We start from the raw sequence: 51,864 nt of genomic DNA, 5'->3' as shown, positions 1-51,864 counted from the left end.
TGTGATAATGTGCGACAAAAGGTTGTTGAGCTGCACATTTCCACTATCAGGGCAATAATTAAGAAATGTAAAGTTACCGGAGATGTTAACAATGGGCCTGGAAGAGGACATGTGTCTATATTGACTCCACGCACAGTGAGGAGGATGGTTCGAGTGGCAAAAAAAATCTCCAAGGATCACAGCTGGAGAATTGCAGATGTTAGTTGGGTCTTGGGGTCAGAAAGTCTCCAAAACTACGATCAGACGCCACCTATATAACCACAAGTTGTTTGGGAGGGTTGCCATAAAAACACCTTTGCTGTCATCAAACAACAAACTCAAGCGCCTACAGTTTGCCAAACGTTACTGGATCTTTCAATGGGACCAGGTTCTATGGTCAGATGAGACCAAAGTAGAGCTTTTTGGAAACAAACACCAGAGGTGGGTTTGGTGTAGACAGAAAGATATCCATACAGAAAGTACCTCATCCCCACTGTGAAGTCTGGTGATGGATCTTTGATGTTGTGGGGCTGTTTTTCTTCCAAAGGCCCTGGACCACTTGTGAGGATACATGGTATCATGGACTCCATCAAGTACCAGCAGATATTAAATCTAAACCGGACTGCCTCTGTTAGGAAGCTTAAACTGTGCCGTGGTTGGATCTTCCAGCAGGACAATGATCCAAAGTACACCTCAAAATCAACACAGAAATGTTTCACTGACCACAGAATCAAGGTTTTGCCATGGCCATCCCAGTCCCCTGACCTGAACCCCATAGAAAACCTGTGGGATGAGCTGATGAGGAGAATCCACAAGCGTAGACCTGGGAATCTGAAGGATCTGGAGAGATTCTGTATGGAGGAATGGTCTCAGATCCCTTGCCATGTGTTCTCCAAACTCATTATGAATTATAGGAGAAGACTCAGAGCTGTTATCTTAGCAAAGGAAGGTTGCACAAAGTATTGAATGAAGGTGTCAATAATTGTGGCACACATACACTATCGTTGAAAAGTTTGGGGTCACCTTGAAACGTCCTTGTTTTTGGAAGAAAAGCACATTTATTGCCCATTTAAAATAACATAAAATTGCCTACCTCTTATTTCTTAAATTGGAAGAAATATTCTCCAAACAAAGCGCTCTTGTTGTCAGTAGCCTAAAGCCATTTTCATTTGAAGACCGTTTAAATGAATTAGACCTTCTCCAATTAGTCTACTTTCAGCACTCATCCGTTGTCCATCTGTAATGTAAATTACTCTAATATGGCTTATGGAGATCAATAACTCTAAAGAAATAGCTTCATTATATGCAATGAAACATATTGTTTTAATTCAAATCGATTATAATCGTAGCTCTAGTTTTCCTCGTCTTCATGTTCTCCCTCTCCAACTGAACAGGACATCAGTAGGCCTAGTCCGCGCACACAGATTTTTTTTTTTTTTTCAAATCAAATGTTATGTCACATGCGCTGAATAAAACAGTGAAATTCTTACTTACAAGCCCTTAACCAACAATGCAGTTAAGAAAGTGCCACCGTACACAGCACAGTCATTTGTAGGTAGCACTGAAGGGTTTACCTCAGCAAGAACAGGGCAGGCCGGGGCTCATGATTACATGTTTATTTTATTTAACTCGGCAAGTCAGTTAAATAGCATGCTCTAGAGGTAATGTATGTTATTGCTGTATAAGTGAGTTAGCATGTTTTAGATGTAATGTATGTTATTGCTGTATAAGTGAATTAGCTAGCATGCTATAGAGGCAATGTATGGTATTGCTGTATAAGTGAGTTAGCTAGCATGCTTTATTTGTAATGTATGTTATTGCTTTATAAGTGAGTTAGCGAGCATGCTCTAGAGGCAATGTATGGTATTGCTATATAAGTGAGTTAGCTAGCATGCGCTAGATGTAATGGCCGCATTAGCTAATACACCATTGTTGTTACAGATTCATGCTATCGACAGCCATCAACATCATTGAGCCATCAACATCATTGAGCCCTGCACATCTGTGTAAGAGTGGCAGGTAGCCTAGCGGTTAGAGCGTTGGGCCAGTGAAACCAAAAGTGAAAAATCTGTCGAAGTGCCCTTGAGTAAGGCACTTAAGACCAATTGATTATTTAAAACCCAGACGACCCTGGGCCAATTGTGCGCCACCCTATGGGACTCCCAATCACAGCCGGATGTGATGCAGCCTGGATTGGGAACGCCTATCCATTGCAGTGCAGCCAAGTTTTATATATACACTGCTCAAAAAAATAAAGGGAACACTAAAATAACACATCCTAGATCTGAATGAATGAAATATTCTTATGAAATACTTTTTTCTTTACATAGTTGAATGTGCTGACATCAAAATCACACAAAAATTATCAATGGAAATCAAATGTATCAACCCATGGAAGTCTGGATTTGGAGTCACACTCAAAATTAAAGTGGAAAACCACACTACAGGCTGATCCAACTTTGATGTAATGTCCTTAAAACAAGTCAAAATGAGGCTCAGTAGTGTGTGTGGCCTCCACGTGCCTGTATGACCTCCCTACAACGCCTGGGCATGCTCCTGATGAGGTGGCGGATGGTCTCTTGAGGGATCTCCTCCCAGAGCGCTAAGAACCTTGGCGTGATCCTGGACAACACCCTGTCGTTCTCAACTAACATCAAGGCGGTGGCCCGTTCCTGTAGGTTCATGCTCTACAACATCCGCAGATGTGCCCCTGCCTCACACAGGAAGCGGCGCAGGTCCTAATCCAGGCACTTGTCATCTCCCGTCTGGATTACTGCAACTCGCTGTTGGCTGGGCTCCCTGCCTGTGCCATTAAACCCCTACAACTCATCCAGAACGCCGTCCCGTCTGGTGTTCAACCTTCCCAAGTTCTCTCCACGTCACCCCGCTCCTCCGCTCTCTCCACTGGCTTCCAGTTGAAGCTCGCATCCGCTACAAGACCATGGTGCTTGCCTACGGAGCTGTGAGGGGAACGGCACCGCAAACGTCCTCCAGGCTCTGATCAGGCCCTACACCCAAACAAGGGCACTGCGTTCATCCACCTCTGGCCTGCTCGCCTCCCTACCACTGAGGAAGTACAGTTCCCGCTCAGCCCAGTCAAAACTGTTCGCTGCTCTGGCCCCCCAATGGTGGAACAAACTCCCTCACGACGCCAGGACAGCGGAGTCAATCACCACCTTCCGGAGACACCTGAAACCCCACCTCTTCAAGGAATACCTAGGATAGGATAAAGCAATCCTTCTCACCCCCCTCTGGACACTAAATGATTTAGATGCACTATTGTAAAGTGGCTGTCCCACTGATGTCAGAAGGTGAATTCACCAATTTGTAAGTCGCTCTGGATAAGAGCGTCTGCTAAATGACTTAAATGTAAATGTTAATGTAAATGGATCTCCTCCCAGACCTGGACTAAAGCATCCGCCAACTCCTGGACAGTCTGTGGTGCAACGTGGCGTTGGTGGATGGAGCGAGACATGATGTCCCAGATGTGCTCAATTGGATTCAGGTCTGGGGAACGGGCGGGCCAGTCCATAGCATCAATGCCTTCCTCTTGCAGAAACTGCTGACACACTCCAGCCACATGAGGTTTAGCATTGACTTGCATTAGGAGGAACCCAGGGCCAACCACACCAGCATATGGTCTCACAAGGGGTCTGAGGATCTCATCTCGGTACCTAATGGCAGTCAGGCTACCTCTGGCGAGCACATGGAGGGCTGTGCGGCCCCCCAAAGAAATTCCACCCCACACCATGACTGACCCACCGCCAAACCGCTCATGCTGGAGGATGTTGCAGGCAGCAGAACGTTCTCCACGACGTCTCCAGACTGTCACGTCTGTCACATGTGCTCAGTGTGAACCTGCTTTCATCTGTGAAGAGCACAGGGCGCCAGTGGCAAATTTGCCAATCTTGGTGTTCTCTGGCAAATGCCAAACGTCCTGCACGGTGTTGGGCTGTAAGCACAACCCCCACCTGTGGACGTCGGGCCCTCATACCACCCTCATGGAGTCTGTTTCTGACCGTTTGAGTAGACACATGCACATTTGTGGCCTGCTGGAGCTCATTTTGCAGGGCTCTGGCAGTGCTCCTCCTTGCACAAAGGCGGAGGTAGCGGTCCTGCTGCTGGGTTGTTGCCCTCCTACGGCCTCCTCCACGTCTCCTGATGTACTGGCCTGTCTCCTGGTAGGGCCTCCATGCTCTGGACACTAAGCTGACAGACACAGCAAACCTTCTTGCCACAGCTCACATTGATGTGTCATCCTGGATGAGCTGCACTACCTGAGCCACTTGTGTGGGTTTGTAGACTCCGTCTCATGCTACCACTAGAGTGAAAGCACCGCCAGCATTCAAAAGTGACCAAAACATCAGCCAGGAAGCATAGGAACTGAGAAGTGGTCTGTGGTTACCACCTGCAGAACCACTCCTTTATTTGTCAATCAGTGTTGCTTCCTAAGTGGACAGTTTGATTTCACAGAAGTGTGATTGACTTGGAGTTACATTGTGTTGTTTAAGTGTTCCCTTTATTTTTTTGAGCAGTGTACCATTCTAGCAGCGCAAAAACTAGGGAAGGAAGTCCATTTTCTTAGAAATATAACTTTGCACTGTGCTTCTCCCTGCATGGTCTTGGTAACCTAGGCCTATAGTATAGGCTATGGATCATGTTGGATTCTAACTACTTTATTGAACTTTGTATAGGAAAGTTACTGTGAGACGAGTATAGAAGGTGTCTGTCCAGACATGTTTTGTTCTTGCTGTGTATTAATATTTCTAAGGATGGAGGTTAAGAGCAACAGGCTAGTCTCAGTTCCTGATACGTCAGGTTAGTTTCTGTGGAACGAGGGCAAGGAGAGAGGTGGAACTCGAGGTTGAGGACAACAGTTGAAGAGAGAAGAAACCTCTGGGAGGAAGGCGGCAGGGGTCCACCCCAACCACAGTCCCATCTCACACACCTCTCCGCTCACGCTGCTCTGGACTCAGGCAGGGCCATGACAATGTAATAAGTAAGAGGAACAGAGACTGATTGTTTATCTTGGAAGTTGTGAATGGTGACGCCACCTAGTTGGAAGGTATAAATATATGCTTGTGTGACTGAAGCATCCAGTGGGTTGAATAAAGCTGGTTTGTGCTTTTACTCGTTGTCCATCTGCGTTTCTACTCTGTTCGTTCAGAGCTTGATATTGCGGATCCAGCAGTGAATCAGGGATGAAGGGCATCATGAGATACTATAATATGCAACTAATTCTCAAACCCTGAGCAATGAGACATTTAATTGATTACAAATTACATGACCCTCCCCTGAATTTAATTAATTAATTCGTTCGTTAAGTTGACTAACCTTGAACGGTAAGACACGTCTGCTTGCGTCTTGATCCACTCGGATAAACATTGAAGGAACAAATATAGCAGGCTTCTTCTGCCCATGTTACGTTCTTCGTGGTAATAGACGTCGAGTTGAGATATGCCTCCGTGAAACCCACCTTGCCAGATTCTCCATTGAGTCGTCTTTGAACAGCCTGTGTGATGAGAACTCGATCTGTTGGAATAAATTGATACAAGCGCGTATTTTCAAGAGCGCTCCATAAGCCACGCCCCAGTGGGCAGAATTAGCACGTTGGACCGGGACACGTTTTAATACAATATAAAAAGCCTCTAATTTTACAATGGGTCCGCCATGGCTCTGTTTAGCCTAATTATGCAAATATATTTGAGATCAGTGTATTGCAGTTAATGTCTTATTTGACTTAATAAGCTAAATATATTTCAGTAGTAAACAACGAAACAATAACGAGTCCCAGACAATTCGTAATAGAACATACCAGAAAGCTTATAATCCAAATTATTGTGATCATCAGGCACCAGTGTTTGGAATACATTGACGTCATTATCACGCAGACCTTTGACAATGGTCTGTTTTGTCAACGACCTCAATTTATTCCAAAAACGGCGGTTAACAAAATGATGCCAATGATAATGATGCCAATAAGAGAATGGAGACTTTTAATTTGAAAACGTGCAGGATACCTCTTTCCGGTTTCCATTACTTGTTTTATACTGTGAAATGCTTGTTCGGGTAGCAGTCTTCACAGGCCGTTTGGTGTACGCTTTCTTTGTTGGTGAGATGAAACTGCCAAAATTCTGAAAGGTATTATTGTACATCAGAATTGCACCTTAAATTAAATATTGGGAAAAAAGGCAAACTCAGCTCCATCATTCAATGAATCAGATGGCTCATTCATCCCAAAACCAACTGATATTGCCAACTACTTTAATGACTTTTTCATTGGCAAGAGAAGCAAACTTATGTGTGGTGTGACAGGCCAGCAGCAAACACTGACACCACACATCCAAGTATATCTGACCACATTATGAAAGACAAGAATAGTACTTTTGAATTCCGTAAAGTCAGTTTGGAAGAGATGAAAAAATGATTGTCAGACCCTCATTGTTGATAGACAACAATCTGGATGGAAAATGACTGAGGATAATAGCCGATGATAATGCCACATCTTCAATTTAAGCCTATTAGAAAGTGTGTGTCCTCAGGCCTGGAGGGAAGCTAAAGTCATTTCGCTACACAAGAATAGTAAAGCTCCCTTTACTGGCTCAAATAGCCAACCAATCAGCCTGTTACCAACCCTTAGTAAACTTCTGGAAAAATGGTATTTGACCAGATAGAGTGTAAATTCACAGTAAACAAATTGACAACAGACTTTCAGCACGCTTATAGGGAAGGGCACTCAACAAGCACAGCACTGACACAAATGACTGATTGGCTGAGAGAAATTGATGATAAAATGATTGTGGTGGCTGTCTTGTTAGACTTCAGCACAGCTTTTGACATTATCGGTCAGTCTGCTGCTGGAAAACCACATGTATTATGGCTTTACACCTCCTGTTATAATGTGGATAAAGAGTTACTTGTCTAACAGAACACAGAGGGTGTTATTTAATGGAAACATAATCCAGGTAGAATCAGGAATTCTTCAGGGTAGCTGTTTGAGTAAAGCCAGTGTGTCTATGTATGTGGATGACTCAACACAACACACTCAACTGCTAGGAGTTACCCTGGATTGTAAACTGTCATGGTCCAAACATATTGATACAACAGTATCAAAATCAAATCAATATATATAGCCCTTCGTACATCAGCTGATATCTCAAAGTGCTGTACAGAAACCCAGCCTAAAACCCCAAACAGCAAGCAATACAGGTGTAGAAGCACGGTGGCTAGGAAAAACTCCCTAGAAAGGCCAAAACCTAGGAAGAAACCTAGAGAGGAACCAGGCTATGTGGGGTGGCCAGTCCTCTTCTGGCTGTGCAGGGTGGAGATTATAACAGAACATGGCCAAGATGTTCAAATGTTCATAAATTACCAGCATGGTCCAATAATAATAAGGCAGAACAGTTGAAACTGGAGCAGCAGCACGGCCAGGTGGACTGGGGACAGCAAGGAGTCATCATGTCAGGTAGTCCTGAGGCATGGTCCTAGGGCTCAGGTCCTCCGAGAGAAAGAAAGAGAGAAAGAGAGAATTAGAGAGAGCACACTTAAATTCACACAGGACACCGAATAGGACAGGAGAAGTACTCCAGATATAACAAACTGACCCTAGCCCCCCGACACATAAACTGCTGCAGCATAAATAGCTAAGATGGGGAGAAGTCTGTCCATAATAAAGCACTGCTCTGCCTTCTTCACAACACTATCAACAAGGCAGGTCCTACAGGCCCTAGTTTCTACCTTCTTAACAACACTATCAACAAGGCAGGTCCTACAGGCACTAGTTTTGTCGCACCTAGACTACTGTTCAGTAGTGTGGCCAGGTGCCACAATTGTAGTTGGCTCAGAACAGGGCAGCACGGCTGGCCCTTAAAAGTACACGGAGAGCTAACATTAATGACATCCATGTCAATCTCTCATGGATCAAAGTGGAGGAGAGATTGACTTCATCACTACTTGTTTTTGTAAGAGGTGTTGACAAGCTGAATGTACCAAGCTGTCTGTTTAAAACACTTGCACACAGCTCGGACACCGATGCATACCCCACAAGACATGCCACCAGAGGTCTCTTTTCAGTCCCCAAGTCCAGAACAGACAATGGGAGTTGCACCATACTACATAGAGCCATGACTCCATGGAACTCTATTCCACATCATGTAATACAAGCAGTAGAATCAGATTTTAAAAAGCAGGTAAAAATACACCTTATGGAACAACGGGGACTGTGAAGACACATACAAAGGTACAGACACATGCATATGTAAACATTGTGATATTGTTGTATGGTGGTAGTAAACATGTTGTATTGTAGAGATGTAGTGGTGTAATAATGTTATATGATGTACTGTTTTATATGTAATGTAAGTACTGTAATATGTTTGGACCCAGGAAGAGTAGCAGCTAATGGGGTTCCCTTATAAATACAAAATACAAATAACATACTGGAACAACACTGCAGCAATGCAACTTATTTGCATGTATGCAGTCACCATGACTACCACTCTACCAGGATGATCCAATAAGATCTGGGGCTCCACGCAAGATCTCACCCCGTGGGGACAAAATGATCACAAGAACGGTGAGCAAAAATCCCAGAACCACACGGGGGGACCTAGTGAATGACCTGCAGAGAGCTGGGACCAAAGTAACAAAGCCTACCATCAGTAACACACTACGCCGCCAGGGACTCAAATCCTGCAGTGCCAGACGTGTCCCCCTGCTTAAGCCAGTACATGTCCAGGCCCGTCTGAAGTTTGCTAGAGAGCATTTGGATGATCCAGAAGAAGATTGGGAGAATGTCATATGGTCAGATGAAACCAAAATAGAACTTTTTGGTAAAAACTCAACTCGTCGTGTTTGGAGGACAAAGAATGCTGAGTTGCATCCAAAGAACACCATGCCTACTGTGAAGCATGGGGGTGGAAACATCATGCTTTGGGGCTGTTTTTCTGCAAAGGCACCAGGATGACTGATCCGTGTAAAGGAAATAATGAATGGGGCCATGTATCGTGAGATTTTGAGTGAAAATCTCCTTCCATCAGCAAGGGCATTGAAGATGAAACGTGGCTGGGTCTTTCAGCATGACAATGATCCAACGAAGGAGTGGCTTCGTAAGAAGCATTTCAAGTTCCTGAAGTGGCCTTGAAATGGCATAGAAAATCTTTGGAGGGAGTTGAAAGTCCGTGTTGCCCAGCAACAGCCCCAAAACATCACTGCTCTAGAGGAGATCTGCATGGAGGAATGGGCCTAAATACCAGCAACAGTGTGTGAAAACCTTGTGAAGACTTACAGAAAACGTTTGACCTCTGTCATTGCCAAGAAAGGGTATATAACAAAGTATTGAGATAAACTTTTGTTATTGCCTAAATACTTATTTTCCACCATAATTTGTAAATAAATTCATTAAAAATCCTACAATGTGATTTTCTGGATTTTTTTTCTCATTTTGTCTGTCATAGTTGAAGTGTACCTATGATGAAAATTACAGGCCTCTCTCATCTTTTTAAGTGGGAGAACTTGCACAATTGGTTGCTGACTAAATATTTTTTGCCCCACTTGATATGATGTACTGTTTTATATGTAATGTAAGTACTGTAATATGTTTGGACCCAGGAAGAGTAGCAGCTAATGGGGTTCCCTTATAAATACAAAAAACATACTGGAACAACACTGCAGCAATGCAACTCATTTGCATGTATGCGGTCACCATGACTACCACTCTACCAGGATGATCCAATAAGGTTCTACTAACACATTTAGAATGTACTGGATATTGTTGTGGTCCTGAAAGATATTAACATCAATGATACTGATCAGAGTCAGATCATCTGTTGTAACAGTGTACTGATATAACTGCTTTGTGAGTAGTTACAGTTACATATTCTTCACGGAGGACATTTGATGCTGAAAAACTATTCAATGTTTTCTAATCTATTACATACAGTAAGTACAAACACTATTTATTTGAAATCATAAACCCGACTGTTAATTAGAATAGTTGTCTTACTGTTAGATTAGACCTCTGGATTTCAGTCATCACGTTGAGGGTTGTCTGTTGATAGTTGCTGTTCCTGTTCATTGCCTGCGGGAATTTGGCTAAAGATTGTTTTTGTAAGTTTGACTGTCAAGGTAAAATGAATACAGTATTTTGTCTTTGTCATCTGAACAGTAAAACTTACCTTGTTGTATTTCTCAGTTTGTACCACAGTACCACAGCAGCTCCACAGCACACAGCAATGAGACACAGTGAACCCATCACTGCACCAATCCCTGTTGGCTTAACTGTGAAAGATGACAAGATGAGAATGGTACAATTCACAGATAATAGTGTCAGAGATTAGTTGTGGTCATTAGATTAATGACTGACCACTGATCCTGTCACCATCAGTGACCTCAGGTACACCTAGCACAGAACATACAGAGACAGTACTTCAGAATGACACCAGCATGTTGATTGTTACTGTAGGCATGTATAGAACCATTTCTCACCGGGAAATGAAGCTTGAGTTCTAGCTGGAATAACCATGAATACGTTCTTGGTGACACCCCCGGAGAACAGTGAGACCATACAGCCAACCCTGGTGTCTTTGTCAGGTAGACTGAATGCTACCAGCGTGGAAGTTATGGTGACAGTGACAGTTCCATTGAGATGGGTGACATTGGCCATTGTGGAATTTTCTAGAATTTCTGTATCTTTCCAGGTTACTATAGGACCAGGTCGTCCAGTAGCAGAACAGGACAGAGTGGTGTGACTGTTGTTGGTTTGTGTGATGAGGAGTGAGGGTCCATACAGCTCTATAGGACAACAGACACAGTTCACAGTGAGACCACAATGATTCCATTGAAATTATTTACTAAATGATTCCATTTAAATGATTTACTAAATGGTCACATTTTGATAAATAGTTTCAAGACATTGGATGTATGATCTGATAAAATGGCTGCTTGAAGTTCTGGAGAAGTTGTTCTGGGTCAGTCATTTACAGTACATTATGTTGTCACATTTTACCATTGACTTTGAGGCAGGTGGTTCCACTGATAGGTCCATCTGGAAAGGTGTTAAACAGACACTTGTAGCAGGACTCGTCTCCTCTTGACAATCCTCTGATGACAATAGAGCAGTTCTGCAGTCCCTCGTCTTCAAACTCCACTTTCCCCTTAAAACGTAGGTTGACATCGGGACCACGTTTGCTGTAAGTGGCCACATTTTCATTCACCTCAGTTGTCTCTTTTTGCCAGGTGACTTGCCGCACGTCTTTGAGTGTCATGAGCTCACAGGTTAAGACTGCATCTTCTCCCAGGGTTGCTGTGACAACCTGCTGTGTTCTCACCAACTGAGAGAGCCCTGCATGAAGACAGTTACACACTACTTAGTACATTACAAACTCTCTCTCTCTCACACACTCACACACACACACACACACACACACACACACACACACACACACACACACACACACACACACACACACACACACACACACACACACACACACACACACAGTTGGTAGAGCCTGGTGTGTTGTGGGTTTGATTCCCATATTATTAAAAAATGTAAGTCTCTTGGAGAAGAGTGTCAGCTAAAAGCCATATTTTTAATATATGTATATTTATAGATGTAGTCGCACTGGGCTTTGCCTTTTTTTGACTATTTATGTAACAATACAATGTGCAGGTGGGCCAAATTGGCAATTGTATGACTTTGAGGCAATTAGTGTTGCGTAGTGTAGTGTATTGTTTGTGCTGTTTTGTGTAGCGTTGTGTTGCGATGCGTAGCGTTGTGTTATGCAACTGTTTGAAAACAGAAGAGTGAAACAGAATGAAACATGTTTGTGATGTCATCATGAAATGTGCAGAAAGTTTCACTTTACTGAAAGCAGACAATCACTTTATTATTAGGCATTTCATTACTTCACCTAAAGCAGTCAAAGATGACTTTATACTGCAGCCATACTCAACTGGTGGACCGCGGTCCGGAACCACACCTAGAACAGGGTCAATACGGACCGCGGTCCGGAACCACACCTAGAACAGGGTCAATACGGACCGCGGTCCAGAACCACACCTAGAACAGGGTCAATACGGACCGCGGTCCGGAACCACACCTAGAACAGGGTCAATACGGACCGCGGTCCGGAACCACACCTAGAACAGGGTCAATACGGACCGCGGTCTGGTACCACACCTTGAACAGGGTCAATACGGACCGCGGTCTGGTACCACACCTAGAACAGGGTCAATACGGACCGCGGTCCGGAACCACACCTAGAACAGGGTCAATACGGACCGCGGTCCGGAACCACACCTAGAACAGGGTCAATACGGACCCGCGGTCCGGAACCACACCTAGAACAGGGTCAATACGGACCGCGGTCTGGAACCACACCTAGAACAGGGTCAATACGGACCGCGGTCCGGAACCACACCTAGAATGGTGTCAATACGGACCGCGGTCTGGAACCACACCTAGAACAGGGTCAATACGGACCGCGGTCCGGTACCACACCTAGAACAGGGTCAATACGGACCGCGGTCCGGAACCACACCTAGAACAGGGTCAATACGGACCCGCGGTCCGGAACCACACCTAGAACAGGGTCAATACGGACCGCGGTCTGGAACCACACCTAGAACAGGGTCAATACGGACCGCGGTCCAGAACCACACCTAGAATGGTGTCAATACGGACCGCGGTCTGGAACCACACCTAGAACAGGGTCAATATGGACCGCGGTCTGGAACCACACCTAGAACAGGGTCAATACGGACCGCGGTCTGGAACCACACCTAGAACAGGGTCAATTCGGACCGCGGTCTGGAACCACACCTAGAACAGGGTCAATACGGACCGCGGTCTGGAACCACACCTAGAACAGGGTCAATACGGACCGCGGTCCGGAACCACACCTAGAACAGGGTCAATACGGACCCGCGGTCCGGAACCACACCTAGAACAGGGTCAATACGGACCGCGGTCTGGAACCACACCTAGAACAGGGTCAATACGGACCGCGGTCCGGAACCACACCTAGAATGGTGTCAATACGGACCGCGGTCTGGAACCACACCTAGAACAGGGTCAATACGGACCGCGGTCCGGTACCACACCTAGAACAGGGTCAATACGGACCGCGGTCCGGAACCACACCTAGAACAGGGTCAATACGGACCCGCGGTCCGGAACCACACCTAGAACAGGGTCAATACGGACCGCGGTCTGGAACCACACCTAGAACAGGGTCAATACGGACCGCGGTCCAGAACCACACCTAGAATGGTGTCAATACGGACCGCGGTCTGGAACCACACCTAGAACAGGGTCAATATGGACCGCGGTCTGGAACCACACCTAGAACAGGGTCAATACGGACCGCGGTCTGGAACCACACCTAGAACAGGGTCAATTCGGACCGCGGTCTGGAACCACACCTAGAACAGGGTCAATACGGACCGCGGTCTGGAACCACACCTAGAACAGGGTCAATACGGACCGCGGTCTGGAACCACACCTAGAACAGGGTCAATTCGGACCGCGGTCTGGAACCACACCTAGAACAGGGTCAATACGGACCGCGGTCTGGAACCACACCTAGAACAGGGTCAATACGGACCGCGGTCTGGAACCACACCTAGAACAGGGTCAATATGGACCGCGGTCTGGAACCACACCTAGAACAGGGTCAATACGGACCGCGGTCCGGAACCACACCTAGAATGGTGTCAATACTGACCGCGGTCCGGAACCACACCTAGAACAGGGTCAATACGGACTGCGGTCCTGAACCACACCTAGAACAGGGTCAATACGGACTGCGGTCCGGAACCACACCTAGAACAGGGTCAATACGGACTGCGGTCCGGAACCACACCTAGAATGGTGTCAATACTGACCGCGGTCCGGAACCACACCTAGAACAGGGTCAATACGGACTGCGGTCCGGAACCACACCTAGAACAGGGTCAATACGGACCGCGGTCCGGAACCACACCTAGAACAGGGTCAATACGGACCGCGGTCCGGAACCACACCTAGAACAGGGTCAATACGGACCCGCGGTCCGGAACCACACCTAGAACAGGGTCAATACGGACCACGGTCTGGAACCACACCTAGAACAGGGTCAATACGGACCACGGTCTGGAACCACACCTAGAACAGGGCCAATACGGACCGGAGTCCCGAGATCGTTTTAGGAACTCAGTCAGGCTTTCAACTTAGTGCTGTTGATTGATGCAATAGCAGAATCAACAAGGTGCAATTTCTAAATGTGGTAGTGCAAGGACAGTTTTCCTCTTATGTCATTCCCTGACAGAGCTCTTTCTAACCTGGCAGAAATATCCAGTTGATCAACTACTAGCCCAAATCAGCTAGATCGGTAAGTTAGGCTAACCAGCTATCTACATCTTGTAGTTGTTATGGTCAGATTAAGTAACCAGGGGCCTCGACCCCCAAGGGCCCGACATTTTGTTGAATCACTCAGGTAGAGTATCATATGAACACACATTAGGCATGGCAAAATGTGTAGAATTGCAGGAAATTAGCTTAAAAACTTCTAAATGTTCTCTCCACCAGCAAGAGGGCTGTGAACAGTTTGGGGTCACATGGGTTGTAGAGGTTGGGGTTTGTTACTATGCCGATAAATGACAATATCCATCCGGACCTTTGTCACCTCGGAAAGTTGTGTGACTGGACCTCCTCAAATAGTAGTTGAGTCCCCCTGTTATAGTGGCTAATAACTATTCTATAACACACCATGAAAAATATGATGTTCTGCTCATTGACAAAAAAACAACATTAAAAATGCATCACACTGATGGTCATTATAATGCTGTATGATCCTTGAGGACAAAGTGACCAGCAGTTATGAAGCACTATGTTGCTGTACATTATAAGTCATTATGGTAAGAATTATAATGCATTAGGAGTATTGGTGTACTGAATTAAGAGACTTAATGAGTCTTTATGTGTCTAGAACTATGCTTATACAGCATTATTAACCTATCATAGAGCATTATGAGTACATGTATAATGCATCATGCATATGGGATTCATAGAAAGTGTTAGAGTATATACAGTATATACTTTACATTATGAAAGTTACACTACAGCCTTGATCTAAAATTGAATCTTTTTTTCAAAAAAAATCATCAGTTTACACACAATACCCCATAATGACAGAGCGAAAACAGATTTTTATAAATGTTTGCAAATGTATTAAAAATAAAAAACACAAACCTTATTTACATAAGTATTCAGAGCCTTTGCTATGAGACTCGAAATTGAGCTCAGGTGCAACCTGTTTTCATTGATCATCCTTGAGATGTTTCTACAACTTGATTGGAGTCCATCTGTGTTAAATTCAATTGATTGGACATGATTTGGAAAGGCACACACCTGTCTATATAAGGTCCCACAGTTGACAGTGCATTTCAGAGCAAAAAAATCAAGCCATGAGGTCGAATGAATTCTCCATAGAGCTCAGAGACAGTATTGTGTCGAGGCACAGATCCTGGGAAGGGTTCCAAAAAATGTCTACAGCATTGAAGGGGGCCTCCATCATTCTTAAATGGGAGGAGTTTGGAACCATCAAGGCTCTTCCTAGAGCTGGCTGCCCGGCCAAACTAAGCAATCAGGGGAGAAGGGCCTTGGTCAGGGAGGTGACAAGAACCTGATGGTCACTCTGACAGAGCTCCAAAGTTCCTCTGTGGAATTGGGAGAACCTTCCAGAAGGACAATCATCTCTGCAGCACTCTTCCAATCAGGCCTTCATGGTAGAGAGAGAGCTTGAGAGGATCTGCAGAGAAGAATGGGAGAAACTACCCAAATACAGGTGTGCCAAGCTTGTAGTGTCATACCCAAGAAGACTCAAGGCTGTAATCGCTGCCAAAGGTGCTTCAACAAAGTACTGTAGTATATAAATGCAATATTTAATTTGTATTTATTTTTTATAAATTTGCAAACAATTCTGAAAATCTTTTCTATGCTTTGTTATTGTTATTGTTATTTGTATTGTGTGTAAATTGATGAGTGAAAAAACTATTGAATCAATTTTAGAATAAGGCTGTAACTTAACAAAATGTGGAAAAAGTGGAGTCTGAATACTTTCTGGATTCTCTGTATACAATATATAGTGGTGTAGTACTCAGAATGGTCAGCAGGGGGGAGTACAGAACTAGTCTATAATCTAGTCTTGGTACAGTAGGAGGAAGTTATGAATGAAGTGGCTTTTACATTGACAGCAGTATGGATTAGTAACTGACTGCAGTATGGGTTAGTAACTGACTGCAGTATGGGTCCATCTATTGAATTATTAAAGTAGCAAACTACAGAATGTGTGGACATCAGTGAATGGCTATAGATCAATCCTCTTACTTTGTTCACTGATTAAATCATACTAAACCAAACTAACCCTGATTCAAATGACCATCCTTCCCATGCTAGATTATTCTTTTTTTTATTGAACTAGGCAAGTCAGTTAAGAACAAAATCTTATTTACAATGTCAGACCTATTGTAAAGACCCCCCCTCCCCTAATCCGGATGACGCTGGGTCAATTGTGTGCCACCTATGAGACTCCCAATCACAGCCAGTTGTGATACAGCCAGGGATCAAACCCGGGTCTGTAGTGACACCTCTAGCCCTGCGATGCAGTGCCTTAGACCGATGCGCCACTCGGGAATTCTTTATTAGATTACAGAGACGTAGTTTATAGATCGGCAGGAGCGGCTAGATGTTCTTTACCATTCGGCCATCAGATTTGCCACCAATGCTCCTTATAGGACACATCACTGCACTCTATACTCCTCTGTAAACTAGTCATCTTTGTATACCCGTCGCAAGACATACTGGTTGATGCTTATTTATAAATCCCTCTTAGGCCTCACTCCCCCATATCTGAGATATCTACTGCAGCCCTCATCCTTCACATACAACACCCGTTCTGCCAGTCACAATCTGTTAAAGGTCCCCAAAGCACACACATCCCTGAGTCGCTCCTCTTTTCAGTTCACTGCAGCTAGCGACTGGAATGAGCTGCAACAAACACTCAAACTGGACAGTTTTCTCAATCTCTTCAAAGACTCAATCATGGACACTTTTACTGACAGTTGTGGCTGCTTCACGTGATGTATTGTTGTCTCTACCTTTATGCCTTTGTGCTGTTTTCTGTGCCCAATAATGTTTGTGCCATGTTTTGTGTTTCTATCATGTTGTTGTCATGTGGTGTTGCTACCATGCTGTGCTGTCATGTGTTGCTGACATGCTATGTTGTCGTCACTCTTTATGTAGTGTTGTCTCTCTTGTCATGATGTGTTTTGTCCTATATTTTTAATGCCAGCCCCCACAGGAGGCCTTTGCTTTACAGTTTAGAGTGAATTTCACTACATACATAATGTCATTTATCTGTATATATTTTTATATCTGTATAGTGGAAGATAAATTAAATAATGAATGCAGTTTATTGAAATAAATAGGATTGAACAGTTAAATAGTTTTGACCCCAGCCACCCCAGTCATAGACTGTTCTCTCTCCTACCGCATGGCAAGCAGTACCCCCAACCCCTCCTTGATGCTGCTACTACTCTTAACTATACATTCATGTACATACTACCTCAATTTGCCCGACGAAGCGGTGCCCCCGCACATTGGCTTCCCGGACTACCTGTATTGTCCCGCCACCCACCAACCCTTCTTTTACATGCAGTCACTTCAACCATACACATGTACATACTACCGCAATCAGCCCGACTAACCGGTGCCTGTATATAGCCTCGCTACTGTTATTTACTTCTGTTGTTCACCTAATAGCGTTTTTAAACTTAAAAATGGCACTGTTGGTTAGAGCTTGTAAGTAAGCATTTCACTGTAAGGTTTACTACACCTGTTGTATTCGGCGCACGTCACAAATAAACTTTGATTTGAAAGCACCTCATCAATTAAAATAAAAAGCTGAATAATGCAGTATATCATGTATACAACTGATATTACTCACCTTTAGGGAGGACTATTAGCTGAATAAACAGGTAGTTGAGGAGAGCAGGAGCCATGGTGAAAATGATTTCCCCTCAAAGATTTGAATTGGACCTATCACATACGGACGTTTTGGCGGGAACCCCTCCTACACTTAAAGTAAACTGCTGGCGTGTCACCGGTTTTAGTTGAGAAGGTTAATTCGTTGAACTCTTCTTAAAACAGATATCTGACATATTACACACATAGCCAAGGGAGTCTGGTGCAGCTCTATAACAACCTAGTCCTGATTGTGATGTTACTGTAAACTGAGCTACAACAAAGTAGCCCTGATTTTAAATGGTGAGTAACAAAACAAGGTGACGATGGGCGATTTTTTAAATACAGCGTATAGTTTTCTCAAACGGGGGAGAACACAATACATTTAAAGAATGCTTTTGAATCTTAAACAATCAAAAACATTGTACAGATCAAGCGAGAATAATAGCCTGATTTATAAACTGTCAAATCAAGTGGGGTCAAACACAACAAGCAACATCCATGATCAAAATAAATACAAACAGGAACTAAAACGTGATACACGTAAATCTAGTGAACAAGGTACAGTATATCAAACTACCAAAGTGCAAAACATTGTTATCATCACCATTATATTTTCAGGGCTCAAATACATTCATACATTGCATTGATACAAAGGAGGTAAAATATTCATGTATCTATCTTACTATAGGTACAGTATGTAATAATAACAGCATAAACAAGTGCATCATATTTAAATAGATTCAAGTTAAATTAAATAGAATGATATTCTCCCGTCTTCTTCCTAGTGTGTCATAAAAGTCAACTGTAGGTGGTGCTGTGTTCTAATAGATTATATTGTATTTCCTCACTGACAAACCTCATCTCTCAAAACTAAAATGCAATTTCAAAACAAAAAACAGTATTAGTGACATTATGTAATGTATGGTGCAGGTATAAATTAGCTTACATATGACTGGGGAAGAAATATGACTCTGACAACTCAAAAAGGTTCAATACATGTATCTAGTACACAGTGCATCTACCTGTCTGACTGTCTCATTAGAAATGTTTGTCATAAACACGTCCTTCTAAACGTAGGAGCTGGGCTAATAAAGAATACTAATAAAGAACAGGAAGGCCTGCACACTGTTCATGCTCCCAAGACTCCCAGACAGTCTCATCCTCATTCATGAATAGTAGTACTGTATCTTGCTAGTCGCCATGCATTTAATATGATCTTTGTCATACAATTAGAATATACTGTAATATTCTAAAGATGGATTAGAAGTCTGGTTGAGACGTGTTAGTGGATCTCATCTCTTGAGGAACTGGGCTCTTCTGCAACCGAACTCTAAATACCAACAGCGCTCCGATGCTCAATAAAAACCTCTGTCAACTAAAGTACATAAGTCTAGCAATCAACACAGACAAACATTTACACACTTTCTCCAAAAGCGTCCTGCTCGTCTGCTATGGTTGCTGCTTGCCTGTAACCTGCCAGAGAGAACGTGAAGGTTAGACTTTACTGTAGGGAGTAAAGACATACAGCACATTCAGAAAGTATTCAGACCCCTTGACTTTTTGCACATTTTGTTACAGCCTTATTCTAAAATGGATTACAATGTTTTTCCCCCCTCATCAACCTACACACAATACTCCATAATGACAAAGCAAAAACAGGTTTTTAGAAATGTTTGTAAATATATATTTTTTGTAAGTACTCAGACCCTTTACTCAGTACTTTGCTGAATGACCTTTGGCAGCGATTACAGCCTCAAGTCTTCTTGGGTATGACGTTGCAAGCTTGGCACACCTGTATTTGGGGAGTTTCTTCCATTCTTCTCTTCAGAGCCTCTCAAACTCTGATAGGTTGGATGGGGAGCGTCACTGCACAGCTATTTCCAGGTCTCTCCAGAGAATTTCGACCTTGTTCAAGTCCGGGCTGTAGGTGGCCAGATTCTTCATTGAGTCGTCTTTGAACAGCCTCTGCCAGTTGACATTTGGTCCAAATGGGTGCATGTGTGATGAGAACTCGATCTGTTGGAATAAATTGATACAAGCGCGTATTTTCAAGAGCGCTCCATAAGCCACGCCCCAGTGGGCAGAGTTAGCACATTGGACCGGGACACGTTTTAATACAATATAAAAAGCCTCTAATTTTACAATGGGTCCGCCATGGCTCTGTTTAGCCTAATTATGCAAACATATTTGAGATCAGTGTATTGCAGTTAATGTCTTATTTGACTTAATAAGCAAAATATATTTCAGTAGTAAACAACGAAACAATAACGAGTCCCAGACAATTCGTAATAGAACATACCAGAAAGTTTATAATCCAAATTATTGTGATCATCAGGCACCAGTGTTTGGAATACATTGACGTCATTATTATGCAGACCTTTGACAATGGTCTGTTTTGTCAACGACCTCAATTTATTCCAAAAACTGGGGTTAACCAAATGATGCCAATAAGAGAATGGAGACTTTTAATTTGAAAACGTGCAGGATACCTCTTTCGGGTTTCCATGACTTGTTTTATACTGTGAAATGCTTGTTCGGGTAGCACTCTTCACAGGCCGTTTGGTGTACGCTTTCTTTGTTGGTGAGATGAAACTGCCAAAATTCTGAAAGGTATTATTGTACATCAGAATTGCAACAAGATTTGTATAAGCCTAAAATGTTAGTCCGTAATCGTAACAGGTTCACAGATGAAAGTTCACGTTTATGTTTCATGTATTGCTATTCTTACAATCCTAACACTTTAGAATGGATTTTCTTACGATACGTACGTCCAATGTTTTGGAAGATATCTGGCTCCATAGATTTATGACTCATTGTATAACAAGCGATGTCACAACGTACATTACAACATTGTTTAAACATTTTATTTATAAAAGTAGAAAACAAAAACACACAACAAAGTATATTACAACATTGTGTATCTTACAGCATTTGATTAAAAAAAGTGAAGAATTAAGAAAACCAGCCACACCATTAAAGTACCTAACTTTTGATTTATAAACATTTGATTTATAAAAAACCCAGTAAAGAATAAAAACCTCACATAAGTCTAGTGTGGATTCATCTTGTTTCATCATTAACCAACTACAAAATACATTTTCATACAGACTGTATTTAAGTATAAAATAAACAGCAGGCCTGTGTGTCAGCCATTTAGTCCACTATTCAGTACCCACAATGCCTTTGAACGACACAGATGTGTTTGAGACAGTATAGTAGTCACTCAAGTTCTAATTTTTAAACAAAAGTAAAAACGGTCAAGTATTGACAGCTATGGTCTAAAACAAACATAACTGACTAGAGTGTTTGAAATACAGTACCATTAAAGTGATCATCACACTTTTATTTAATCCATTTTAGAATAGTTCCAAGGGCTGAGCCTAATATAGTGTATAAGAGGTCATACAAGAAGTTTTGTAGTGAGTCATATGTTGATGAGGTAAATAAATAATATTTGCTGGTCTTTGATGTGTAATGAGGAGCAACCAGACACTGCACTTGACACATTTACGAAATTGCTTATTCCAGTTACTAATTAGTATGCACCCATTAAGAAAATGACTGTAAAAACTGTTAAATCCCTGTGGATTGCTGAGGAATTGAAAAATTGTATGGGTGAGAGGGATGAGGCAAAAGGTATGGCAATTAATCTGGCAGCCCAACTGATTGGCAAACGTATTTCAAATTAAGAAATCATGACTAAATGAAATAAAACTACACTATGAAACAAAAATAAATGATATAAAGAATCCTAGTAAAAGGCTTTGGAACACCTTAAATGAAATATTGGGAAAAAAGGCAAACTCAGCTCCATCATTCAATGAATCAGATGGCTCATTCATCCCAAAACCAACTGATATTGCCAACTACTTTAATGACTTTTTCATTGGCAAGAGAAGCAAACTTATGTGTGACAGGCCAGCAGCAAACACTGACACCACACATCCAAGTATATCTGACCACATTATGAAAGACAAGAATAGTACTTTTGAATTCCGTAAAGTCAGTTTGGAAGAGGTGAAAAAATGATTGTCAGACCCTCATTGTTGATAGACAACAATCTGGATGGAAAATGACTGAGGATAATAGCCGATGATAATGCCACATCTTCAATTTAAGCCTATTAGAAAGTGCGTGTCCTCAGGCCTGGAGGGAAGCTAAAGTCATTTCGCTACACAAGAATAGTAAAGCTCCCTTTACTGGCTCAAATAGCCAACCAATCAGGCTGTTACCAACCCTTAGTAAACTTCTGAAAAAATGGTATTTGACCAGATAGAGTGTAAATTCACAGTAAACAAATTGACAACAGACTTTCAGCACGCTTATAGGGAAGGGCACTCAACAAGCACAGCACTGACACAAATGACTGATTGGCTGAGAGAAATTGATGATAAAATGATTGTGGTGGCTGTCTTGTTAGACTTCAGCACAGCTTTTGACATTATCGGTCATAGTCTGCTGCTGGAAAAACATATGTATTATGGCTTTACACCTCCTGTTATAATGTGGATAAAGAGTTACTTGTCTAACAGAACACAGAGGGTGTTATTTAATGGAAACATAATCCAGGTAGAATCAGGAATTCTCCAGGGTAGCTGTTTGAGTAAAGCCAGTGTGTCTATGTATGCGGATGACTCAACACAACACACTCAACTGCTAGGAGTTACCCTGGATTGTAAACTGTCATGGTCCAAACATATTGATACAACAGTATCAAAATCAAATCAAATAAATATATATAGCCCTTCGTACATCAGCTGATATCTCAAAGTGCTGTACAGAAACCCAGCCTAAAACCCCAAACAGCAAGCAATGCAGGTGTAGAAGCACGGTGGCTAGGAAAAACTCCCTAGAAAGGCCAAAACCTAGGAAGAAACCTAGAGAGGAACCAGGCTATGTGGGGTGGCCAGTCCTCTTCTGGCTGTGCAGGGTGGAGATTATAACAGAACATGGCCAAGATGTTCAAATGTTCATAAATTACCAGCATGGTCCAATAATAATAAGGCAGAACAGTTGAAACTGGAGCAGCAGCACGGCCAGGTGGACTGGGGACAGCAAGGAGTCATCATGCAGGTAGTCCTGAGGCATGGTCCTAGAGCTCAGGTCCTCCGAGAGAAAGAAAGAGAGAAAGAGAGAATTAGAGAGAGCACACTTAAATTCACACAGGACACCGAATAGGAAAGAGGAAGTACTCCAGATATAACAAACTGACCCTAGCCCCCCGACACATAAACTGCTGCAGCATAAATAGCTAAGATGGGGAGAAGTCTGTCCATAATAAAGCACTGCTCTGCCTTCTTCACAACACTATCAACAAGGCAGGTCCTACAGGCCCTAGTTTCTACCTTCTTAACAACACTATCAACAAGGCAGGTCCTACAGGCACTAGTTTTGTCGCACCTAGACTACTGTTCAGTAGTGTGGCCAGGTGCCACAATTGTAGTTGGCTCAGAACAGGGCAGCACGGCTGGCCCTTAAAAGTACACGGAGAGCTAACATTAATGACATCCATGTCAATCTCTCATGGATCAAAGTGGAGGAGAGACTGACTTCATCACTACTTGTTTTTGTAAGAGGTGTTGACAAGCTGAATGTACCAAGCTGTCTGTTTAAAATACTTGCACACAGCTCGGACACCGATGCATACCCCACAAGACATGCCACCAGAGGTCTCTTTTCAGTCCCCATGTCCAGAACAGACAATAAGAGATGCACAATACTACATAGAGCCATGACTACATGGAACTCTATTCCACATCATGTAATACAAGCAGTAGAATCAGATTTTAAAAAGCAGGTAAAAATACACCTTATGGAACAACGGGGACTGTGAAGACACAAAGGTACAGACACATGCATATGTAAACATTGTGATATTGTTGTATGGTGGTATTAAACATGTTGTATTGTAGAGATGTAGTGGTGTAATAATGTTATATGATGTACTGTTTTATATGTAATGTAAGTACTGTAATATGTTTGGACCCAGGAAGAGTAGCAGCTAATGGGGATCCCTAATAAATACAAAATACAAATAACATACTGGAACAACAATGCAGCAATGCAACTTATTTGCATGTATGCAGTCACCATGACTACCACTCTACCAGGATGATCCAATAAGATCTGGGGCTCCACGCAAGATCTCACCCCGTGGGGACAAAATGATCACAAGAACGGTGAGCAAAAATCCCAGAACCACACGGGGGGACCTAGTGAATGACCTGCAGAGAGCTGGGACCAAAGTAACAAAGCCTACCATCAGTAACACACTACGCCGCCAGGGACTCAAATCCTGCAGTGCCAGACGTGTCCCCCTGCTTAAGCCAGTACATGTCCAGGCCCGTCTGAAGTTTGCTAGAGAGCATTTGGATGATCCAGAAGAAGATTGGGAGAATGTCATATGGTCAGATGAAACCAAAATAGAACTTTTTGGTAAAAACTCAACTCGTCGTGTTTGGAGGACAAAGACTGCTGAGTTGCATCCAAAGAACACCATGCCTACTGTGAAGCATGGGGGTGAAAACATCATGCTTTGGGGCTGTTTTTCTGCAAAGGGACCAGGATGACTGATCCGTGTAAAGGAAATAATAAATGGGGCCATGTATCGTGAGATTTTGAGTGAAAACCTCCTTCCAACAGCAAGGGCATTGAAGATGAAACGTGGCTGGGTCTTTCAGCATGACAATGATCCAACGAAGGAGTGGCTTCGTAAGAAGCATTTCAAGGTCCTGAAGTGGCCTTGAAATGGCATAGAAAATCTTTGGAGGGAGTTGAAAGTCCGTGTTGCCCAGCAACAGCCCCAAAACATCACTGCTCTAGAGGAGATCTGCATGGAGGAATGGGCCTAAATACCAGCAACAGTGTGTGAAAACCTTGTGAAGACTTACAGAAAACGTTTGACCTCTGTCATTGCCAAGAAAGGGTATATAACAAAGTATTGAGATAAACTTTTGTTATTGCCCAAATACTTATTTTCCACCATAATTTGCAAATAAATTCATTAAAAATCCTACAATGTGATTTTCTGGATTTTTTTTCTCATTTTGTCTGTCATAGTTGAAGTGTACCTATGATGAAAATTACAGGCCTCTCTCATCTTTTTAAGTGGGAGAACTTGCACAATTGGTTGCTGACTAAATATTTTTTGCCCCACTTGATATGATGTACTGTTTTATATGTAATGTAAGTACTGTAATATGTTTGGACCCAGGAAGAGTAGCAGCTAATGGGGTTCCCTTATAAATACAAAATACAAATAACATACTGGAACAACACTGCAGCAATGCAACTCATTTGCATGTATGCGGTCACCATGACTACCACTCTACCAGGATGATCCAATAAGGTTCTACTAACACATTTAGAATGTACTGGATATTGTTGTGGTCCTGAAAGATATTAACATCAATGATACTGATCAGAGTCAGATCATCTGTTGTAGTAGTGTACTGATATAATGGCTTTGTGAGCAGTTACAGTTACATATTCTTCACGGAGGACATTTGATGCTGAACAACTATTCAATGTTTTCTAATCTATTACATACAGTAAGTACAAACACTATTTATTTGAAATCATAAACCCGACTGTTAATTAGAATAGTTGTCTTACTGTTAGATTAGACCTCTGGATTTCAGTCATCACGTTGAGGGTTGTCTGTTGATAGTTGCTGTTCCTGTTCATTGCCTGCGGGAATTTGGCTAAAGATTGTTTTTGTAAGTTTGACTGTCAAGGTAAAATGAATACAGTATTTTGTCTTTGTCATCTGAACAGTAAAACTTACCTTGTTGTATTTCTCAGTTTGTACCACAGTACCACAGCAGCTCCACAGCACACAGCAATGAGACACAGTGAAACCATCACTGCACCAATCCCTGTTGGCTTAACTGTGAAAGATGACAAGATGAGAATGGTACAATTCACAGATAATAGTGTCAGAGGTTAGTTGTGGTCATTAGATTAATGACTGACCACTGATCCTGTCACCATCAGTGACCTCAGGTACACCTAGCACAGAACATACAGAGACAGTACTTCAGAATGACACCAGCATGTTGATTGTTACTGTAGGCATGTATAGAACCATTTCTCACCGGGAAATGAAGCTTGAGTTCTAGCTGGAATAACCATGGATACGTTCTTGGTGACACCTCCAGAGAACAGTGACACCATACAGCCAACCCTGGTGTCTTTGTCAGGTACACTGAATGCTGCCAGCATAGAAGTTATGATGACCGTGACAGTTCCATTGAGATGGGTGACATTGGCCATTGTGGAATTTTCTAGAATGTCTGTGTCTTCCCAGGTTACTATAGGAACAGGTCGTCCAGTAGCAGAACAGGACAGAGTGGTGTGACTGTTGTTGGTTTGTGTGATGAGGAGTGAGGGTCCATACAGCTCTATAGAACAACAGACACAGTTCACAGTGAGACCACAATGATTCCATTGAAATTATTTACTAAATGAATCCATTTACATGATTTACTAAATGATTCCATTTTGATAAATAGTTTCAAGACATTGGATGTATGATCTGATAAAATGGCTGCTTGAAGTTCTGGAGAAGTTGTTCTGGGTCAGTCATTTACAGTACAATATGTTGTCACATTTTACCATTGACTTTGAGGCAGGTCCTTCCGCTGATAGGTCCATCTGGAAAGGTGTTAAACAGACACTTGTAGCAGGACTCGTCTCCTCTTGACAATCCTCTGATGACGATAGAGCAGCTCTGCAGTCCCTCGTCTTCAAACTCTACTTTCCTCTGAAAAGGTGGGTTGACATGGGGACCGCGTTTGCTGTAAGTGGCCACATTTTCATTCACCCCAATTGTCTCTTTTTGCCAGGTGACTTGCCGCACGTCTTTGAGTGTCATGAGCTCACAGGTTAAGACTGCATCTTCTCCCAGGGTTGCTGTGACAAACTGCTGTGTTCTCACCAACTGAGAGAGCCCTGCATGAAGACAGTTACACACTACTTAGTACTTAGTACATTACAAACTCTCTCTCTCACACACTTACAAACTCTCTCTCTCACACACACACACACACACACACACACACACACACACACACACACACACACACACACACACACACACACACACACACACACACACACACACACACACACACACACACACACACACACACACACACACACACACACACACACACACACACACACACACACACACACACTCTCACCTTGTATGACTTTGAGGCAATTTGTGTTGCGTAGTGTAGTGTATTGTTTGTGCTGTTTTGTGTAGCATTGTGTTGCGATGCGTAGCGTTGTGTTATGCAACTGTTTGAAAACAGAAGAGTGAAACAGAATGAAACATGTTTGTGATGTCATCATGAAATGTGCAGAAAGTTTCACTTTACTGAAAGCAGACAATCACTTTATTATTAGGCATTTCATCACTTCACCTAAAGCAGTCAAAGATGACTTTATACTGCAGCCATACTCAACTGGTGGACCGCGGTCCGGAACCACACCTAGAACAGGGTCAATACGGACCGCGGTCCGGAACCACACCTAGAACAGGGTCAATACGGACCGCGGTCCGGAACCACACCTAGAACAGGGTCAATACGGACTGCGGTCCGGAACCACACCTAGAATGGTGTCAATACGGACTGCGGTCCGGAACCACACCTAGAACAGGGTCAATACGGACCACGGTCTGGAACCACACCTAGAACAGGGTCAATACGGACCACGGTCTGGAACCACACCTAGAACAGGGTCAATACGGACCACGGTCTGGAACCACACCTAGAACAGGGTCAATACGGACCACGGTCTGGAACCACACCTAGAACAGGGCCAATACGGACCGGAGTCCCGAGATCGTTTTAGGAACTCAGTCAGGCTTTCAACTTAGTGCTGTTGATTGATGCAATAGCAGAATCAACAAGGTGCAATTTCTAAATGTGGTAGTGCAAGGACAGTTTTCCTCTTATGTCATTCCCTGACAGAGCTCTTTCTAACCTGGCAGAAATATCCAGTTGATCAACTACTAGCCCAAGTCAGCTAGATCGGTAAGTTAGGCTAACCAGCTATCTACATCTTGTAGTTGTTATGGTCAGATTAAGTAACCAGGGGCCTCGACCCCCAAGGACCCGTCATTTTGTTGAATCACTCAGGTACAGTATCATATGAACAGACATTAGACATGGCAAAATGTATAGAATTGCAGGAAATTAGCTTAAAAACGTCTAAATGTTCTCTCTACCAACAAGAGGGCTGTGAACAGTTTGGGGTCACATGGGTTGTAGAGGTTGGGGTTTGTTACTATGCCGATAAATGACAATATCCATCCGGACCTTTGTCACCTCGGAAAGTTGTGTGACTGGACCTCCTCAAATAGTAGTTGAGTCCCCCTGTTATAGTGGCTAATAACTATTCTATAACACACCATGAAAAATATGATGTTCTGCTCATTGACAAAAAAACAACATTAAAAATGCATCACACTGATGGTCATTATAATGCTGTATGATCCTTGAGGACAAAGTGAACAGCAGTTATGAAGCACTATGTTGCTGTACATTATAAGTCATTATGGTAAGAATTATAATGCATTAGGAGTATTGGTGTACTGAATTAAGAGACTTAATGAGTCTTTATGTGTCTAGAACTATGCTTATACAGCATTATTAACCTATCATAGAGCATTATGAGTACATGTATAATGCATCATGCATATGGTATTCATAGAAAGTGTTAGAGTATATACAGTATATACTTTACATTATGAAAGTTACACTACAGCCTTGATCTAAAATTGAATCTTTTTTTCAAAAAATATCATCAGTTTACACACAATACCCCATAATGACAGAGCGAAAACAGATTTTTATAAATGTTTACAAATGTATTAAAAATAAAAAAACACAAACCTTATTTACATAAGTATTCAGAGCCTTAGCTATGAGACTCGAAATTGAGCTCAGGTGCAACCTGTTTTCATTGATCATCCTTGAGATGTTTCTACAACTTGATTGGAGTCCACCTGTGTTAAATTCAATTGATTGGACATGATTTGGAAAGGCACACACCTGTCTATATACGGTCCCACAGTTGACAGTGCATTTCAGAGAAAAAAAATCAAGCCATGAGGTTGAAGGAATTCTCCGTAGAGCTCAGAGACAGGATTGTGTCGAGGCACAGATCCTGGGAAGGGTTCCAAAAAATGTCTACAGCATTGAAGGGGGCCTCCATCATTCTTAAATGGGAAGAGTTTGGAACCATCAAGGCTCTTCCTAGAGCTGGCTGCCCGGCCAAACTAAGCAATCAGGGGAGAAGGGCCTTGGTCAGGGAGGTGACAAGAACCTGATGGTCACTCTGACAGAGCTCCAAAGTTCCTCTGTGGAAATGGGAGAACCATCCAGAAGGACAATCATCTCTGCAGCACTCTTCCAATCAGGCCTTCATGGTAGAGTGGCCAGACAGAAGCCACTCCTCAGTAAAAGACACATGAAAGTCCACTTGGAGTTTGCCAAAATGCATCTAAAGGACTCTCAGACCATGAGAAACAAGATTCTCTGGTCTGATGAAACCAAGATTGAACTTTTTGGCCTGAACACCAAGCGTCACTTCTGAGGAAACCTGGCACCATCCCTATGGTGAAGCATGGTGGTAGAAGCATCATGCTGTCAGGATGTTTTTCAGCGGCATGGACTGGGAGATTAGTCAGGATCGCTTGTAGTGTCATACCCAAGAAGACTCAAGGCTGTAATCGCTGCCAAAGGTGCTTCAACAAAGTACAGAAGTATATAAATGCAATATTTAATTTGTATTTATTTTTTATAAATTTGCAAACAATTCTGAAAATCTTTTCTATGCTTTGTTATTATGCGGTATTGTGTGTAAATTGATGAGTGAAAAAACTATTGAATCAATTTTAGAATAAGGCTGTAACTTAACAAAATGTGGAAAAAGTGGAGTCTGAATATTTTCTGGATTCCCTGTATACAATATATAGTGGTGTAGTACTCAGAATGGTCAGCAGGGGGGAGTACAGAACTAGTCTATAATCTAGTCTTGGTACAGTAGGAGGAAGTTATGAATGAAGTGGCTTTTACATTGACAGCAGTATGGATTAGTAACTGACTGCAGTATGGGTTAGTAACTGACTGCAATATGGGTCCATCTATTGAATTATTAAAGTAACAAACTACAGAATGTGTGGACATCAGTGAATGGCTATAGATCAATCCTCTTACTTTGTTCACTGATTAAATCATACTAAACCAAACTAACCCGGATTCAAATGACCATCCTTCCCATGCTAGATTATTCTTTTTTTTTATTGAACTAGGCAAGTCAGTTAAGAACAAAATCTTATTTACAATGTCAGACCTATTGTAAAGACCCCCCTCCCCTACTCCGGATGATGCTGGGTCAATTGTGTGCCACCTATGAGACTCCCAATCACAGCCAGTTGTGATACAGCCAGGGATCAAACCCGGGTCTGTAGTGACACCTCTAGCCCTGCGATGCAGTGCCTTAGACCGATGCGCCACTCGGGAATTCTTTATTAGATTACAGAGACGTAGTTTATAGATCGGCAGGAGCGGCTAGATGTTCTTTACCATTCGGCCATCAGATTTGCCACCAATGCTCCTTATAGGACACATCACTGCACTCTACACTCCTCTGTAAACTGGTCATCTTTGTATACCCGTCGCAAGACCCACTGGTTGATGCTTATTTATAAATCCCTCTTCGGCCTCACTCCCCCATATCTGAGATATCTACTGCAGCCCTCATCCTTCATATACAACACCCGTTCTGCCAGTCACAATCTGTTAACGGTCCCCAAAGCACACACATCCCTGAGTCGCTCCTCTTTTCAGTTCACTGCAGCTAGCGACTGGAATGAGCTGCAACAAACACTCAAACTGGACAGTTTTCTCAATCTCTTCAAAGACTCAATCATGGACACTTTTACTGACAGTTGTGGCTGCTTCACGTGATGTATTGTTGTCTCTACCTTTATGCCTTTGTGCTGTTTTCTGTGCCCAATAATGTTTGTGCCATGTTTTGTGTTTCTATCATGTTGTTGTCATGTGGTGTGGCTACCATGCTGTGCTGTCATGTGTTGCTGACATGCTATGTTGTCGTCACTCTTTATGTAGTGTTGTCTCTCTTGTCATGATGTGTTTTGTCCTATATTTTTAATGCCAGCCCCCACAGGAGGCCTTTGCTTTACAGTTTAGAGTGAATTTCACTACATACATAATGTCATTTATCTGTATATATTTTTATATCTGTATAGTGGAAGATAAATTAAATAATGAATGCAGTTTATTGAAATAAATAGGATTGAACAGTTAAATAGTTTTGACCCCAGCCACCCCAGTCATAGACTGTTCTCTCTCCTACCGCATGGCAAGCAGTACCCCCAACCCCTCCTTGATGCTGCTACTACTCTTAACTATACATTCATGTACATACTACCTCAATTTGCCCGACGAAGCGGTGCCCCCGCACATTGGCTTCCCGGACTACCTGTATTGTCCCGCCACCCACCAACCCTTCTTTTACATGCAGTCACTTCAACCATACACATGTACATACTACCGCAATCAGCCCGACTAACCGGTGCCTGTATATAGCCTCGCTACTGTTATTTACTTCTGTTGTTCACCTAATAGCGTTTTTAAACTTAAAAATGGCACTGTTGGTTAGAGCCTGTCAGTAAGCATTTCACTGTAAGGTTTACTACACCTGTTGTATTCGGCGCACGTCACAAATAAACTTTGATTTGAAAGCACCTCATCAATTAAAATAAAAAGCTGAATAATGCAGTATATCATGTATACAACTGATATTACTCACCTTTAGGGAGGACTATTAGCTGAATAAACAGGTAGTTGAGGAGAGCAGGAGCCATGGTGAAAATGATTTCCCCTCAAATATTTGAATTGGACCTATCACATACGGACGTTTTGGCGGGAACCCCTCCTACACTTAAAGTAAACTGCTAGCGTGTCACCGGTTTTAGTTGAGAAGGTTAATTCGTTGAACTCTTCTTAAAACAGATATCTGACATATTACACACATAGCCAAGGGAGTCTGGTGCAGCTCTATAACAACCTAGTCCTGATTGTGATGTTACTGTAAACTGAGCTACAACAAAGTAGCCCTGATTTTTTTTAAATGGTGAGTAACATAAAACAAGGTGACGATGGGCGATTTTTTAAATACAGCGTATAGTTTTATCAAACGGGGGAGAACACAATACATTTAAAGAATGCTTTTGAATCTTAAACATTCAAAAACATTGTACAGATCAAGCGAGAATAATAGCCGGATTTATAAACTGTCAAATCAAGTGGGGTCAAACACAACAAGCAACATCCATGATCAAAATAAATACAAACAGGAACTAAAACGTGATACAATTAAATCTAGTGAACAAGGTACAGTATATCAAACTATCAAAGTGCAAAACATTGTTATCATCACCATTATATTTTCAGGGCTCAAATACATTCATACATTGCATTGATAAAAAGGAGGTAAAATATTCATGTATCTATCTTACTATAGGTACAGTATGTAATAATAACAGCATAAACAAGTGCATCATATTTAAATAGATTCAAGATAAATTAACTAGAATGATATTCTCCCGTCTTCTTCCGAGTGTGTCATAAAAGTCAACTGTAGGTGGTGCTGTGTTCTAATAAATTATATTGTATTTCCTCACTGACAAACCTCATCAAGTGCAATTTCAAAACAAAAAACAGTATTAGTGACATTATGTAATGTATGGTGCAGGTATAAATTAGCTTACATATGACTGGGGAAGAAATATGACTCTGACAACTCAAAAAGGTTCAATACATGTATCTAGTACACAGTGCATCTACCTGTCTGACTGTCTCATTAGAAATGTTTGTCATAAACACGTCCTTCTAAACGTAGGAGCTGGGCTAATAAAGAATACTAATAAAGAACAGGAAGGCCTGCACACTGTTCATGCTCCCAAGACTCCCAGACAGTCTCATCCTCATTCATGAATAGTAGTACTGTATCTTGCTAGTGGCCATGCATTTAATATGATCTTTGTCATACAATTAGAATATACTGTAATATTCTAAAGATGTATTAGTAGTCTGGTTGAGACGTGTTAGTGGATCTCATCTCTTGAGGAACTGGGCTCTTCTGCAACCGAACTCTAAATACCAACAGCGCTCCGATGCTCAATAAAAACCTTGTCAGCTAAAGTACATAAGTCTAGCAATCAACACAGACAAACATTTACACACTTTCTCCAAAAGCGTCCTGCTCGTCTGCTATGGTTGCTGCTTGCCTGTAACCTGCCAGAGAGAACGTGAAGGTTAGACTTTACTGTAGGGAGTGAAGACATACAGCACATTCAGAAAGTATTCAGACCCCTTGACTTTTTGCACATTTTGTTACAGCCTTATTCTAAAATGGATTACAATGTTTTTCCCCCCTCATCAACCTACACACAATACTCCATAATGACAAAGCAAAAACAGGTTTTTAGAAAATATATATATTTACAAACATTTCCAAAGTATTCAGACCCTTTACTCAGTACTTTGTTGAAGGACCTTTGGCAGCGATTCAAGTCTTCTTGGGTATGACATTGCAAGCTTGGCACACCTGTATTTGTGGAGTTTCTTCCATTCTTCTCTTCAGATCCTCTCAAGCTCTGACAGGTTGGATGGGGAGCGTCACTGCACAGCTATTTCCAGGTCTCTCCAGAGAATTTCGACCTGATTCAAGTCCGGGCTCTGGCTGAGCCACTCAAGGACAGTCAGAGACTTGTCCCGAAGACAGTCCTGCATTGTCTTGGCTGTGTGCTTAGGGTTGTTGTGCTGTTGAAAGGGGAACCTTCACCCTAGTCTGAGGTCCTGAACGTTCTGGAGAAGGTTTTTATCAAGGATCTCTTTACTTTTGTCCATTCATCTTTCCCTCCTTCCTGACTAGTCTCCCAGTCCCTGCCGCTGGAAAATGCTTGGCATTCAGGCCAAAGAGTTCAATCTTTGTTTCATCAGACCAGAGAATCTTGTTTCTCATGGTCTGTGAGTCCTTTATGTGCCTTTTGTCAAACAACAAGTGGACTTTCATGTGTATTTTACTGAGGAGTGGCTTCTTTCTGGCCACTCTACCGTAAAGGTCTGATTGGTGGAGTGCTACAGAGATGGTTGTCCTTCTGGAAGATTCTCCCATCTCCACAGAGGAACTCTGGAGCTCTGTCAGAGTGACCAACGGGTTCTTGGTCACCTCCCTGATCAAGGCCCTTCTCCCCCAAATGCTCAGTTTGGCTGGTCGGTCAGCTCTAGGAAGAGTCTTGATCGTTCCAATCTTCTTCCATTTAAGAATGATGGAGGCCACTGTGTTATTGGGGACCTTCAATGCTGCAGACATTTTTTGCTACCCTTCACCAGATCTGTGCCTTGACACAATCCTGTCTCGGGGGCTCTACGGACAATTCCTTCAACCTTCGTGCATGCCAGAGCAAAAACCAAGCCATGTCAACTGTGGGACCTTATATAAACAGGTGTGTGCATTTCCAAATCATGTCCAATCAATTGAATTTACCACAGGTGGGCTCCAATCAAGTTGTAGAAAGATCTAAAGTATAAATAATGGAAACAGGATGCACTGGAGCTCAATTTCAAGTCTCATAGCAAAGGGTGAATACTTATGTAAATAAGGTATGTTTTTAGTTTTTTTTATACATTTGCAAATATTTCTAAAACCTGTTTTCATTTTGTCATTATGGGGTATTGTGTGTAGACATGATGAAGGGGAAAAAACTATTCTATCAATTTTAGAATAAGGCTGTAATGTAACAAAATGTGGTAAAAGGGAAGGGGTCTGAATACTTTCTGAACGCACAGAACACTTTATCAGTAACCATTCTAGAGCTCTAAGACATGACTCGCCCACAGCTGATACTTCACACAGTTTATTTCATAAAGCCAGTGACGCATCCATACACACACACACACACACACACACACACACACACACACACACACACACACACACACACACATACATATATATATATATATATATGAGAGAGAGATGATACACTATGGTTCTGATTAGACATTCACTCGGTTGGTCTTTCTAAGGTGTTATTACATCTAGTAGTCTCTCATGACTGTTACTTTTTATAGCTACTGTTTACAGGCCTCCTGGGCCATATACAGCGTTCCTCACTGAGTTCCCTGAATTCCTATCGGACCTTGTAGTCATAGCAGATAATATTCTAATCTTTGGTGACTTTAATATTCACATGGAAAACTCCACAGACCCACTCCAAAAGGCTTTCGGAGCCATCATCGAATCAGTGGGTTTTGTCCAACATGTCTCTGGACCCACTCACTGTCACAGTCATAATCTGGACCTAGTTTTGTCCCATGGAATAAATGTTGTGGATCTTAATGTTTTTCCTCATAATCCTGGACTATCGGACCACCATTTTATTATGTTTGCAATTGCAACAAATAATCTACTCAGACCCCAACCAAGGAACAAATATTCACAGACAACACAAAGATTCCTTGATGTCCTTCCAGATTCCCTCTGTCTACCCAAGGACGCCATAGGACAAAAATCAGTTAACCACTTAACTGAGGAACTCAATTTAACCTTGCGCATTACCCGAGATGCAGTTGCACCCCTAAAAACTAAAAACATTTCTCATAAGAAACTAGCTCCCTGGTACACAGAAAATACCCAAGCTCTGAAGCAAGCTTCCAGAAAATTGGAACGGAAATGGCGCCACACCAAACTGGAAGTCTTCCGACTAGCTTGGAAAGACAGTACCGTGCAGTACCGAAGAGCCCTTACTGCTGCTCGATCATCCTATTTTTCTAACTTAATTGAGGAAAATAAGCACAATCCGAAATGCTTTTTGATACTGTCGCAAAGCTAACTAAAAAGCAGCATTCCCCAAGAGAGGATGACTTTTACTTTAGCAGTGATAAATTCATGAACTTCTTTGAGGAAAAGATTATGATTATTAGAAAGCAAATTACGGACTCCTCTTTAAATGTGGGTATTCCTTCAAAGCTCAGTTGTCCTGAGTCTGCACAACTCTGCCAGGACCTAGGATCAAGAGAGTGTTTTAGTACTATCTCTCTTGACACAATGATGAAAATAATCATGGCCTCTAAACCTTCAAGCTGCATACTGGACCCAATTCCAACTAAACTACTGAAAGAGCTGCTTCCTGTGCTTGGCCCTCCTATGTTGAACATAATAAACGGCTCTCTATCCACCGGATGTGTACCAAACTCACTAAAAGTGGCAGTAATAAAGCCTCTCTTGAAAAAGCCAAACCTTGACCCAGAAAATATAAAAAACCATCGGCCTATATCGAATCTTCCATTCCTCTCAAACATTTTAGAAAAGGCTGTTGCGCAGCAACTCACTGCCTTCCTGAAGACAAACAATGTATGAAATGCTTCAGTCTGGTTTTAGACCCCATCATAGCACTGAGACGGCACTTGTGAAGGTGGTAAATGACATTTTAATGGCATCGGGCCGAGGCTCTGCATCTGTCCTCGTGCTCCTAGACCTTAGTGCTGCTTTTGATACCATCGATCACCACATTCTTTTGGAGAAATTGGAAACCCAAATTGGTCTACACGGACAAGTTCTGGCCTGGTTTATATCTTATCTGTCGGAAAGATATCAGTTTGTCTCGAATGGTTTGTCCTCTGACAAATCAACAGTAAATGTCGGTGTTCCTCAAGGTTCCGTTTTAGGACCACTATTGTTTTCACTATATATTTTACCTCTTGGGGATGTTATTCGAAAACATAATGCTAACTTTCACTGCTATGCGGATGACACACAGGTGTACATTTCAATGAAACATGGTGAAGCCCCAAAATTGCCCTTGCTAGAAGCATGTGTTTCAGACATAAGGAAGTGGATGGCTGCAAACTTTCTACTTTTAAACTCGGACAAAACAGAGATGTTTGTTCTAGGTCCCAAGAAACAAAGAGATCTTCTGTTGAATCTGACAATTAATCTTAATGGTTGTACAGTCGTCTCAAATAAAACTGTGAAGGACCTCTGCGTTACTCTGGACCCTGATCTCTCTTTTGAAGAACATATCAAGACCATTTCAAGGACAGCTTCGTAACATTGCAAAAATCAGAAACTTTCTGTCCAAAAATGATGCAGAAAAATTAATCCATGCTTTTGTCACTTCTAGGTTAGACTACTGCAATGCTCTACTTTCCGGCTACCCGGATAAAGCACTAAATAAACTTCAGTTAGTGCTAAATACGGCTGCTAGAATCCTGACTAGAACCAAAAAATGTGATCATATTACTCCAGTGCTAGCCTCCCTACACTGGCTTCCTGTCAAAGCAAGGGCTGATTTCAAGGTTTTACTGCTAACCTACAAAGCATTACATGGGCTTGCTCCTACCTATCTCTCTGATTTGGTCCTGCCGTACATACCTACACGTATGCTACGGTTACAAGACGCAGGCCTCCTAATTGTCCCTAGAATTTCTAAGCAAACAGCTGGAGGCAGGGCTTTCCCCTATAGAGCTCCATTTTTATGGAACGGTCTGCCTACCCATGTCAGAGACGCAAACTCTGTCTCAACCTTTAAGTCTTTACTGAAGACTCATCTCTTCAGTGGGTCATATGATTGAGTGTAGTCTGGCCCAGGAGTGGGAAGGTGAACGGAAAGGCTCTGGAGCAACGAACCGACCTTGCTGTCTCTGCCTGGCCGGTTCCCCTCTTTCCACTCGGATTCTCTGCCTCTAACCCTATTACAGGGGCTGAGTCACTGGCTTACTGGGGCTCTCTCATGCCGTCCCTGGAAGGGGTGAATCACCTGAGTGGGTTGATTCACTGACAAAGGGACATCAGATAATCTTGTGCTGACTAACCTTTTCTCTGTTGAAGCAGGACGCTGCCGCAGATGACTAAAAGGGAGATGATTAGGAACACTGGGATGCCAACCGCCCACGGGGATGTCCTCTTGTCATCTGGAAAGTGAAACATTTCTTTATTTAACTAGGCAAGTCAGTTAAAGAACAAATCTTATTTACAATGACAGCCTAGGAACAGTGGGTTAACTGCCTTGTTCAGGGGCAGAAGCACAGATTTTTACTTTATCAGCTCGGGATTCGATCCAGCAACCTTTCAGTTACAGGTACAACGCTACAACCACTAGGCTACCTGCTGCCCCTATGAAATTGCCGTGATCATGCATTTGGAGAGATCCATTTCTTGAGAAGAGGAAGCTGGGAATTGTACATCCTCTTTCCAAAGAAGTCTGTTTGAACAGCATGTTGATATGGATTTCACCCTTCAACATATCATCCATCCTTCATTTAGCTTCCCTGAGGGGCAGGAAACTACCCAGAACTCAATAAAACACGTGACTCTACAGGGAGTGACTCATGGTTCTTTACCACAGAACTCAAAATGAAACTTAACTGGTGAGATTAGATAACAGCACTACTAGCATCACAACATTAGGCTCTTGCAACCAGCCTGATCTCATTGTGCTCACCATTCTGTTGGAATGTTAGAATAGTGAGCTGTCGCACGATCTGGCTGGTTCACTAGGCTATCCCAACGTCATTGGGGATGATCTTTTCTCAATGTTCTTTTCAAGTTGAACCGTTCTGCACTGACATGCTAAAAGTGTATGGTCTAAAAGTATATGACACGTCAACATTACGTACCCTCTTCAACCTCCCTCTCTCCAGGGAGAATAGGAAGCAGGACCCGCTCGTGTCTCTGTGTCCTCATCCCATTGTTTATGATACAGTCCACGTATCCCCCGGAGCCTGGCAACAGTTGGAGGGTGATGTTGCTATTGGCTGTGACAGTTTGGTCTTTGTTAATGACAGTCCAGTTGTTAGGTGTCTTTATGAGTGCTGCAGCAGATAAGTTCCATTGGATCCAAGGTGCTGGTTTACCCGTGGCAGAGCAGCTGACCACAACTTCCATGTCTGCTTTAGGTTCAGTGCTGGGGACTTTTTGCATTGTGGCTCTCACTTCAGATAAACCTTTGAATAGATGAAACAGGGAATATTAGCTAATATTGATTTCATTTATTTTACAAAGCAGGTCAATTAAGAATAAATTATTATTTAAAGTGACAGCTAAAGGAATCCTGTGGCGCAGGGGGTGGGGATTAAAAGTCAAGACAGTCAACACAATAAATCTGAGAAGTCATAATTCAATTTCATATTTTGGTTAGAAAGGCTTAATAAACCCTTAGCCCATACTGTATAATTCAGAAATCATGCCTTAGCAAAGGTCCCACTGTAAGACTTTTCTGTCATTTCAACAGTAAAACACTGTAGGATCCATAGGATAATACCGTAAATGTGTTGTTTTTCTTCAATGTATATTTCAGGTAGAATTTCGTTGTAAATTTGCAGCAATATCCTGACACCAGAGTTGGCATCTTAATAGTGTAATTTTGCTTCACAGTACCATTTTCCTTGCTGTAAAACATTACAGCATCCATTTACATTTACTGCAAGTATGCTGTAATATGTCTTTACAGTAAGGAAAATAGTACTGTAAAACATATTACAGCATCTCTGCTAATTTATGATTTTGCTCTTAAATTAGTTGTGAAGCATATATGTATTGCTAAGACTTTATGAATACTGTATAACAGTGTTTTCCCAAAATGATTCTCTCCAAGAATACCCCCAGAGACTTTTAGGTTCCTATACTACCAGCACACCTGATTCAACTCGGCCTAATCAAGGGCTGGATAATTAGTTGAGCAGTTAGTTAATTAATTAGTAACTAGTAAATTACTTAATTAGTTGACTAACCTTGAACGGTAAGACAAATCTGCTTGCGTATTGAACCACTCGGGTAAACATTGAAGGAACAAATATAGCAGGCTTCGTCTGCCCATGTTACGTTCTTCACGGTAATAGACGTTGAGTTGAGAGATGCCTCCGTGAAAACCACCTTGCCTCGGTGCGGGTCTATGATTTGAGCTCCAAACCGCTTGCTGTAGGTGGCCAGATTCTCCACCGAGTCGTCTTTGAACAGCCTCTGCCAGGTGACTTGCAGCACACCTGTCGGGTCCGCATGAGTGCAGGTATATGATGCGTCGGCATTGAAGTCAACACTGGTGTCTCCTCTAGCTACGACGTTGACAGAGACGGCTAGAAATGGAAGAAGGAATGTTAACAGGTAAATAAAAAAAGTTTAGCCTTACCAAAAAATCAATGGCCTGTCAAAAGTGGGACATGTTCCTTTATCATATACGAGCAGAATCAACTGGTCAGATCCATGGAAAATTACGTACCTTCAGACAGCACGCATAAGATAATTAGGTAAATGTTCATTCTCAGCGGGTGAATGATAACAAGATCATTCTGTTTCTGGCGTTGGACCTTTAAATATTGGTGAGTGAAAGTGAAAGTTAGCGGCTGGTGTTGGGCGTTAGTAACATTAAAGGGACCCTTTGTTTCCGGTAACCAATGTGACATATTGTAGAATAAATATCGAGAATGAAGTTATCACGGAACTAGAATGAGTAAGTGACTATATTTCTATATGGCTCATATTTCTGTGTGGCTCACAATAAGCTTAATGTCATACTGTAGCTGCACTAAATATAACCAGAAATGTGAAAAATACTGCATGTCTTTGTAGTTGATATACAGGGCCTAAAATTAACACCCGCCATCTGTGTGTAGATTTTGGCATTTGCGGGTAAAGATGTATATTTCACCAGCCATGTTGACGGGTTGTCATGGCTCCACAGTGCGAGCATTTCACTCGCATTTGTGAATTTAAAAAAATGTCAAGTATGATCACATGTATAGTTAAATAAATGCTGCAGCAGCTGTTTTCGGAGTATTTCTTGCCGTTTTGTTTCATAGCTGGTAAATTAATCGCACAAAGTCAAAGAACTACGAATCTTAAATAGCCTATTCCACCTCGCGCTGCAACACTGCCTGGCTACAGGCCTTTCTCACGTGAAGAGCGGAGTGAAAGATACATTCCATACTCTGTGCACAAGGCATAAATAATTGCTCTAAAGTACTATTGAAGTGACAACTAGTCCGTGGGTTTCTTGGCTATTTACATTGTTTTGTTCACAAGCTAGGTTGATTTTGTATGTTTGAGTTTCAACTGCTAGGGAAAAGAAAACAACGCTTCTAAATATCAGACTGACGAGTCACGTTACCGCGGTAATCTCCCGTTCTTAAAGGGGCAGGGAATTTTGTTAGTCTCATTTTTTGGTTAAAAGACGGAGGTGGGCCTCCCGGATGGTGTGCCAGCTGTGCCCCCAGAGACTCTGGGTTCGAGCCCAGGCTCTGTCGCAGCCGGCCGCGACCGGGAGGTCCATGGGGCGACGCACAATTGGGGCCTAGCGTCGTCCGGGTTAGGGAGGGTTTGGCCGGTAGGGATATCCTTGTCTCATCGCGCACTAGCGACTCCTGTGGCGGTCTGGGCGCAGTGCACAATTGGCCTAGCGCTAACCAGGTCGCCAGGTGCACGGTGTTTCCTCCGACACATTGGTGCGGCTGGCTTCCGGGTTGGATGCGCGCTTTGTTAAGCAGTGCGGCTTGGTTGGGTTGTGTTTCGGAGGACACATGGCTTTCGACCTTCGTCTCTCCCGAGCCCGTATGGGAGTTGAAGCGATGTTACAACATAGTAACTACTAGCAATTGGATACCACAAAAATGGGGTAAAATTCAAAACAAAAAGAAAGAAAGACTAAGGTCACAAAAAAATGAATATTAAACAATATACCACATTGCTTCTTACTAATAAAACATTACAAAGCATGCTCATCTGTTTTTTTGTGTGTGTTTTGGTGTAATTCTAGTGCAAAAAAAAACATTTTGTCTTGTAAAAAATCTGAGTTGCTGGTAAATTTTGTTGAACAGAAAGTGCATGGTTCACTGGCAGTGTGTATTTTCCACTTGAAGGCAACCACAAAGGCATTATTAAGGCTACTGTAACCACAGCTAGTTCCAAAGAAAGGCTTCTTATAATAGTGACTCCATGTTGTTGGGAAGAGGGTGAGGATTTTACTGTATGAGCTAATGACTAGAAAATAGTTTCAAGGTAATTACTTGTGTGTCATTGGAATTTACAGATTTGTCACTCAATGCTTATCATTTGGATATGCTGTTCTGGGGTGCAACCAGCAGTTTATATTAGCCTGTATGTAAATCTGAAACCTCCATTGAGCATAATCCGTTCAGTATTTATTCATTTGTGGATATCCATCACCTATTTCGTATGATATGTGTCACGACTGATGAAAGGAGAGGACCAAGGTGCAGCGTTGTGAGCGTACATGATATTTTAATGATCAAAATGACGCTGACAAAAAACGTGAAGCTCAATGGCAAAGTGCCATAAAGAATGTCAACCTCCCACAAACACAGGTGGGAAAAAGGACACCTAAGTATGGTTCCCAATCAGACAACGATAGACAGCTGTCCCTGATTGAGAACCATACCTGGCCAAACACAAATAAATAGAAAACATAGAATGCCCACCCCAACTCACGCCCTGACCAAACCAAAATAGAGACATAAAAAGGATCTCTAAGGTCAGGGTGTGACAATATGTTACCAATTTCAATTCGTATGATATGTTACGAATTACAATTCGTATGATATGTTATGAATTCTAGCTAGGTGGCTAACATTAGCTAGCTGGGTAACCTATAAAGTACAATATGTTACGAATTTGCAAAACGCACAATATGTTACGAATTTGCAGAACATGTGATATGTTACAAATCTTAGCTAGGTAGCTAACATTAGCTGGCTGGCTAATGTTAGCTAGGTTAGGCATGAAGGTTTCGAGGGTTAGCTAAAATGCTAAAGTTGTCCGTGATGAGACGTTTGTGTTATACATTTTTGCATTAAGTAACCATCTGCCTTATGTAACCATACCAAACCTAACATATCATTCTATATTGAGTGTCCTGGATGTAGCTTTACTATGTTATATCTATGAGACCAGACTGGTGGTAAGGGTCATGTGCATGCTGAGGGGATGTGCAGTGAGTGACTTTGTTCCCACATGTCAAAGCAAAAGGAGAACTTCGCAACATGACCACTGCCCCAGAGTCTTGTATCCAATAGTCTTGTATCCAATAGTCTTGTATCCAGAAGGCATTATAGAAAAGGTGAAACGGAAAGATCTGTGAATGTATCACTAGAAGCTAATGTCATAACTAGAGGTCGACCGATTAATTGGAATGGCCAATTTAATTAGGGCCGATTTCAAGTTTTCATAACAATCGGAAATCTGTATTTTTGGGCACCGATTTGGCCAATTATTTATTTTTTGTTACACCTTTATTTAATCTTTATTTAACTAGGCAAGTCAGTTAAGAACACATTCTTATTTTCAATGACTGCCTAGGAACGGTGGGTTAACTGCCTCGTTCAGGGGCAGATAGATCTTGCAACCTTACAGTTAACTAGTCCAACGCAATAACGACCTGCCTCTTGTTGCACTCCACAAGGAAACTGCCTGTTACACGAATGCAGTAAGCCATGTTAAATTGCTAGCTAGCATTAAACTTATCTTATAAAAACAATCAATCAATCATAATCACTAGTTAACTACACATGGTTGATGATATTACTAGATATAATCTAGTGTGTCCTGCGTTGCATATAATCTGACTGAGCATACAAGTATCTAAGTATCTGACTGAGCGGTGGTAGGCAGAAGCAGGCGTGTAAACATTAATTCAAACAGCACTTTCTTTGTGTTTTGCCAGCAGCTCTTCGTTGTGCGTCAAGCATTGCGCTGTTTATGTCTTCATGCATATCAACTCCCGAGATGAGGCTGGTGGAACCGCAGTGAAATGGCTAGCTAGTTAGCCCGCGCTAATAGCGTTTCAAACGTCACTCTCTCTGAGCCTTGGAGTGGTTGTTTCCCTGGCTCTGCATGGGTAACGATGCTTCAAGGGTGGCTGTTGTCGTTGTGTTACTGGTTCGAGCCCAGGGAGGAGCTAGGAGAGGGACGGAAGCTATATACTGTTACCCTGGCAATACTAAAGTGCCTATAAGAACATCCAATAGTCAAAGGTTAATGAAAAACAAATGGTATAGAGGGAAATAGTCCTATAATTCCTATAATAACTACAACCTAAAAGTTCTTACCTGGGAATATTGAAGACTCATGTTAAAAGGAACCACCAGCTTTCATATGTTCTCCTGTTCTGAGCAAGGAACTTAAACGTTAGCTTTCTTACATGGCACATATTACACCTTTACTTTCTTCTCCAACACTTTATGTTTGCATTATTTAAACCAAATTGAACATGTTTCATTATTTATTTGAGGCTAAATTGATTTTATTGATCTATTATATTAAGTTAAAATAAGTGTTAATTCAGTATTGTTGTAATTGTCATTATTCCAAATAAAAAAAAAAAAAAATCTGTATCAGTATCGGCTTTTTTGGTCCTCCAATAATCAGTATAGGTATCTGCGTTGAAAAATCATGAAACGCTATTTCACTTCGGTTACACCAGCCTCATCTCGGGAGTTGATAGGCTTGAAGTCATAAACAGCGCAATGCTTGACGCACAACGAAGAGCTGCTGGCAAAACGCAAAGAAATTGCTGTTTGAATGAATGTTTATGCGCCTGCTTCTGCCTACCACCGCTCAGTCAGATACTTAGATACTTGTATGCTCAGTCAGATTATACGCAACGCAGGACACGCTAGATAATATCTAGTAATATCATCAACCATGTGTAGTTAACTAGTGATTATGATTGATTGTTTTTTATAAGACTAGTTTAATGCTAGCTAGCAATTTACCTTGGCTTACTGCATTCGTGTAACTGGAAGTCTCCTTGTGGAGTGCAACAAGAGGCAGGTCGTTATTGCGTTGGACTAGTTAACTGTAATGTTGCAAGATTGGATCCCCCGAGCTGACAAGGTGAAAATCTGTCATTCTGCCCCTGAACGAGGCCGTCATTGAAAATAAGAATGTGTTCTTAACTGACTTAACTAGTTAAATAAAGATTAAATAAAGGTGTAAAAAAAAAAAAATCTGCAAAATCGGTGTACAAAAAAACGATTTCCGATTGTTATGAAAACTTGAAATAGGCCCTAATTAATCGGTCATGGAAGACCTCTAGTCAGAATGATACTTACAGTAGCCACTCCTTATCTGATGACTAAGCTACTGTAAACTTTGATATCCTGTGATTGTATAGACATGTGTACTGAGTCATCTGGTAGAACTGTAGGTAGCCTAGAATTAGAGAGGTGGACCAGTAACTAGATGGTTGCTGGTTCGATTCACAGGTCCATCAGGAAATACAGTATGATGCTGCACCACAGCTGACAGACCCTCAGGGTATGCATATGTCAGAGTTTACAGTGTCAAAACACTGTATGGTGCCTAATGGATGTGTGTAGTTGCCATAGAAACCCCTGATAGGAGAAATAGAGCAGCAAGGTGTTTTTAATCTGAACAAAACATTTTCATTATATCTTGGGAAGTACCTGCCTCATTTTCTGGTTGGCTGGTGTGGTCTTGTGTTACTGTGGTGACATTGATACATGTGAAGCCGTCTCACTCAACCAGAGGATGACTCCAGCTGCATCTCAATGCTTAAATCTAGAAACACAGACACTGAAGACAGACAATACACTTTCTGAAGTATAAATCTTTCTTTTATCAATTAATGTAGCATTTCCAGCATATGGACCATAAGGTACAGAACAAGTAGCAAACACTCGGTGGCACAACAATAAAAAGGTATGGATAGAAAATTCTGGACACAATCAGACGATGCAAGAGAATAAAGTAGACTGCCTGGGTCATGGATAATTGTTGTTTGTTGAATAATTGCTGTGTTTTGATGTATTTTTGATGCCCTCTTTTATTTGTATTTTTTATTTTTTAATGCATAACCCTGATGTTGGGCCTGGCCAGAGTACTTTAATAACCATAGCAAGTTCCAAACCAATTGCCTGCTAATGCTCCACCCCAGAAGCTAAACATGCCTATACTTAATTCCTAGGCCTAAAAGATAAGAACATAAAATACAACTGTAACAAGAATAGCAGCATACATTTCAGTCAATTTACATAATTAAACGTTTTACAATGTGGGAAATGATGACTCCATATTATGGGAATAGGGTGAGGATTTATTTAGAGATTTTACATCTATTACAGTAGTATCAAATCAAATTTTATTTGTCACATACACATGGTTAGCAGATGTTAATGCGAGTGTAGCAAAATGCTTGTGCTTCTAGTTCCGACAATGCAGTAATAACCAACAAGGAATCTAACTAACAATTCCAAAACTAATTTCTTATACACAGTGTAAGGGGATAAAGAATATGTACATAAAGATATGAATGAGTGATGGTGCAGAGCAGCATAGGCAAGATACAGTAGATGGTATCGAGTACAGTATATACATATGAGATGAGTATGTAAACAAAGTGGCATAGTTAAAGTGGCTAGTGATACATGTATTACATAAGGATGCAGTAGATGAGATAGAGTACAGTATATACGTATACATATGAGATGAATAATGTAGGGTATGTAAACATTATATTAGGTAGCATTGTTTAAAGTGGCTAGTGATATATTTTACATCATTTCCCATCAATTCCCATTATTAAAGTGGCTGGAGTTGAGTCAGTGTGTTGGCAGCAGCCACTCAATGTTAGTGGTTGCTGTTTAACAGTCTGATGGCCTTGAGATAGAAGCTGTTTTTCAGTCTCTCGGTCCCAGCTTTGATGCACCTGTACTGACCTCGCCTTCTGGATGATAGCGGGGTGAACAGGCAGTGGCTTGTGTGGGTGTTGTCCTTGATGATCTTTATGGCCTTCCTGTAACATCGGGTGGTGTAGGTGTCCTGGAGGGCAGGTAGTTTTCCCCCGGTGATGCGTTGTGCAGACCTCACTACCCTCTGGAGAGCCTTACGGTTGTGGGCGGAGCAGTTGCCGTACCAGGTGGTGATACAGCCCGCCAGGATGCTCTCGATTGTGCATCTGTAGAAGTTTGTGAGTGCTTTTGGTGACAAGCCGAATTTCTTTAGCCTCCTGAGGTTGAAGAGGCGCTGCTGCGCCTTCTTCACGATGCTGTCTGTGTGAGTGGACCAATTCAGTTTGTCTGTGATGTGTATGCCGAGGAACTTAAAACTTACTACCCTCTCCACTACTGTTCCATCGATGTGGATAGGGGTGTTCCCTCTGCTGTTTCCTGAAGTCCACAATCATCTCCTTAGTTTTGTTGACGTTGAGTGTGAGGTTATTGTCCTGACACCACACTCCGAGGGCCCTCACCTCCTCCCTGTAGGCCGTCTCGTCGTTGTTGGTAATCAATCCTACCACTGTTGTGTCGTCCGCAAGCGATAATATTGAAATGGAAGGAGTATCAGACCACTGCAAATCTACCAAGACCTGGCCGTCCCTCTAAACTTTCAGCTCATACAAGGAGAAGACTGATCAGAGATGCAGCCAAGAGACCCATGATCACTCTGGATGAACTGCAGAGATCTACAGCTGAGATGGGAGACTCTATCCATAGGACAACAATCAGTCGTATATTGCACAAATCTGGCCTTTATGGAAGAGTGGCAAGAAGAAAGACATTTCTTAAAGATATCCATAAAAAGTGTCATTTAAAGTTTGCCACAAGCCACCTGGGAGACACACCAAACATGTGGAAGAAGGTGCTCTGGTCAGATGAAACCAAAATTGAACTTTTTGGCAACAATGCCAAACGTTATGTTTGGCGTAAAAGCAACACAGCTCAGCACACTGAACACACCATCCCCACTGTCAAACATGGTGGTGGCAGCATCATGGTTTGGGCCTGCTTTTCTTCAGCAGGGACCGGGAAGATGGATGGAGCCAAATACAGGACCATTCTGGAAGAAAACCTGATGGAGTCTGCAAAAGACCTGAGACTGGGACGGAGATTTGTCTTCCAACAAGACAATGATCCAAAACATAAAGCAAAATCTACAATGGAATGGTTCAAAAATAAACATATCCAGGTGTTAGAATGGCCAAGTCAAAGTCCAGACCTGAATCCAATCGAGAATCTGTGGAAAGAACTGAAAACTGCTGTTCACAAATGCTCTCCATCCAACCTCACTGAGCTCGATCTGTTTTGCAAGGAGGAATGGGAAAAACTTCAGTCTCTCGATGTGCAAAACTGATAGAGACATACCCCAAGCGACTTACAGCTGTAATCGCAGCAAAAGGTGGCGCTACAAAGTATTAACTTAAGAGGGCTGAATAATTTTGCACGCCCAATTTTTCCGTTTTTCTTAAAAAAGTTTGAACTATCCAATAAATGTCGTTCCACTTCATGATTGTGTCCCACTTGTTTATTCTTCACAAAAAAATAGTTTTATATCTTTATGTTTGAAGCCTGAAATGTGGCAAAAGGTCGCAAAGTTCAAGGGGGCCGAATACTTTCGCAAGGCACTGTATGTGGCCCAACAGGAGGTCTGAGTCAGGTTTACTGTAGAAAAGAGTCAAATGAAAGCGGAACCATCTGGGCTGGAGGTTTATTACAGTACTCTGTCCACTCACAACCTCAGGGCTATGCTTTTAAAAAATGTGTGCGACTGTCCTTGCCTTTTAGTACTTTGTTACATGTTTTGTGTTTTTTTGCAGACCCCAGGAAGAGTAGGTGCTGCCTCTGCAAAAGCTAATGGGGATTCTAATAAACAAATATGCTGACTCCAAATCCAGGAAGGATACGCAGTCAGAAAGATGCTTACAGGAGGCGCTCCTTATCTGATGACTAGACTGCTCTGGTAAAACTGTAGTTAACCTAGAGCAGTGGTCAACAACCTTTTCTGAGTCAAGGAAACTGCAGACACAGTGATCTGAGCTATCTGATTGGACAGCGGTAGTTCTATAGGTGCACTTGATTTGCTCTTTGGGCCTGCCTGGTAGGTGGAGTTCTATCTTCTAGGGCTGCTTAATCAAGTGCACCTACCATCATCGGTGTGAAATGAAGAAAAAAAATAGGAAGGCAAGGCTTTATCACTTTTTTTTACAGAAATGTTTGGTGATCGACTAGGAATGCCTTGGAGATTGACCATTCGATCGCGATTGACCGGTTGGTGTAGAGGAGGCAGGCCAGCAACTGGAGGGTTGCTGGTTTGAAGCCCTTGTCTGTCAAGAAAGATGCATGGCTAGAAATCTTTAACATTTTAACAATTTTCCTGCAATTCTACACTTTATTAAAGGTGCAATATGCAGAAATACCTATTTCCTGGTTGCTAAAATTCTAGTAGTTCACCTAATTTCAGTTTGTGACTAAACAAGCAATGTTTAGTGTAGAGAATAATCTAAACCATTGTGAAATATATGTTTATTAAACCAAAATATATTGTGTTTTCAGATGTTTGAAGCATGTGTACAAAGCAATGTTTGTCAGACCATGAGACATCCCAAAAAGTATTCTCACAAAACCGTCAGTAGTCTGAATGGTTTGGCCTACAAATTATTAGGACCCCTCTATGGAAAGATGAGACTCTCATGTTCTCCATTTTGCTTGGGACGTCTTGGGTTGGTACAGCCGATCTGCCAACCTCTGTCTATAGCGTTTGAACAGTTTTGGCTACAGACTAATATGAAAGGTGGAAAGGTTAGACCTCGGTGGAAAGGTGAGACTCACGAACACTTACATGTTGGTTGATTTGCTCTGCTCTAGGACGCTCACAAGACTCGTCTGAAGGTCCCCGGTACCAGATTTAAAAAATGAATGGAAGTATATATGGAGACTGTTTAGCGGCAAAACAAAATGTACCAACCAGTTGTTACTGGAGTACATGAAGATGAGTGAGATTTTCAGGGAAGGGGGCGTTAGAGGAGACACATCATACTCATCGTCGCCATCTCGAACACACAGGTTGCAATCAAGCGGATGACTTTTGGTAAGTCGGTGACCATCACCAAATCGAAGTGTGTTGCATTATGGGGATCAAAATTATCTGACTTTCGCCTACATGTCGACTGCATTAACTTAAACTTTTTTGCAGTTACCCTTCACCAACTTCATCCTGCAGCAATAGCCTGCATGGTGGGAGGCTCTATTGTCAACCAATCATTAGCTGTTTTTTACTCACCCAAACGTGACCAAAGACATGACTGAAACAGTAAGCAACTTTGCTATGATTCATACAGATCTATACAAATTAATGTTATGTTTCAGGCACTCTCTCACTAATTGATTGTACACTCATGGTTTCAGTTTGTGAGTGTGTGATATGGGGGTTGGAAACATGTTTATTTCCACAGTATAAAGAAACTTTTTATAAACAACGGCAACTCTTCCATGTTGGTCTGAGCCTTGCTAGTGTCTGACTTTCGGCTTTTACAGTAGATGTCACATTGGAATTAGCGACGTAGTGACTCTGGATTCACTTTCTATACCTTTTGGTCGGTCAGATATATTAATTGTGCTACTGTTTACTTACTGAAAGACCTTAAAGAGGAGCGATATTAGAGTAATCATTTTGTTTTCTGTGAATGTAATATTTTATTCCTAATTTATTTATTTCAGCTCAGTGGAAAGCTTCTTTGGACCCCATTTTTTTTATTGTAATATCCTTAGTGATGTGCTCCCTCTGCTGGTACAAAACGTGATGTTGGTTCTCTGGGACCAGCAACTGTGTATGATACTGACAGTACATCTTACTTTTACTATGGAGAACATGGAGCATTTTTTTGTTTTTGAATTGTACATTTAGTACGTGGTAAATTTCCATGTGCCACTCCGGCCTCCCAGATTGGCTCGCTTGTAGGCGTGCTTGCAGCATGTTTGATTGTGCGTCAAGAATTCAGCATAGCAAGTTTGCATGAAGGTCTAGTTATTAAATGGTTACATAGTTTCATACATTTTCTGTTTAATGTATTTATTCCCAGGTAAATAGTAATATGCTCTAACCGCTCTGGTGACAAACAAACTTTGGCAACCAGGCAATCCTCCACATGGCTGGAAGACCCTATTTTCTCAGTAACAGTCTCTCTTCTTCACTTCATCCTCTCGGTTATATCAGCTGTGTCGGTAAACCCCTCCCGCATCTGAACAGGCTACATAGACGGCACAGCATGATCAGAGGTGAGAGGTCAGTTGGTCGGGTCAACAGGAAGTACTATTAAAGAGATGTTTTACATTGAAATACAGATAGAAATGTGGAAGTCCCAGAGTTAATGATCCAAGGTCAGTTTGTCATTTCACCTCCTGATTTTTATGATGACTGGCAGTATTAGAATAGAAAAAACAAGACATAATCATGCTTTGTCTCTCATTTCCAGGTATGTTTTGTTGTGAGACAGGATGCCAATCCCAAGTACCGTCACCACCTCCGCCGCTCTTAAGAGCACCTTCGGGCCATCTAGGGGCCCAAGGCTAGTTAGGAGAAACCACTAGAGACACTATGTCATTGTGATTAACTGCGATAATATTCTCTATTCACATTCTCTACTGGCTGAAATTAAGTCTCATTTGATGAAATACTACACTTATCCTGTGTTTATCAGATCAATGCAGATGAAGGAAATTAAATATTGAGATGTACCTGTTTTAGAGTACTTACATGATGCATAGGAAGTGTAGTGTACTGGTTTTTTAAATTATATTTCTGTATTTACAAATCAGCCTTTAACTAGTTAAATCCTGTTTCTAGTCTATTGCATAGTTACAATGTGTAACCATTGATGTCCCAGGACCAAGATTGGTAAACACTGTTTAAGTGTATAATTGTAATACAAATATGCAGACACGGCTAGCTACACATCCGTAGGCATACGTGTATTTTTATCCTCTACTGCACTATAAGCAAGAAAACAGTTTGCTAGCTACGTT

The 51,864-nt window shown here is 42.1% G+C and overlaps 3 protein-coding genes and 1 long non-coding RNA gene across 5 annotated transcripts; 1 reads left to right on the top strand and 3 right to left on the bottom strand.

Moving 5' to 3' along the window:
- Window positions 1-6,209: 6,209 nt before the first annotated feature.
- Window positions 6,210-18,261, bottom strand: LOC135538996 (OX-2 membrane glycoprotein-like). Its single transcript, XM_064964884.1, has 6 exons — window positions 17,967-18,261; window positions 10,985-11,320; window positions 10,465-10,770; window positions 10,155-10,257; window positions 9,983-10,071; window positions 6,210-7,477 (listed from the first exon to the last, which is right to left on the bottom strand). The coding sequence occupies exons 1-5, from the start codon at window positions 18,019-18,021 to the stop codon at window positions 10,005-10,007; spliced, it is 867 nt and encodes a 288-aa protein (XP_064820956.1). The 5' UTR covers window positions 18,022-18,261; the 3' UTR covers window positions 6,210-7,477; window positions 9,983-10,004.
- Window positions 18,262-20,834: 2,573 nt separating this feature from the next.
- On the bottom strand, window positions 20,835-31,952 carry LOC135539001 (OX-2 membrane glycoprotein-like). 2 transcript variants are annotated; one of them, XM_064964890.1, is made up of 6 exons: window positions 31,838-31,946; window positions 26,603-26,938; window positions 26,083-26,388; window positions 25,773-25,875; window positions 25,601-25,689; window positions 20,835-23,092 (listed from the first exon to the last, which is right to left on the bottom strand). In XM_064964890.1, exons 1-5 carry the CDS (start codon window positions 31,890-31,892, stop codon window positions 25,623-25,625), a joined length of 867 nt encoding a protein of 288 aa, XP_064820962.1. In that variant the 5' UTR covers window positions 31,893-31,946; the 3' UTR covers window positions 20,835-23,092; window positions 25,601-25,622. The 2 variants fall into 2 exon arrangements, with proteins under 2 accessions (XP_064820962.1, XP_064820963.1); XM_064964891.1 differs by lacking the exons at window positions 20,835-23,092; window positions 25,601-25,689; window positions 25,773-25,875 and adding an exon at window positions 25,929-25,996 and having other exon boundaries at window positions 31,838-31,952.
- Window positions 31,953-32,192: 240 nt separating this feature from the next.
- Window positions 32,193-40,494, bottom strand: LOC135538998 (OX-2 membrane glycoprotein-like). Its single transcript, XM_064964886.1, has 5 exons — window positions 40,311-40,494; window positions 39,826-40,167; window positions 38,713-39,039; window positions 37,909-38,007; window positions 32,193-33,324 (listed from the first exon to the last, which is right to left on the bottom strand). Exons 1-5 carry the CDS (start codon window positions 40,492-40,494, stop codon window positions 33,266-33,268), a joined length of 1,011 nt encoding a protein of 336 aa, XP_064820958.1. The 3' UTR covers window positions 32,193-33,265.
- On the top strand, window positions 40,468-51,508 carry LOC135538999 (uncharacterized). Its single transcript, XR_010455531.1, has 3 exons — window positions 40,468-40,541; window positions 45,699-45,766; window positions 48,660-51,508. It is a non-coding gene; the product is annotated as an uncharacterized LOC135538999 (long non-coding RNA).
- The last annotated feature ends 356 nt before the right edge of the window (window positions 51,509-51,864 follow it).

Source organism: Oncorhynchus masou, unplaced genomic scaffold, assembly GCF_036934945.1.
Source record: "Oncorhynchus masou masou isolate Uvic2021 unplaced genomic scaffold, UVic_Omas_1.1 unplaced_scaffold_1317, whole genome shotgun sequence".
Taxonomy (NCBI): domain Eukaryota; kingdom Metazoa; phylum Chordata; class Actinopteri; order Salmoniformes; family Salmonidae; genus Oncorhynchus; species Oncorhynchus masou.
This window is presented reverse-complemented; position numbering and strand designations above follow the sequence as displayed.

Coding starts and splice junctions, on each gene's coding strand:
- LOC135538998 (XM_064964886.1), bottom strand. CDS start 40,494: ATGTCACATTGGTTACCGGAAACAAAGGGTCCCTTTAATGTTACTAAC. Junction 40,168..40,310: donor CTTATGCGTGCTGTCTGAAG/GTACGTAATTTT, acceptor TTCCATTTCTAG/CCGTCTCTGTCAACGTCGTA. Junction 39,040..39,825: donor GATTTGTCTTACCGTTCAAG/GTTAGTCAACTA, acceptor ATCTATTCAAAG/GTTTATCTGAAGTGAGAGCC.
- LOC135538996 (XM_064964884.1), bottom strand. CDS start 18,021: ATGGCTCCTGCTCTCCTCAACTACCTGTTTATTCAGCTAATAGTCCTC. Junction 10,771..10,984: donor CACCTGCCTCAAAGTCAATG/GTAAAATGTGAC, acceptor GTTGTCCTATAG/AGCTGTATGGACCCTCACTC. Junction 10,072..10,154: donor AAACTGAGAAATACAACAAG/GTAAGTTTTACT, acceptor AACAATCTTTAG/CCAAATTCCCGCAGGCAATG.
- LOC135539001 (XM_064964890.1), bottom strand. CDS start 31,892: ATGGCTCCTGCTCTCCTCAACTACCTGTTTATTCAGCTAATAGTCCTC. Junction 26,389..26,602: donor GACCTGCCTCAAAGTCAATG/GTAAAATGTGAC, acceptor GTTGTTCTATAG/AGCTGTATGGACCCTCACTC. Junction 25,876..26,082: donor AACTCAAGCTTCATTTCCCG/GTGAGAAATGGT, acceptor CATCTTTCACAG/TTAAGCCAACAGGGATTGGT.